The sequence below is a fragment of the Petaurus breviceps genome, unplaced genomic scaffold (genome assembly GCF_028583685.1).
Source record: "Petaurus breviceps papuanus isolate PSGF00001 unplaced genomic scaffold, PetGlider_PUasm1.0 189, whole genome shotgun sequence".
NCBI lineage: Eukaryota > Metazoa > Chordata > Mammalia > Diprotodontia > Petauridae > Petaurus > Petaurus breviceps.
Genome location: NW_027185809.1, coordinates 12,534,594 through 12,606,682, shown reverse-complemented (window position 1 = coordinate 12,606,682; position 72,089 = coordinate 12,534,594). Strand labels below are relative to the sequence as shown.

At 37.4% G+C, this 72,089-nt stretch overlaps 2 protein-coding genes and 1 long non-coding RNA gene across 3 annotated transcripts in view; 2 read left to right on the top strand and 1 right to left on the bottom strand.

Moving 5' to 3' along the window:
• Positions 1–6,629, top strand: part of VASH1 (vasohibin 1) — a 36,586-nt gene extending 29,957 nt beyond the window's left edge. The window contains exon 7 of the mRNA XM_069091907.1: positions 1–6,629. This exon is cut by the window's left edge and continues 1,447 nt beyond it. The gene's annotated coding sequence lies outside the window, so the exon portion shown is untranslated.
• A 28,108-nt stretch (positions 6,630–34,737) lies between these two features.
• On the top strand, positions 34,738–35,142 carry LOC138164254 (uncharacterized). The gene is made up of 2 exons (XR_011169018.1): positions 34,738–34,816; positions 34,925–35,142. It is a non-coding gene; the product is annotated as an uncharacterized lncRNA (long non-coding RNA).
• Positions 35,143–38,007: 2,865 nt separating this feature from the next.
• Positions 38,008–58,970, bottom strand: LOC138164253 (large ribosomal subunit protein mL65-like). The gene is made up of 6 exons (XM_069091906.1): positions 58,961–58,970; positions 54,902–55,445; positions 50,982–51,127; positions 50,204–50,309; positions 40,775–40,951; positions 38,008–38,387 (listed from the first exon to the last, which is right to left on the bottom strand). Exons 2-6 carry the CDS (start codon positions 55,443–55,445, stop codon positions 38,104–38,106), a joined length of 1,257 nt encoding a protein of 418 aa, XP_068948007.1. The 5' UTR covers positions 58,961–58,970; the 3' UTR covers positions 38,008–38,103.
• Between the last annotated feature and the right edge of the window lie 13,119 nt (positions 58,971–72,089).

Sequence of the window (72,089 nt, the reverse complement as noted above, 5' to 3'; positions counted from 1 at the left end):
CCGTTACAACAGCAGAGTCATGGGGAGGTGAGGGGGGCCAATCCAGAAGGCTCGACGACAAAGTTCTGGGAGTCTTTGTAAGGTTACAAGGAAGGACTGGACGATGGAGCACAATGGGTATGTTGAAGGAGGGTTGTGTGGGGGTGATAGTCGTCCTCAGAATATCCCAGACAAAGCACCCAGAATAAGTGGACCAGTGGGAGAAGGAAAATCAAGGCAGAGCGAGTGCTGGGGGATGCTTTTGGGGAGACAGAAAGCATAACATTCATAGATTTCAGAAAGAGGAAACATTCATGCTATTGAATTAAAAAGACAGTGGACGTTTAGCTGAGACATGTGGATAGGAGCATGGGAACAGACACAGAGCACTGCGATGACCCTGGAGTGGTTTATCCTACCCTAAGTGGTTGTTGGGTCACTGAGTGGGGGCAGGGGATAGAGCAGAAACGGATATAGGGCAGAGGTCAGTGGAAAAACTGATAGGGCCTAGAAAAGAAGACAAGCCTCAGGCCCAGAAAGAGGAAGCAAGCTTGGTGCTGACCAGGACTCCCACTCCCAGTCATTACAACTATGGGGGCAGGCATCAAAGCAAGCCAGCACTTCAGAATGCCCCTAGCCCAGAGGAAACCAGCCTGGGCCTCAGGGCTTGGCACAGATGTTCAGATCTTGTGGAGTAGGCACTGACCTCTCTCAGGAGGCCCTGGTTTGGGTGCTCAGGGGTTATAGCGACCATCTGCTACTGAGGCTATAGCACATTTGGCTTAGTCTGGAGAAGTGGAAAGAACAGGAGCTGCCTTTCCTGGCCCTCAGTAAGGGGAAGTTATACCCGGTCACAGCTGTTACTGGTATGTGGGTATGGGAGGGAGTTATTAGGCTCAAGAGGAAACAGTTGCCTATCTCAGCAACTGTTAAACCCCAAAGATTGCCAAGAGGCTTTGGGGTGACAGCTGGTCCATCTGATTTGGAGTCAGCAACCCCAGGCTTGGCCTTACCAGACCAAAGGGCCAGCCATCTACTAAACTACCTATAGCCAAATGCAGCCCCAGGAGTTGGGGTAGAAGGTGGGGAGGAAGGTGGATAGTCAGACTCTAGTCTCACTAGCACACATTCAGGGCTAATAGGCAACCCGACTTCCTTCCCCTGCCAGCCCTACACCCAGCCCTCGAAAGAAAAGAACCTAAGGATGTGTCTACACTAACAACCAGGAATCTTATTTCACAATACTAGGAAGGAACCTAATCTTCCCCATCCCATTCCCTACCATTCATTCCACAGAGGTTTCCTACACAGTTAGGTAATGATGGTCATGACATTTTTAATGAAGATAATAACTCCCTTTGGCAGGATGAGCCATAAAGCTGAAAATGAGTGATTCATTGATATAGTGTGGCCCCTTAAATTTTGCCCCAGTTTGGGTCACACACCCCTCTAGTGAAAAGGAGGTACGAGGTGGTAACTTGAGGATAGGAGGTTCCGCCACCTCTTCCTGTTACAGAGAAAAGCAAAGCAGCTGCTTAGCCTTTGCTGTTGGTGATTTTCCCAGACTATTCTCTGGGGCTTGGGGTGATGTAAGGAAAATCATGTAAAAAAAACCCACTGGTGCTTTTTATTTATTTTTTAAAAGTGTTTTTTATATGTAGCAATTCCACCTGCCTTCCCTCCCCCACTATGTTTACACTTTGTTCCCTGGGGAGGGTGGGAGAGAAGGACTAGGCAGCTCTCTGGAATCGAAGTGGGAAAGCAGGAAGTTTTGATTTTAGCTTCCCGGTTGGGGGAAGGCATCCACCCCAGGCCAATGTTTGCTTGAAGCTAGTGTGAAGAGAGACATTGACCCTATTGCCTTTTCCTTCCAGTATCAATTTAATTGAGTTCCCCTCTGACTCTACCATCTCTGGAAGCTCCTGGTCTCTCTATGTGGCCAAAGACAATTGTAACAGTGGTTGAAAAGTAAATAACTTTTCCAATTAATTTCATAGTTTGATGTTGAAATTTGTTTTAATTCCCAAGGTAAGATTAAAAATAATCTGAAAGAATTTTAATTTTATAGTTTCCTGCATTGACATTAAAAGATAACTCTGAGGGCAAAATAGAAACAGATAACACTATATAATAGGTGCATTCCCCACCCCATTCTTTCATTTGAGCATACCAACACATCCTCTGGCTGCTTTCAATCCAACCTGTATAGGAAGTTGGGAAGGTAAGCCCTACTTCTAACCATTTGTGACTCATGAGGCTGTAACTTATTGGCTCCTTTCAACCACATGGTGGATTCTTGTTGAAAGTATTTTTTGACGTTTTAGAAAGCTGTGAAAGAACCTGAAGGATCCCTTGGTGGTCCCTCTGTCCTTCGACAGCAGCAAGAAAGCAGGGTGCTACATCTAATAAAAAAAAGTGGGCATTCTCCAGATGGTGTCTTCTTGGATGCAGCCCTCCAACTAACAAGATGTGATAGAAATAAAGGGCAGAGAAAGAACCATCTTCAAGGTCAGGGGTTGGTGTGGGTGAAATGACACCTGCTGCGTTGATAACAAAGGATCTTAGCCCTGTTTCTTACCTGGGTGACTTCGGGCACTTCACATCTGTGGACTTCAAATAAAAAGAAAATCTATCCAATGAAGGGTGTGACTAGATAACTTCTAAGGTATGTTCCTTCTGGCTACATATCTCATGATAACTCCTGGGATAATCGCATAATTATTTAGAAAGTTATTTTAGCTATCTTGGAATGTACTTAACTAACAGGTTATGAATTAAAATATGGAAATTTTCTACCAATTTCAAATGTCATGATTTGATCATTCATACTTTGGCGACACCATTGGAAGTTCTATAATCTTTAGTTATTTGACCTCTGATGGTTATTATTATTATTATGCTCTACTCTGTCACCAGTATAATAAAATCATAAGAGGGCCAATATGGCAGAGAGAAGTCTTATTGCCAGAAAAGTTGACAGAGTTCTCCTCAGTTGCCCTCAGCAACATTAAATCAAGGCTCTAAACAGATTATAGAGCAACAGAACCCACAAAAAAGATGGAGTGAAACCATTTTCCAGATTAAGATAACTTAGAAGAACTTCTGGAAAGGCCTGTGCTACTTGAGAAAAGGGAAGCCCAGCCCAATGCAGATGTTATCCTGGCAAGTCAGTGGGAGGCTCCTAGCCTCTTCAAGTACAGATCAGTAAACAAAGCCCGCACATCCTGACTCATCAGGCCAGCTGTGAGGCCCTAGTGCAGAAAATAAATTGTGAGCCCTGGAACCCTGGCACAACAAGTGTGGCTTAGGCCAGGCCCCCTGAGTACAATGGGTAAGCCACAAGCACTTGAAACCCCAGCTTTTAAAACCAGTGATCAGGTCTCTGGCATCCAGCATAAGAAGCTTGAGACAGTGCCCCCCTGTGCCTCAGGAGCAGAGCTCAACTTTAAAGATCAGAAAGCAGGCTGAGAAATTAGTAAGAAACAGAAAAGAGCCCTGACCATGGGAAGCTACGATAGTGACAGAGAAGATCAAAACAAAACTTAGGAAAGGACAACACTGTCAAAATGCCTACATATGAAGCCTCAAAGGGGAATATGAATTAGTTGCAAACCCCAAAAGTCCTCTTGGAACAACTCAAAAAGGATTTTAAAAAATCAAGTTAAGAGAGGTAGAAGAAAATTTGGGGGGGAGGGAGAAATGAGACAGGCAGGAGATTTATTAAAAAAAAAAAAGTCAACAGCTTGGAAAAGGAAGCAAAAAAATTGACTGAAGAAAATAACTCCTTTAAAAAAATGGAACTGACTAAACTAAGAAAAAATCCACTGGGGAAAAAAAAAACTCCTTTACAAGTAGAATTGGACAAATGGAAAAGAAGACACAAAAGCTAACTGAAGAAATTAATTCCTTAAAAATTAAAATTGGGCAAGTGGAAGCTTATAACTATGAGAAATCAAGAACCAGTCAAACAAAATCAAAAGAATGGAAAAAATACAAGAAAATATAAAATACCTCATTGGAAAAACAATGAACCTGGAAAATAGATCCAGGAGAGATGATTTAAGAATTATTGGACTTCTTGAAAGCCATGGTAAAAAAAAAAAAGAGAGACCAGACAGAATCTTTCGAGAAATTATTAAGGAAAACTGTTCTGATATCCTAGAACCAGAAGGTAAAATAGTCATTGAAGGAATCAACAGACCACCTCCTGAAAGAGATTCCAAAATAAAAACTCCAAGGAATATTGTAGCCAAATTCCAGAATTATCAGGTCAAGGAGAAAATATAGCGAGTAGTCATAAAGAAATAATGCATATATTAAGGAGTGACAATCAGAATTACACACTTAGCAGCTTCTATAATAGAGGATCAGAGAGTTTGAAATATGACATTCCAGAAGACAAAGGAATGTGGATTACAACCAGCAAAAAAGTGAGCATAATCTTTCAGGGGAAAAGATGAATATTCAATGAAATAGGAGACTTTCAAACTTTCCTGATGAAAAGACCAGAGCTGAACAGAAAATTAGATCTTGAAATACAAGACTCAAAAGAAGCATAAAAAGGTAAACATGAAAGAGAAATAGGATCCAAATACTTAGAGGAGAAGTTAAGTAGTTACAGGAAGAAATGGACAGCAAAACTATACTAGTGAGGGAACTCAGCTTCCCCTTCATGGAACAAGATTAATCTAACCACCATATAAACATGATAGAAGTTAAGGAGGTGAATAGAATTTTAGAAGTTAGATATGATAGACCTCTGGTAAAAATTGAATAGGGACAGAAAGAAATACACATTTTTCTCAGTGGTACATGAAACCTATGCAAAAACTAATATAATAGGGCAATAATATAATAATAGCCAAGCACGAGCAGTTTTCCAGAGGACTGCTGCTGTGAATAGCTTCAAGTTTCTGATTACATAGTATAGTGAACTCTCTATTTATTCAGCAGTAAATTAAAGCAAAACATTCACAGAAATCAAAGTACAGCATTCACAATGTTATAACAACTTATCACTAAAATGGCCACATAGTTTCCACCAAAGTGGCCACATATTTTTAAACAAAGCACAATCATTTAGTAACTCAATTATTCAGTAAGTCCTTAATTCAATCATCCTTAAGGAAGCTTGTCTCCTTAATGGACACAAAGTACAAAGGTCAAAGTTCTCCACCCCTGGGTCACAGTAAATCATAATCTTCTCAGTCAGCATCAGGTGACCAAGAAGAGATCTTTTCATCTTGACTCCAGGCTGGCTCTCAGATTCCATGGTTCCTCTTCCATGATCCCAGCTCCTGCCTGAATCTACATAACTGTCACCTGGGTTCAAAGGCAAGCAGCTCCCAGTTTCTTGTCAAGTTCTTCGTCCAGCTCCTTGTCCAGTCCCTGTTCCATATTGAAGCTCACAGTGTCCAGTCCACCTCAAGTCCTTCACAGTTCCTGTTTTGGGGAAGACAAAGCTTAGCAGAGTCAAAAGAACATCCATCCACATTGCCGGCACCTTTATCAATTCACTATCTGCCTGTGAAATCAACAGGGACTCACAAACAAGAGTTCAACACAAATCATCAACATAGAAATCAGCACAGACCCACAAACAAGATCTGCGAACTCAAGACAAATCATCGGTACAGTCCCAGGACCTCCAAAACCCTTCTCCAGGACTTCTGCAAACAGACAATCAGAAAATCCTCTTTTAGGCCTTCCAATAAGGTCCCAGGGCTTCTGTAGAAAGTATCACAAACAAACATCAACACAGACAGAACAGACAAACATAGAGTGCCAGGACACCACAAGTTTTCTCCTTCCCCATCACAAGAGCTCCCTTCTCAGTTCTGCTTTCTCCAGCCTGGGCCTCTCCTTATATATGGTCATTAGCTTCTCCCCTTCCTGTTGCAGGAGTTCACAAGTTCTAGGGTTCACAAGTTGTGGGATTAGATTTTCAAGTTCTGCATTTTAATACAATCGTGAACTGTGAACTGAAACAAGGTGTTAACTACTTCTGTGTTAATTAAATAGCTGAAACAATGTGTTAATTCAATAGCTGAAACAAGGTCTTAACTACTTCTTTGTTTGCCATTACAAAACCTCACAATCAAATGCAGAAAGGCAAAAATATTAAATGCATCCTTTTCAGATTATGATGTAATAAAAATTATATGTATTAAATTGCCATGGAAAGATAGACTAAAAACTAATTGGAAATTAAATAATCTAACCCTAAAGAATGAGTGGGTCAAACAACAAATCATAGAAAATTTCAGTAATTTCGTCAAAAAGAACAACAATAATGAGACTAACATACCAAAACTTATGGGATGCAGCCAAAGCCATTCTTAAGGGACTTTTTATATCACTAAATGCTTACATGAATAAAATAGAGAAAGAGGAGATCAATAAATTGGATATGCAACTAAAAAAGCTAGAAAAAGAACAAATTTAAAACCCCCAATTAAATACCACATTAGAAATTCTAAAACTGAAAGGAAAGATTAATACAATTGAAAGTAAGAAAATTATTGAACTAATAAATAAATCCAAAAGCTGGTTTTATGGGGAAAACAACAACAGTAAAATAGATAATCCTTTGGTTAATTTGATTACCAAAAGAAAGAAGAAAACCAAATTACTAGAATCAAAAATGAAAAGGGTGAATTCACCACCAATGAAGGGAAAATTAAAGCAGTAATTAGGAGCTGTTTTGCCCTATATGTATGCCAATAAATCTAACAATCTAAAATGGATGAATATTTACAAAAATAAAATTACCCAGATTAACAGAAAAGAAAAGAAAATACTTAAGAAACCCCATTTTAGATGAAGAAATTGAACAAGCTATTAATGAACTAAGAAAAAAATTTCAGAGCCAGATGGATTTACAAGTGAATTCTACCAAAACTTTAAAGAACAATTAATTATAATATTATATAAAGTATTTGGAAAAATAGGGAAGGGAGGCTAACCAAATTCCTTTTATGATACAAATATTGTGCTAATACCTAAAACAGGAAGAGCTAAAACAGAGAAAGAAAATTATAGAGCAATTTCCCTGATGAATATTGATGGAAAATATTAAATAAAGTATTAGCAAAGATATTACAGCAGTTTATCACCAGGGTATTAGACTATGACCAAATGGGTTTTATAGCAGGAATACAGTTGTCTCACTATTACAAAAATTATTAGCATAATTGACTATATCAATAACAAAACTAACATATCATATAACTATCTCAATAGATTTAGAAAAAGCTTTCGACAAAATACAGAACCCATTCATATTAAAAAAAAAACACTAGGGAGTATAGGAATAAATGGAGTTTTCCTTAAAATGATAAGTATTATGTATCTAAAATCATCAGCAAGCATTATATGTAATGAGGATGAGCTAGAAGATTTCCCAACAAGATCAGGGGTAAAACAAGGATGACCATTGTCACCACATCACTATTATTCAGTATTGTATTAGAAATGTTTGCTTTAGCAAAAATAGAAGAAAAAAACTAAAGGAATAAGAATAGGCAATGGAGAAACAAAACTATTACTCTTTGCAGATGATGGTTTACTTAGAGAATCCTAGAGAACCAATTAAAAAACTGCTTGACACTATGAACACTTTAACAAAATTGTAGGATTTAAAATAAACACACATAGATCATCAGTATTCTATATATTACCAACAAAGCCCAGCAGCAAGAAATGGAAAGAGAAAGTTCATTTAAAATAACTGTAGACAAAATATTTAGGAGTCTATCTTCCAAGACAAATTTAGGTACTATATGAACGCAATTACAAAACACTTTTCACACAAATAAAGTCAGAGCTAAACAATTGGAAAAATACCATTTGTTCATAAGTAGGCTGAGCTAATATAATAAAAATGATAATTCTAGTTAAGATAATTTACTTATTAAGTTATTAATAAGTAATTTATTAACTTTACCATGAATTCATTAATCATCAATTAATTATTTATTATATTAAATGTATATATTATATTTATACATTAATTATTTGTTTATTAATTAATTTACTTATATTGCCATACCAATCAAACTACCAAAAATTATTTCATAGAGCTAGAAAAAAATAATAAAATTTATCTGGAAGAACAAAAGGTCAAGAATATCAAGGGAATTAAGGGGGGAAAATGAAAAGGAAGGTGAACTAGCTGTACCAGATCTAAAACTCCATTACAAAGTGCCAACCATCAAAACTATGTGGTACTGGCTAAGAAATAAAATGGTGGATCAGTGAAATAGGTTAGGTACATAAGACACTGTAGTAAATGACTATTATCCCAGAGAAGCACAAAAAAAGGTAAAAGGACCCAAAAACTCCAGCTTCTGGGATAAGAACTTACTATTTGACAAAAACTGCTGGGAAAACTGGAAAATATTGTGACAGAAATTAGTTATAGACTAACATCTCACACCCTATAAGAAGATAAGGTCTAAATGGGAACAGTATTTAGATACAAAGGGTGATACCATAAGCAAATTACGAGAGCAAGGAATAGTTTACCTGTCAGATCTTTGTAGAAGGGAAGAATTTATGACCAAACAAAAGATAGAGAATATTATGAATTGCAAAATGGATAATTTTGATTACATTAAATTAAAAAGGTTTTACACAAACAAAAAGTAATGCAGCCAAGATTAGAAGGAAAACAGAAAGCTGAGAAATTCTTTTTACAGTCAGTGTTTCTGATAAAAACCTCATTTCTCAAATATAGAGAGAACTGAGTGAAATTCATAGGAATACAAGTCATTCTCCAATTGACAAATGCTCAAAGGATATGAATAGGCAGTTTTCAGATGAAGAATTTATAATATATATAGTCATATGAAAAAAAGGCTCTAAATAACGATTGAACAGAGAAACTGAAATTAAAACAACCCTGAGGTACCACCTCACACCTATCAGAATGGCTAATATGACAGAAAAGGAAAATGATAAATGTTGGAGATGGGGGGAAATTGGAACACTGATGCACTGTTGGTGGAGTTGTGAATTGATCCAAACATTCTGGAGTGCAATTTGGAACTATGACCAAAGGGCAACCAAACTATACATGTCTTTTGATCCAGCAATACCACTACTGGGTCTGTATCCCAGAGAGACACAAAAAAAGGTAAAAGGATCCAAATATACAGAAATATATATAGCAGTTCTTTCTGTGGTGACAAAGACCTGGAAATTAGGGGGATCCCCACCAATTGGGAATGCCTAAACAAGTTGTGATATATGAATGTAATGGAATACTATTGTCCTATAAGAAATCATGAGCACAAAGATTTCCAAAAAATCTGGAAAGATTTATATGAACTGATGCTGAGTGAAATAAGCAGAACCAGGAGAACACTGTGCACAATAACAACACTGTGTGATGATCAATTATGACAGACAATGATCCAAGACAATTCCAAGGACTTATGATGGAAAATGTTGTTCGCATTCAGAGAAAGAACTATGGAATCTGAATTCAGATCAAAGCATACTTTTATTTTCACTTTTTTTGTTTTTGTTTTTCTTTCTTGTTGTTTTACCTTTTGTTCTGAGTCTTCTTTCACATAATTAATGTGGAAATACATTTGATATGAATGTATAAATACAGCCTATATCAGATTGCTTGCTATCTTGAAAATCAAAGCATATTTTTTTCACTTTTTTTGGCTTTTCCCTTTTGTTCTGTTTCTTCTTTCACAACATGACTAATGTGGAAATACATTTCCATTACTGCATATAGTTATATGTTACTGTTACAATATTGGATGCCATTTTTACATGACTCACACTGATTGAAATAACTATATTATATTTCTTTACAAATTAATCAGTCTTGAATAATGGCTGCAGCTTTATTTTAAGACCAAAAGTTTCACATAAAAGTATAACTATGGCAAGAGCACATAAGCATATATGATTACTCATATGTCAGTTCCTCAAGCAAAAAAAATGATCCTTTAAAGGAAAAGAAAATTTAAAAAAATATTATATGAAATTAAAATTGTCTAAGCAGAAGTTCTAATTGGTTATAAGCACCAAAATTATTAAACCATAAGATTACTAGCAAAAACCTATTGATTGGTGTCTCTCAGCACAAAAAAGACCATTTTCAAGTTTGTGGGAATAGTTAAATCGCTTTCTTCTACATTTAGTTCTTGCCCCGGAGTGGAGAAAGGTGGGAGGCAACAAAGATGACAATTATCCACAATCCATAAGTATTTTAGTTTTGGATATAAATGTCAATGAATCCATTTCACATTATTTATTTATTGCTTTTTGGAGAGCTATTGGGGTTATGTGACTTGCCCAAGGTCACACGGCTAGTTTTTGTGTTAAGTGTCTGAGGCTGGATTTGAACTGAGGTCCTCCTGACTCCAGGGCACCAGTGCTCTATTCACTGCACCACCTAGCCTCCCCTATCCATTTCACTTTAGAAAAAAATTTGTTAAACACCCATATACACACACAATCCAACACTGAAGGGGACTTTGTACTCAGTAATTTAAATCAGTCTTGTCTTGTCCCTATACTCTGAGTCTGCCATGATTCCCAAGTAACTGGATAAGTGGGGTGATATTAAGCTTCTCAGACCTGTAACCTCCCCTCATTCTACCTTTCCTGGGAGTTGGGACTAATTTGGGAATAACTTGTTCCAAAGAAGCAAAAATAAATAGCTGTCAAATTACATTATCCTCAAATCAGAGAATATCTAGTCTAAACCTCTTTCTTTTACAGACAAGAAGGTAAGGACCAGAGGAATTAAGTAATTTACTTTAGATCACATGGGTAGTAAGCAGTATGGGCCAGATTTCAATAAATATTTGTCAGTCAGTCAGTAAACATTTATTAAGTCCCTACTATATGTCAAGCACTATGCTAAGCACTGGTCCCATTGAGGTCAATGACCTCCTGATCTGGCTTTGAACCTGTCAGTGAATGTTGTTGCAATGGTACCTGCCTCTTCTTCCAATTAGTCAGGCAGTTACAAAGATGCAACTCAAACTCTCTGGACATTTAAGATAAAACATGCATGTCATAGAGTAGAAAGAGTCCTAGATTTAGAATCAGAGAATTTGCATCCCATCCCAGGTCAGCCACCTGTGTGACCAAAAGCAAGTGATTTAATTTCTCTGGGCTTCTGCTCATTCATCTATGAAATAAAGAGGTTCCCTTTCATCTCCAAAATTAAAATTCTATGACCTCTGAGATTCCATTCAGCTCCAAATCTATGGTATTATGTCAAGAAACATTTAAGCTTTGTGATTCATGTTGGTAAAGTTCTGTATCCATCCTACTGCAAATTTAATTTATACTGAGTATTTCATTTTTTGAGAAATGATATTTGGCAAGTAAATGCTTTATGATAATGGTGAAAAACAGACACCTTTGTTCTTCAATGAAAACACAAATTCCATAATTTCAGTCAAATAGGGAACGTATGAAAAAAGTCATAGGCATGGGGAGGCACACACAGAAAAAATAAAATTGGCCTAAGTGTATCAGAATTGATAGTTGAAAATGGTTTCCTGACATGATATGCATCTAAGAGGAGCAGCTTCTTCAGCAGAAGAAAAATTATGTATTTTGTAGAATGATTAAGATTAACTAGGAATTGCTTATGAAAGAACTTGAGCAAACTGTTGGCTATCGTCCAGTGTTGCCAGCTGAAAGGGGACTTTAAATATTTCAGAAGAGGTAATGTTCTGGTTGTTTTGTTCCAGAGACTCTGGTCAACATTAAAGTTAGTTTTCAGCAGAATTAAACTGAACTGGCAAAGGTAGGACTTCAGCGAGATAAAAAGATATAATGAAACTTAGAGGTGTATGAAGTTTCTTATTAATTATATTTAAAAAGAATAGAAATTAATGTCAAAAGAGGGATGCTACAGAAAAGATATATGGATCTAGACCTAGAATTTCATTAGGGCAGATAACTCCTGGTGTAGAAATTCCTTTCACCAATGTATACCAGCATCTTACTTGTAATTTATGGCCTTATAGGATTGCCTAAGGTCCAGCATCATACAAACAGTAGGATAAAGAGGCAAGACTTGAACCCATGTCTTTCCAACTCAAGGCTGGCTCTATCCACAACACTATATTGCCACATGTATGCATTAGTTTATGTATTTATGTGTGTATGTACATGTGAAAGACAGAGAAAAGCAGAAAGACAAACACACAGAGTATTATATATAGATATAAATAGGGGTATATTACATCTATGAAGTAGTTAATGATTTTAAAATTGAGATATTTATATAAAAAAACTATATACTTCTTTTTTTTAAAAAAGCAATTGGGGTTAAATAACTTGCTCAAGGTTACACAGCCAGTTATTTCTGGGTGTGGTGCTGAGTATCTGAGCCCGGATTTGATCCAGGTCATCCTGACACTGGAGCCGGTGCTCTTACTCGCTGAGCCACCTGGCTGCCCCTAAACAATTGGGGTTAAGTAACTTGCTCAAGGTATCATGGCCAGGTGTTTCTGGGTGGGTGCTAAGTGTCTGAGCCCAGGATTCGATTTCCAGGTCTTCTCAACACTGGAGCTGGTGCTCTTACTCGCTGTGCTACCTGGCTGCCCCTATATACTTCTTTTTGAAAGACCTGTTAAATGCATAGTCATCAATCTCCAGAACAAATGCAAAATCAAAATAACTTAATTATATAATAATTTCTTTATTATCCACATGCAGGTTATAACTGACTCTCACAAAAAATCTTGGAAATATTTAATCAGCTACTTCTCAGGACAAAGCAGAATACAAATAATACACAGGTTTCCAGTAATCACTTCCTCTTACTTCTTATTACTTATTCCCAAATAATGAGTTCCATGACATACCAATTAGTCCTACATTCCCCTTCCTGGTAGAAAGTAATCCTTTGTTTGGGGTCTTCCACCCCTAACCTCAAGATATGTAATGGTAAGAACATTTGAAGACCTTCCCTGCCCCTTAATAGGCCTATGCCCTTTAATGGGCCTCATCTGGAGCCCAACAAGAGAAGCTTGCTTGGCTGGGGGCTTCTTGTTCAGGAAGGCCTTTTGTTACTCTGTAATTAGGCAGTGGGTCTTGAAGGTTGTGATGTTCTCTGACCCTGGAGAAGGCTAAATACACTCCCCGAGGTGAGCTTTTCTTTGGGGCTCACTTTGGGAAGAGTTGTGTGATTTGGCCAGATGAAACTCTGGGCAGCCATTCAGCCCTCCCCTCCTCCTGCCTTTGAAAACACAGATGTTGGTGATTCTCTCTCTGGGAACTAACTGTATGTATGTAATGGTCAGATAGCTGGAAGCCCTGTCTGTTGAATTGTGTTATTTTCTCTGTTTGTATTTTTTGTTTGCTTGTAACTTCTGTTTGTATTTTCTTTGAAGTTCAGGGGACTGAATTTTTCCCCTGAACTAGGTAAATGGTATATGTTTGATTAAAGTAAGATCATTAACCCTTTTTGAGTTGCTTTCTAAGCAACTAAACAGATCTAAGAACCTGTGCTAGCAGCTATCCTGGATATGCTAGGGTGCTTGCTGCTACAACATGTTCCCTGATCTTCCTGTACACTACTGACACCACATTGGGAAGAACTTAACAAAGCTACCCCTGGGTGTTGATAGGAAATGCAGATATCATTATTGACCTGAATAAACAGGCTTCATTTGAAAAGTGTTAGCAAAAGTACTTAAAGTTTAGGGAGTGATAGGATAAAGTAGTCAGCAGCTTAAATAAAATTTACTAGTATTATCTCCACTAGCATGGAGTTGACCATACTGACTTCTGCTGAAGAAAGTGCAAGAACTTGTTTTATACGAAAAAAGACTCATATCTATGGGGAAAACATACATGAAGTAATGTAAGATAACCATTACTACACTTCCAAAAAAGGGGTAGGGAGCATGGGCCCTAATAGAATAGAATAGCACTTATATAAAGTATTATGGTTTGCAAAGCACTTTACAAATATTATTTCAATTAATGCTCACAACAACCCTGAAAAATATATACCATTTTTATGATCATTTAACAGAAAAACAAACTGAGACAAACAGTGGCTAAATCATTAGCTCTGGGTTACTCAGCTAGTAAGGGCAGCAAGATGACTCTGCTGGATAAAGTGATAGGCCAGGAGTCAGGAAGACCTGAGTTCAAATTTGGCCACAGACAATTGCTAGCTGTGTGACTCTAGGCAAGTCACTTAACCCTGTTTGCCTCAGTTCTTCATCTATAAAATGAGGTGGAGAAGGAAATGGCAAACTGCTCAGTAGCTTTGCCAAGAAAACTTCAAAGGCCCTGGAGTCAGGAGGACCTGAGTTCAAATCCAGCCTCAGACACTTAACACAAAAATTAGCCATGTGGTCTTGGGCAAGTCACTTAACCCCAATTGCCCCTCCAAAAAGCAAAAAAAAAAAAAAAAAAAAAACAAACTTCAAATGGGGTCACAAAAAGTTGAACACAACCAAACAACAACATTGAGCTAGTAAGCATCTGGGTCTAAATTTGAATTTCCTGATTTCAGGTCTAGTGTCTGCTATACTGCCAGCTGATTCTACACATACATAAAAGATACGTATATGTGTATCAGTGTATACATGCATGCAGGTGCTATGTGAAAGACAGCACAATAGGTAGAGATCCTTGGAGATAGGAAAATAAATCTTTCAATCTTGCCTCCGACAAATACTAGCTTTGTGGTCGCTTAACCTTCATATTATAGGAAAATTCAGTCTGGAATTACAGCCAAGTCGCTGATTTGCTAGAGTGGAAGGAATTGCTACCTTAGGATTTTCCAACATCAAAGAAATCACAGGTTTGTGCTGCCACAACCCCACAAACCCCCTCAAATGCATTTATGTTTTTGTTAAGAGGTACAAGAAAAGGAGGTGAAACCAAAAAGGTGGAGAGAAGGCAGGGACTCACCTGAGCTCTCCCTTAAACCCCTCCAAAGACCTTTAATCAATGCCCTAAAACAAATTCTGAGTGACAGAACCCAGAAGATTATCAGGAAGGGGAACAGTTTTTAGCCCAAACAAATTAAAAGTTTGGCAGGGCAGGGTGAGAATGGAGTGCAGTCCAGTGCAAGCCAGGGCAGAGCAGATCAGGCCTGAGGAAATCAGGAGAAGGCCTTTGGAGCAAATGGATCAGTAGCTGCAGCTGCTTCCCAAGCTCTCAGCCCACAGATGGTAAGGGGGTTGAACTATTGGTCAGAAGGAATTACAGGGGTCTTTTTGCTGGTACTGAGGACAGGACTCTGTTGTTTTGCCCACACTCAGATCCAAGTCACAGTCCTGGGTGGCAGTCCCAGGGCAAGAAGGACCACTAGCTTAGCACTGGGGGGGAGGGGGGGAGAAGAGTGCTTGTGCTTGCTCATAGAGCAGAGCATAGCCCAGGAGAGTAGTACACACACTAATCCTGAGATCATACCACTTTGAAAAATTGAAAACTTAGAGGTCCCTAGAAGTATTTTTGAAAAACAACTTCACAAAACCCTTGAAACTTCAGACAATGTGTCCTCCACCCTAGAAGCAGAGCCCAACTTCAGCAAAGAGTTAAAGGTCAAGAAATAGGGTGGGAAAATAAGCAAACAACAAAAGAAAATTCTGACCATAGAGAGTTAGTATGGTGACAAGGAAGTTGAAAACATGCTGTGAAAAGAAGACAGCAAAGTCAAAAAAGCCTCCAAGAAAAATTAGTAATATTCTTGGAAGCCCTGGCAGACCTCAAAAAAGGATTTTAAAAATCAAGTAAGAGAAGTAGAGGAAAAATTGGGAAGAGAAATCGGAGTGATGCAAGAAAATCATCAAAAAAGAATCAACAGCTTAGTAAAGGAGGCACACATGCACACACACATCACACACACTACACACATACACACACATACATATACACATGCACAAATACTGAAGAAAATTAAATCTTAAAAAGCAGAACAGGCCAAATGATAAAAGAGGCATAATCTCTGATGAGGAGAAGGATGCTTTGAAAAGCAGATTTGGGTAAATGGAAAAAAGATATGCAAAAATTCACTGAAGAGAACTCTTTTTAAAAAGCAGAATTGACCAAATGGGAAAAAAGGTTAAAAAATTTTGTTTTAAGAAAAGAACTTAATTAAAAAAATATAATTAGCCAAATGGAAAAGGAGGTACCAAACCTCACTGAAGAAAATAATTCCTAAAAATCAGAACTGAGCAATGTGGAAGTTAATGACTCTATGAAACATCAAGAAACAATAAAACAAAACCAAAAGAATGAAAAAAATATAAGAAAACGTGAACTACTTTATTGGAAAAACAAATGACCTGGAAAACAGATCCAGGAGAGATCATTTAAAAATTATTGGACTTCCTGAAAGTCATGATCAGGAGAGGATCCTAGACATCATCTTTCAAGAAACAATCAAGGAAAAGTACCCTGACATTCTAGAAAGAGAATAGAAATTAAAAGAATCCATTGATCACTTCCTGAAAGAGATCCAAGATGAAAACTCCCAGGAATATCATAGTCAAATTCCAAAGCTCCCAGGATAAGGAGAAAATATTGCAAGCAGCCAGAAAGAAACAATTCAAGTATTGTGGAGGCACAGTCAGGATAATACCAGATTTAATAGCTTCTGCATTAAAGGATCACAGAACTGGGAATATGCTATTCTAGAGAGAAAAGGAGCTAGGTTTACAACCAAGAATCACCTACCAGCAAAATTGAGCATTCAATTCAATTGAGCATTCAACTCAATTGAGCATTCAATTGAGCATTCAACTCAATTGAGCGTTCAATTGAGCCTTCAGGGGAAAAAATGGATATTAGGTGAAATAGATGATTTTCAAGAATTCCTGATGGGAAGACCAGAGTTGAATAGAAAATTTGACTTCTAAATTCAAGACTCAAGAGAAGCATAAACAGGTAAATGGGAAAAGGAAACCATAAGGGACTTAAAAAGATTGAACTGTTTACATTTCTACATGGGAAAATGATATTTGTAACTCCAGAACTTTTTCATTAAGGCTGTTAGAAGGAGTATATATAGACAGATGGCACAGATGTGAGTTGATTATGATGGGATGATACTTTAAAAATAAAATTAAGGGGCAAGAAAGAGTAATGCACTGGGAGAAAGGGAAAGGGAGAGGTAGAATGGGGTAAATTATCTCATATAAAAGAGGCAAGAAAGAGCTATTACAGTGGAGAGGAAGATGGAGAGGTGGTAGAGAACACTTAAACCTTACTCTCATCAGAAGTGACTCAAATAATATACAAACTCGTTCAATTTGCTATAGAAATCTATCTTACCCTACATGAAAGTAAGAGGAAAAGGGAATAAGAGAAAGGGGGTGGTATTCATAGAAGGAAAGGTGGATTGGAGGAGGCAATAGTCAGAAGCAAAACATTTTTGAGGAATGACAGAGAAAAGAGAGAGAAAATAAAACAAACAAGGGTGAAATAGAATGAAGAGAAATACAGTTAGCAATCATAACTGTGAAAAAATATTTTAGGCAAATTTATCTGATAAAGGCCTCAAATATATAGAGAAATGAGTCAATTTTCTAAAACTAAGAGCCATTCTTCAATAGAAAAATGGTCAAAGAAATATGAACAGTTTTTAGATGAAGTAAGCAAAGCTATTTATGGCCATATTAAGCTCTAATGCTCTAAATCACTATTGACTGAAGAAATGCAAATTAACACACTACTGAGGTACTACCTCACACCTCTTAGATTTGCTAATAGGACAGAAAAGGAGAAAGATAAATAGGAGATACTGGAAAAATGAGTTGGTTGGGTTGTGAATGGATTCAACCATTTTTCAGAGCAATTTGGAACTACACCCAAATATTTATAGCAGCTCTTTTCTGGTGGCAAGAAACTAGAATTTGAGGGGATGTCTATCTGTTGGGGAATGGCTGAACAATTTGTGGTATATGATTGTGATGGAATACTATTGTGACATAAGAAATGATGAGCTAAATGCTCTCAGAAAAGCCTGGAAAGAGACTTATCTGAACTGATAAAGGTGAAATGAATAGAACCAGGAAAACACTGTACATAATAACCAGAAATATTGTAAGATGATCAACTGTGAATGACTTAGCTATTCTTAGCAATGTAATGATCCAAGACAATTCTGAAGGATTTATCATTAAAAATACTGTTCATCCTCAGAGAAAGAACTGATGGAGTCTGAATATAGATGAGAGTATACTTTTTACCTAACTTTGTTTTTCTTAGGTTTTTATTTTGGTCTACGTTTTATTTTACAATATGGAAAATAATATGGAAATGTATTGCATAATTACACATGTATAACATATAAAATTGCTTGCCTTCTCAATGAGGGGGGGAGGAAGGAAGAGAATTTGGAACTCAATTTTTCAAATGAATATTGAAAATTGTTTTTACATGTAATTGGGGAAAAATAAAACATTATGTAAAAAATAAACAAATAATATTACCACAAAAAAAGTACAAGAAAAGACCAAAATATATTTCTTTGTCTAGGATTTCAATTTATTAAAATTCCAAATAATGGCATTTTCGTCAAAAATTAAAATGTTTAAGACATCTTTTTCCTCAAAAGGATGTCATTTTAACTCACCTTTTCTACCAGATAGAGATGAAACAATCAGGAGGATTTTTAACTTTTTAGAGTAATACTAATGAATACATGTTTCTGTATGCTTCCCTCTAATGTTTGCTTCTTGCCTCTGTTATCCTTATTTTTTGTGTAATCCTTCAGCCTTCAACCTATTCTCTGTCAATTAAAGGGCTAGGAGAAATTGACAAAAAATCTCTTATGTTACTAACTGCTCTCTAGGTATCAGTTTCCTCATCTGCAAAATGAAGGAATTTAACCAGATAATCACTATGGATTTTTGCAGTTCTAAAATTGCGTAACCCTGTGAAATAGGTACACATATTGCTAATGATGGATAAGCATCAGTGCTTCAGAGAGACAACTTTTTTAAAAGCTTTCATAAGAAACAAATTCTCTACAAAATGTGGACTGTTAGATATCAGTTGAAGGTCAAGGTGTTGTACATGCACACAAGACCCAAAAGAAAGCTTTTCAAGCAGCTTAAGGGAAAAAAAAACACAAGCTTGCATTTTCCTACATTCAGGACATCTTTTCAGAATTTGAACCTAGAACTAGAAAAAAATAGTATCACCAGCTAATTTACAAAGTTAAGATTAATGACCACTTTTTGTGAGCAATGCTATGGTATGTACATCAGAACTACAGCAAAAAGAAAATGAGAGTTACTCTTTTATTTTTACAATCTGAAGCAAAGGGTGCTCGTATAATGAAAGCCTCTGGAACAATGCAAAATGTTCATTTAAAATGTTTCAGAGGGCTATTCACAGAATTTCCATTAAGAAAATCAAATTGCTAAGTTAACTAATAATGTTAAAAGACCTTTGCAGGAAACCAATGTACAGTTACTTTTATGCTTTCTACAGCTTTTGAAAACCAGCTGATCTTGTTTTGTGCAGATGTGTTTTTGCTGAGTAAGTCTTTGCTTCCTCCATCAACGAGACAAAATAGAATGTGCTTTATTGTGCAAAAAATAAAAAAGTAAAAACAAACCTAAGAAATCATCTTTTCCTCCTTCTGCATGTACCAACTAAAAATTCTCATTATTTTATTTGGTAAACCTTTTTTTTTTTTTTGCATTCCTAAATCTAGTAGTGATTCTGTTGGGTCAATGCAAAAATGACTCAACATTTATATACAATAGCATTCTACAAAACCAATCTCTAATGTGAACTATTATTTAAAAAGCAGAATCCAGGGGTGGCCAGGTAGCGCAGTGAGTAAGAGCACCGGCCCCAGAGTTGGGATAATCTGGGATCGAATCCAGGCTCAGACACTTGGCACCTACCCAGAAACACCTGGCCATGTAACCTTGAGGAAGTCACTTAACCCCAATTGCTTAGGGGTGGCCAGGTGGCACAGTGAGTAAGAGCGGCCCCAGGTCGGTCGGGATGACCTGGGATAGAATCCGGGCTCCGATACTTAGCACCACACCCAGAAATAACTGGCCATGTAACCTTGAGCAAGTTACTTAACCCCAATTGCTTTAAAAAAAAAAAAAGCAGAATCCAACTGTTTCAGAAGCAATCTACAGAAATCACATAGGAAGGCAGCATATAAAGAATGGTAAATATATATTATATATATATGGATATGTGTATACATATATACACATACGGTTTAGAGTTGAAGCATAACTGTGTTTTTTGGGATAGGATAAAAGAAAAATATATAAAATTTAATTGAAACAGGAAAGATAGCTTTTAAAAATCTGCTACTGTAAAGACTTCTCCAAAGAACTTTTTAAAAAGACAATGTATATATGAGTTATTGAATTTTACTATCGTTATTATTATGATATGTAAATCATTTATGTTACAGCTAATGACAGCATGATCCATAATAGTATTATCTTCAAGATAGGAAAGATGCCCCTGAGGAAATACTATGGTCATGAACAGCCTTCCCCTTCACTCCAAACTGAGTATCTCTTTTTCTCCTCCTAGGCCTTTCAACCAGTCTTTCCATCGATGCCTAACAACAGAGAAGGTAGGTTCCTAAAGTTATTTTGCTGAACTAGGAAATGACATAAAAGACAAAAGATAATATTCTAAATTGTATGAACCAGTCAAGCACTGTTAAACATTGCTTGTAACCCACTGTCATTCACTTTAAAAAAATAAGTATTCTCCGTGTCAAATGTTCTTTGTACTTTGATTTGACATCATGATATTTCTCAATTTCTTCGTACTACCGATAGTGTTTTTGTTCATCCCATGAATCTGAAGAGGGCCAAAATGATGTCGTGATGCTGGGGTCAAGGTGCAGTGCGTTTGACGGCGGCTGTTCAGCCCAATACAAGCTTCGAAGGCTCTAAAGTTGGGCATAAATGGTCCATTTGAACATTTGGCATGGAGATGTCTCTAGATTTGAGCATCTCGTGCTTCCTTTGTGCTACTGTAATCCTGCTCTGCTCATACAGCACGGCACCTTCTAAGAGGCAGGCACATGGTGCTGGGTGGTCCTGGGCTACCATCTCCCAAGTTTCACAAATTCATACTAAAGCCCTCAGAGAGACCTTGGGACTTTCCTGTACTCCTTTTCTAACCTCCATGTGAGTGCTTGCTTTGTGAGAGTTCTTTGTAAAACAGTGTTTTAGGTAAACGTTAAAGTTTGGCATTTGGGCTATGTGTGTAGCCCATTGGAGTTTTGCTCTCTGCAGATAGAGTTTGAATGCTTGGCAGTGCAGCTCAAGAAATAGCCTCAGTATACAATGACTTATCTTGCTAGTTAATCTTCAGAATCTTCCTAAGGCAGCTCAAATGGAAGGGGTTTAATTTTCTGGCATGACTCTGGTAGATTGTCCAGGTTTCACAGCCATGCAACGCTGAAGTCACCACAAGGGCTCAGTTGACTTTCAGTCTGGTATGCAGTCTAATAGGGCAACTAGGTGGTATAGTAGATAGAGTGCCAGGACTGGAGTCAGGCAGACCCATCTTCATGAGTTCAAATCTGGCCTCAGACACTTACTGTGTGACCCTGAACAAGTAACTTTACCCTGTTTGCTTTAGTTTCCTCATCTGTGAAATGAGGTAGAGAAGGACATGGCAAAACACTTTCAGCATCTCTGCCAAAATTACTCCAAATGGAATCACAGAGTTGGACATGAATGAAATGGCTGAACAACAACAGCTCTCCTTGCACCTAATATAAATAATAAAATATCTTTAAAATGCTGGTTGAATTGAATTGATCAAGCTAAGGAGCTCACATTTATCTTATCCTAGAAGCACTATGAAGCCACTGAAGCTTTTTAAGCAGGAAAGTGATAGTCAGACCATTACATTAGGAAGATTTGTTGGCATCTGTAGAAGAACTCAGAATCATAGAGTTTCAAAATGGAAAGGAACCTCAGGGGCCACCTAACTCACCCCATTCTCGAAGCAAGAATCATTCAACAACTTCATCATCATTTGGTCGTGTAGACAGCATATTTCGCAGGCTACATTTGAGCTAAGGTCTTTCTAGAGCAAAGCTTGGTCCTTTATCCCCTATCCTGCTGCTCATCTTTATTTTCTTATACAAGGTGAAATCTGTCATTTCCATCCATTGTTAATGGGAAGTATTCCAGTGGCTAGCTTAGCACCTGAGGTCCACAGCGGCTAGCAACCTACATCAGTCTCTGTTTTCTTATCTGCCCTCTCCTTTGCCTTGCGTTCATTGATCTGAGGTGGGCTGGCTTCTCAATAAAGGCAGTAGGGTCCTCATTTCTTACATGTATTGGCTCTTTACCCCCACATGGAAACTCCAAGGAAAATTGATATTTGTAGAATTGCTAACCATAGAAATGATGTAGGATCAAGGTCTAGGGTTTTCCCCAGAAAAGAAAGAAAATTCAAATTAAAAATTTTAAAGAAAATTTTAAAATTCACAAACATGAATCAGATATGGAACAGGGAGTTTATTCCTATGCAGAGAAGGGAAGGCTAAGCAATTAAGAATGATAACATTATTACAACAAAATTGAGTGCCCTATCACTACTAAAATAATCAATTGGGTGGCTAATGTTACAAACCTTGTTTCAACATGGTGTTTGCAAGCCTGGTAACTGGCCATTTTACATTTCACCTCTGCACAGGGATTGTCCGATTTATTAGCCAAGTGAGATCCAAGTGGGATCTACTTTTCTGGGAAACTCTCTTTCTGATGTTTTTCTTGTCTAAAACCTGATTCTGCTTCTGATATTGAAACTACAACCACTTCAGTAGACATTGTCCTTATTGCCACTGCTTACAGGTCTTCAGTACAAAATTTAGCAATGTGTAATAGACAGCAAACAAAGGATATCTTTGCATGTTTAAGTTTCTACGTGGTACTGTGTGGACAGAGGCTATCTGCAACATGATGGGCAGAGAGGGAAGTTGAGATAGAACATTTACATTAAGCCTCAATCAGAATACAATTTCCACTCACTGTTGCTTGTTCTGCCTTCTAGATCTAAGCAAAGCCCCCTTGTTGGTCCCCTCTCCGATAACTATCAACCTCTCGATCCACTAGATTCTTGTCAACTATCTACAAACATTTTCAGATCTCACTTGTCCAAAACAAAACAAAAAAAACATTCATTTTTCCATGCCAGCCCCTCAAGTTACCATAATTTTTCATATCTCCTTTTCATGTCCAAACTGTTGGAAAACTTGTCTTCATTTATTGCTTTCTCTTATTTACCTCATCCCCTCCCAACTCTCTTCACAAACTCTTATGGATCTGATCCCATTACTCAACCAAAACCATTCTCTTACAGATTTCCTAAATGCCAAATATAATGACCCTTCTAAAGTATTCATTCTTTTTAGTCCCTCTACACCTTTTGACCCCTTTGACTATACCCTTCTCCTAGATGCTCTCTTTTTCCTGGATGAAAATGGTATTGCTTCTTCTGATTCTCTTTCTGACTGTCTGACCTTTACTTCTCAATTTCTTGTCTAAGATCATCCTCCATGCCCTACCCACTATGAGTGGGTAGTACCTCCAAGGTTCAATACTAGACCTTTGTTACTCTCTGCACTCTAAGTGATTGCAACATCTCTGGAAGCAATTATCATCTCCATGCAGATGACTTCCATATTTACATATTTGGACCCCATCTCCCTCCTAATTATGTTATTTTTAAAATAGGCTGCCTTGGTAGACAGTTGGTTCACCCTCAGTAGAGGTATTCAAACAGAAGTTGGATGACCACTTGGGAAGTTTTTGTTCAAGGTCAGGTTAGACTAGATAACCTTTCAGGATGCTTCCAATTCTGAGTCTCAATGATTCTGTGACATTTGCTAAAGAAGAGAAGAATGATAGGATAACTAATTGATGGAAATATGACAACAGAAAGAGAACAATTTCAAAAGGGCACATTTTAGAGTGTCAAGTAGCAAACGTTCAAGGACTATGAGGATTGAAAATAGGCCACAGGATATCACCTTTTCATTTATATGTTATTTGCCTAAAAACTGGTACCATTCTAGAGGGTTAAAGTGGTGCTATGGGAAGGAAGAAATGAAAACTTTGAAAATTTATCAGCAAAACACTTCTGGAAGAGTTAAAGCATCTCCTACTTAGACTTCTGCTTACAGAACTCCTATTTTTCTGTTATTCCAATTTTTCCTTGCATAATAATAATGTTCTACAAGTTTCTAAATAAATGCTACATGCTTAACAACTGCCTTAATTGGAATGCTCCATAAAAAATTAAAACATGAAGATGTGCTATTTGAAAAAAAAAACATGGGAAAAGATGAAACATAGACTACAGTATTTCAGCACTAGAAACATTGTAGAAAGAATAAGTAGAAAACCTAATAGAAGGTATAGGATAGCAATTAGTGAAAGAAAAAGATTGATCTTATTGGATAAAGAAAGTAACAGAACAACTAAACAAAATAAATCTACAGCTTAAAAATGATATTTCATTATTCTAGAACTGACCAAAAACAATGGTGTAACTGAGCAAAAAATGTTAAAATGCAGTTATGTCATATAATGACTAAATATTTATTATTAAATTATTAAATGCTTAAATTATACACATTTTATGTGTCTATAACACCTTTCTGCTCTTAGTTCTACTCTCTGAGGTCAAACAAAACAAATCTAATTCTTCCTTCCCATGAGATAATCCTTGAAAAACTTGACAAAAGTGATCCCCACACACCCCTATGTCTTCTCCATCCTCAATTTCAATTGAGTCTTACGAAGAATAGTATGTAACCCTTCCACCATCCTGGTCCCTCTCCTCTGGATGCTCTCTTTGTCAATACCCTTTATAAAATGTAGCAATCAGTACTGAACATAGTTTAGATGTGGTCTAACTAGGGCAGAATACTGAATTCCATCTCATAAAAGGATCTAGAAGCTCATTGGTATGGCTACTCCCTCTGGTAGAGATAGCAATCCATTCATACCTTCCTTAGTGAATCAAGCTATCATGGTGGAGGATTTTCTCTGTTTCTTTTAAAATTTCATAGATATCACATAGATATAATCAAGCTATTCATTTATTTTCCCTTTGCTTTTAATATATGGCCAATAAATTTCCTTTTCCATTCACATACATCCTTGATGATTGCTTCTGCATGAATTCTTACAGACAAGGCATCATTGATAATATGCTGAAGCTTGTCACCCATCTTTTCATTGTCTTGAAGTAAAACTGAAGAGCAAACAGACCAAGATGGCAGGTTAGAAGCAGGAAAACTCTGTGAGTTCCCCCCATAACCACCTCAAATACCTATAAAATATGACTCTAAACAAACTTTAGAGCTACAGAACCCACAAAGTGACAGAGAGAAACAAATCTCCAGCTGAAGGTAGTCCAGCAGGCGGACATGAAGGGGCCATGGCAGCATGCTGGGAGCCTTGCTCACCTGTGCTTGAGTCCATGGTTTTAGCCTCAGGGCAGACCCTACCAGCCATGGCTGGAGTGGACCTGGAGAAAGTGGATCAACAGCAGCTGTGGAGGTTTCCAGAATTATCAATCCATAAATGCCAAAGGCAAAGTAAAAGGACAGGGTGGACTTTGTGGGAACAGGGGGACCAAGAGTGCAGTCCAGCCTCTGCCCACCGGGGCCAGGTGGGAAGCAGCAGAAGCATGTGGCCATGCACCTGCCACCATGTGGTTGCTTCAGAGCTCCTGGCCTGCAGATGGTAGCTGGGCCAAGTGACCATTCAGAGGGTAATCGCTCTTACTTTAACCTGCTTAGATCTGGATCACTGTCTGGGGTAGAGGTCCTGGGGTGTGTGGCTGTAATGGGAATATAAATTTAAAGATCTTCCCTGCCCCTAGGCTAAAGTGCACCTGGAGCCTGGGGTGGGAGGCTTGTTTTTCAGTAGATACTTTTTGATTGGTCAGTGGGTCCAGAAGGTTGTTACATTCTCTGAGCCAGGAGGCTATATAAAACCTGATTTGAGGCTTTGTTTTGGGGCTCACTTTGAGAAGTGTTCTGTGATTTGATCAGAAGATTCTGGGAAGCCGTTGTTGAGAGCCCCCCGGCTTTGAAAAACCCAGATGTTGATTTGGTATGGATGTAATGGTTGGACAGTTTGGAAACCTGTCTACTTGATCTGTTTCTCTGTCTTGATAATTCTGTCTGTATACTCTGCAGTTCGGGGTGCTGACCTTTTTCCCCTGAACTAGGTAAACGATATATATTTGACTGATTAAAGTAAGCTTGTTAACCAATTCTGAGTTGCTTTCCTTTAGCAAAGCAGATTTAAGAACCTGTGTTGGCAGCCACCCTGGGGACGCTGGGGTGCAGAGACCAAGTGCCAGAGCCAATGGAGGCTTCAGAGAGGGCACCCAACTAACAGCTCCAGCAGCTACGAAAACCCCAGCTATTTGAGACAAAGCTCTCCTCTCTGGAAGCAGAGTTCTACTGAGGCAAAAAGCTCAAAAGTCAAGTAATTGAGTGGCAATATAAGCAAGCAAAGGAAGCAAAGTAAGTATAGCAGTCAAACCTTAGATTCCTTTTGGGGGGACAAAAAGGATCAAAGCATGGAATGGGAGGAAGACAATGAAGACAGAACTCTTCACCAAAAGCTTCCAAGAAAAATATGAATTGGTTACAGGCCATAGAGGAGCTCAAGGATTTTGAAAACCAAGTAATAGAAGTGAAGGAAAAATTGGCAAGACAAATAGCAATGATGCAAGAAAATCATGAAAAAAGAGTCAACAACCTGACTGAAGAAAATAGCACCTTAAAAAATAGACTAACTCAAATGGTAAAAGAGACCCAAAAAGCCAATGAGGAGAAGAATGCCTTAAAAAGACAAATTTGCCAGATGGAAAAAGAATCTCAAAAGCTCACTAAAGGGAATAATTCCTTCAGAATTAGATTGGAGCAAATGGAAGCTAATGACTTTATGAGACATCAAGATGCTATTAAACAGGTCCAAACAAATGGAAAAATAGAAGGCAATGTGAAATATCTCATTGGAAAAACCATTGACCTAGAAAATAGATCTAGGAAAGATAACTTAAAAATTATTGGACTACCTGAAAGCCATGATAAAAAAAAAACCTAGAAATCATCCTTCAAGAAATTCTCAAGGAAAATTGCCCCGATATTTAGAACCAGAGGGCAAAATCGAAATTGAAAGAATTCACCAATAACCTCTTGAAAAAGATCCCCAAAGGAAAACTCCTGGGAATATTATAGCCAAATTCCAGAGTTCCCAGGTAAAGGAGAAAATATTACAAGCAGCAAAGAAGAAACAATTTGAATATTGTGGAAACACAATAAGGATAACACAAGATCTAGCAGTTTCTACACTGAGGGATTGAAGGGCTTGGAATATGATATTCTGGAGGTCAAAGGAGATAGGATTAAAACCAAGAATCACCTACCCAGCAAAACTGAGTATCATGTTTCAGGGGAAAATATGGTCATTCAATGAAATATAGAACTTTCAAGTATTCTTGATGAAAAAACCAGAGTTGAATAGAAAATGTGACATTCAAATACAAGAAGCAAGAGAAACATGAGAAAGTAAACAGGGAACTATTTGCATTCCTACATGGAAAAACGATTAATTGTAACTTACGAAAATTTTCCCCGTATGAGGATAGTTGAAGGGAATATAAATGTGTATATATATACACATATATGTATGTATACATATATGTGTATATATATACATATGTATGTATACATATATATGTCTATATAAGAGGGTATATGTGCATATGAATACATATGTGAGTGTGTGTATATATGTGTACAGGTATACATAGACAGAGGACACAGGATCAATTGAATAGGAAGGGATGATATGTTTTTAAAAATAAAATTAAGAGGTGAGAGAGGAATATAATGAGAGGAAATAGAGAGAGATAATGGAATAGGGTCCATTATCTCATATAGAAAAGGCAAGGGATAACTGTTACAATGGAGGGGAAGAACAGGAAGGCAAAAGGGAATGGTCAACGTTATTCTCATTGAATTTGGCTTAAGGAGGGAATAACATACACACTAAATTGGGCATCCTACCCTACAGGAAAGTAGGGGGTAAGGGGATAAGAGGGGGGATGATAGAAGGGAGGGCAGATTGGGGGGTAGGGTAGTTAGAAGCACATACTTTTGAAAAGGAACAGGGTCAAAGTAGAAAATAGAACAAGTGGGGGGTTGGGATAGGATGGAGGGATATAGTCAGTCTTTCACAATATATCCGCTATGGAAATATTTTGCATAACTACACATGTACAACCTATATTGAACTGCTTATGTTCCCAGTAAGGGTGGGTGACGAGGGAAGAAGGGAAAGACTCTGAAATCCAAAGTTTTAAAATAAAATGTTTTTTAAAATTATATATATAATGGAAATCCATCTTACCCTACTGGAAAGTTGAAGGGGGAATAGGGGAGGATATGGGAGAGAACAGATTTGGGGAGGGGGTATTCAGTGGGATTGCTGTTCTGGGGTGGTAGGTAAGGGAAAGACGGGGAGAAAATTTGTAACTCAAATCTTGTGGAAATGAATGTTGTAAACTAAAAATAAACATAAAATAAAAAAAAAAGAAGTAAAACTAAAAGTCTGATTCTCCAAAATTATTGAATGGAATGATTTATAGAATTATATCACACAGAGAATATTGGTGTTAAAACAAACAAACAAAAACAAAACATCTTTGTTGAGGAGAATATTGGGATCATTGAAAGCTTTGTAAATGTATTCTAAATGTGACCCAACCTGATATCCTACTATTAAATTTTAATTCCAGCTCATTGTCCATTTGCAATACCTGTCTTCTGTTTCTCTCCATATGTATATATATATACACACACATATATGCATATGGATATAAATATATACACACAGAGGCACATATGCTCATAGATATGTGCATATATATACATATATATGTATAAATATAAAATGTATCCATATACATTTGTATGTAAATAATTAACTGCAAGCAACAATCTGGTCAAAACGTATTCCTCATTCACTTGATTTTTCCTGTGTAGATTTCTAGGATTATATTTTTAAGTATTTGTTAGTCTCATTGAGGCCCTACAGTGCCCAAGGATTCAATGCAATAATTCCGATGTTATACACAAACAGTATTACTATCTATAGGGAATGCCTCTTCCCTAGGCTTCCTCTTAGGCTTTCTGTGTGACATATTCTATGACAAGGGCAAACATATTCAATGGGCATAAGTCTCCTTTATATTATGCCTTTCTTGGTATTGATAATCAGACGACTATTGAGCAATGTTGCCTCTCTGGTCTTTTATCAAAGAATCTTCCTATATGATGAAAATGGAAGGTACCATTAAAGGATGTTTTGCTCTACTTATTTAGCAGAATCTTGTTGTTCCTTATACTTCTCACTTACTTGTCTGACTGTGAATAGGTGATCTGCTTTAGAGAACTATCTGTGAAAGCTTGCCTCTCCCCTTCTCATATATTCATCAAAAATGCCATTTATATATGCACAGGCCATTCTTATAAAGATTTCATTGAAATGACAAAGTAGACACATAAGCCAGGAATTACTGACATTTTCTTATTTGTTTTTTTTGGGGTGACTATACTGTTACTGATTATATCTTTTTAAATCTTCCCTTTTTGATATCTTGAAAAGTGAATTTTGAGTGCCTTGAATAATTAACCTTCATACGTATGGGGTGAGATCTAGGTGTTTTTCCAAAGATCATTTTCTTGAGCAAAATTTCTCCTTTCTCATATAATACATTCATATCAAACAGATACTGAGGTAATGGACTTTAAATGTGGTGGTTCCAGTCATAGATGATGAGAACAGATTACAATTCTGGCAAATCTGTTCCATTTCACAGCTGACTGTCATTCCACCCCTAGTTTTATCTATAATTGCAAGGTGATAAGATGAAGAGGAATGAGCAGTGAACTTGAAGTAAAGGATCTATGTAACTGGATAAAGCACTTAAATTCTCTGGAAATTATCATCTGTAAAATGAACAGGTTAATGTAGATCATTTTAAAGGTCTTTTCTATCTCTAACTCTTATTTTGGGGGGATGACTAGGTTTAAAGTCTCATGCCAAGCTTTCTATTTTCCCTTCCCCTTTTTGTTTTTTGCTCTCTTGTGAGGCTGTTGTTTGTCACCTTTCATTGTCATCTGTATGTAAGCCTTTTTGTTTTTCTAAAACCTGCACTGCCCTGTCTTTGCTTGGCAAGAAGTTCAAATCTGGGAGGGTGAGGTGGGACAGGGGTGGAACTAACTTGGTTTTGGTAGTTTTTGGCCACCTCTTCACAATAATTGTTTAATATAGAACTTTCCTAAGAAGTAGAAATTATTAATCCAATTCAATTCAGACAAGTATTCATTAAATACCTACCACATACAAAATATTCTACTAGGTTCTAGAGATACAAAGGGAAAACAAAAGCAGTCAGTTATACAGCATAAAGCAATTTCCTTATTTGAATTCAAATTCCTCATTTGAATGGCTCTATTAAAAAAAAGAAAATAATATTCACCTGGTATATCATGTTCTTGGTAAAAACTCATCAACTATTAATGGTCATGCCTTCCCTTTCTAAGAGACCACAAAACCTTTTTAAAATGTGTTCTAGAATTTCTCAAGCATAAAGGCCAAGATTAACAATCATTTTGCAGGTTCAACTCTCTTTTTCTGAAGATCAGAACATTTATTTGCTTTTTTTCAGGTCAGCAACAAACTTCTAGCCTGTTCTCCTCAGTCTTTCTTTGAGTGACAGTATGTCAGCATTCACATCTGCCACTCCTTTTCATACCTAAGGAAATAGGTGGTCCAAGCCTGGTGAATCAAACTCTTGGAGGGCAACTTCATCCCACCTGATTGGGGGATCAGCATATTGTGGAGCACTTTGAATGTCAAACATAGCATTGATACTGGTAGAGATAGGGAGCCACTGGAGTTTATTGAGTAGGAAAGCAATATGGTCAGACCTGTCCTTTAAAATCACTTTGGCAGCTGAGAGGAGGATGAACTGAAGTGGGGAAAAACTTGTGGTGATAAATCACTGAGAACAACAAACAGACAAAAACATTATGATATATCAGTAACAAGAATCAACCAGACCAGGAAATTAATAACATGTATACTTGCACTAACCTATCTATATTTATGCAATTCCCATACCTATGTTTATGCATGTGAAGTGGTGATTTAACTGATAAAGGTTTTGCCAAGAATTATGATTGCAATTTTTTTTTTAAGCAATCAGGGTTAAGTAACTTGCTCAAGGTTACACGGCCAGTTATGATTGCAATTCTTACTGTTTATTCAGCTGAAGCATAAGTTCTGATCCAGCCTCTCATTTTACTTCTATAGGAATCTTTGTTTTACATGCAGCAAATCAATTTTGTTTCCTTACTTATCTATTCAATGTGATGAGTAAAAGCAGCCCATCCACATATAAGATTATATTGGTTAAGCTTGTTTTTTTTATACTTTTATGGCTATTCCTTTTTCTCTGGGTTTTCAGAACTTTACTATCTCTTAGTTCTCTTCCTACGCTCAGGCCACTCCTCAGTCTTCTCTGAATCTTTGTCCATGTCATGTCCAGTGACTCTGGATGTCCTCCCAAGCTTGCTATCTTCTATGATTGTTCATAGCTCCCACAATTTATACAGATGATTCCTAGACCTATACATCTGGTTCCAGCTCTGTCTCTTACCTGTGCTATATAGCATCACAACACAAACTGTCTATAGACATTTATTTCAAACTGGATGTTCTGTAGCTATTTAAAAGTCATTATGTCCAATTCTGAACTCATATTTCTCTACTCTCCCATCTCTACTCCAAATCTGCCCCCTTTCTGAATTTTCCTCATACTGTGGAGGGCATAACCATACTTCTTGTAACCTAGGTCAATCTTAAAATCCAATTCTTGTTCTTAAAATCCCAATCCAAGTCCAAAAAATTTAATGAATAAGTGTAAGATAGGGAAGACATGACTGTAAAGCAGATCACATTAAAAAACAACAAACAAAAATACTTGGGAACTTAACAGACTTCAAGTTAAATATGATGAGACAAAGGTGTGACATGAGAGTCAACAAATCTAATGCAATCTTAGAATGCATTAACAGAATAGTATTTTCCAGAACAAATGCAGGTCTGAACACCACATTTTTTGGAAAGATTTTGTAAGGGACAAGTTTAATTCAGGCCAATAACCTGTCAATTTATGTTCAGTACTGAAATGAAATGAGGGACTCAGACCAGTCAACAGTTAACAAAAGGTTTATTTGGTTATAGCACAGAAAAGATATTCAATGGACCTACTTTAGCACTTAGCTTGGTTAGACTTCCCTATGGAAACAAAGAACAGTGGTCCACAGGACCAGAAGCTGCCAGAAAGCTGGGCAACACAGCTCAAGTCAATCAAGTCCCAGGTTCAGCTGTCACTTTATAGTGAAAAACTACTTTAATCGCATGTGAGAAGAGCTTGGGATATTGCTCTCACTACAAATATAGCCAAGTTAGAACATATTCAAAAAGCAAAGACCAGAATGATAAGGGGACTAGAACCTGCATTCAAAGAAAAGTTTAAGAAATTACTTATTTAAGTCAGAGTACAAACAACTCGGGGGAGAAGGAAGAGGGGAGTTTCTAAAGTATTAAAGTAAATCTAGGGATATAAATATTTGTTTACTTGAACGTAGAAGTGAGATTTAAGGAAAAGAGCAGCAGATGATGTCAGAAGAGCTAGCTCTGACACTTAGTGACTATGGGTAAGTCATTTACTTATTCCAATAGAATATAAATTCCTTGACGGCAAAGATCATCTTACTTTTGTCCTTATTTTCCCAGGATCTAGTATAGTGCCTGGCGCAAAAGAGGTACATGACCAGTGACTGATGATTGACTGGTTTCCTCATCTGTAAAAGAAGAATAATGCATGAATCCACCATCTATTTCACAAGGTTGTTACAAAGATATTGTTAACCCTTAAAAGCTGCTGAAAATTTAATTTTTACTCATATTATTCTGCCTCCAGAGGCCAAAATTTGCACCAGTGGGTGGAAGATACAGAGCCTTATTTGACTTTCACATAAGGAATAACTTCCTAACACTAAAAACTATTGAGAAATTTAATGGATTGCCCCAGGAGATAAATTCCTATTACTGGAGGTCTTTAATCTTTAAGACTAGATGACCACCTCAAGATGTTATATAAGAGATTCATCTTTGAGGTATATATGGGTTATAAACTAAATGACTTTTATCCATGATTTTATTAATTTTCAATAGTGTAAATGACTTAGGAAAGGGTGCAACAAGGTTTGTTTTGTTTTGTTTTTCACAAATCCTCTAAATTCTCTGCAGTCCACCTGGTTAACCATGGAGTAGAATGTTAAATTAGTTGATCAGAATTAGCTAGAAACTTACTAACAAAAGCCTTTTTTTCCTCATTTCTATCTTGTCTCCTGCGGCATCAGAAGCCACCAAGAGTAAAGGAATTATAAAAATTGAAGTGATAATGCTTCATTTTATTCTCCCTTTTTTCAAGAGGATACTTTGTGCCTTTAGGGCTTCACTACACAGTCCTTTCCTTTTGTTAGGGAAGATTGGTACAGTAGAAAGAGCACTCCCTGCTTTTGACATTTATTGCTACCTATGTGACTTTGGGTAACAAAACCTGTTTTGGCTCTGTAAAATGAAGAGATTGGACTAGATGGCCTCTGAGTACCCCTCCAGTTCTACATCTGTGATCCTATCTCAGCTACCCTTAAAAAACTCTCTTTTCCTGATCAGAAATTCCTATAGGCCCAAACTTTCCTTCACTAAGAAGTTTCTAAGTTCCTAACTCCACTAAGAGTTCCACTGGAACTCTAGAAAACAGTTCTATCCAATTTTCTTTTGGATCTTCTCCCCGAAACTGCTGCTTTTCTCAGGTATTTTCCATCTCATGTTCCAATCTCACTCCTTCTGTAGCATGTAACCTGTGTGCATGTGCTATATGAAACATTTCAGGATTTATTAGAATTAAGTTCCCAGTAAAATGTAATTCTCTGGTTAAACATTCTTTTTTTAAACCAACAAAGACTTACATAAATGTGCTTGGGTTAAAATTTCCCAAAGTAATCAACATATTGTATGTATATAAATCAACATATGTATATATTTTGATACTATTTCACAAACACACAACATGGTTTGAAGAACCTTTTTTTGTGTTTGAAGAACATTTCTGTACATTTGAATTACTATGTAAAATTTAGTAAACCACATTACTTACACTATTCTAAGTTCGTGAAACTTTTGGGACAGTCAAAACTTGAAAGCGCATGAGGAACCTCAAATTTTAGCACAAGAGATACAATCATTGCCACAATCATAAGCCGAAAACTAATATAGCAATTTGAATTCTGAAAAATAAAACATGTTCACATTCAAATATACTCTGGACTTATGATATCTCTACCAACTATCAAAGCAGTGTACTCTTAGGAATTAATCACAGGATTCAGAGAAAGGACATTATTTATCACCTAGTTCCATCACTACATTTCACCACTGATTATAGTGAGGCTCAAAGGAGCTGTGATTTGACCCAGGTCAATAACTGAGCTAGATGGAGGACCGGGGTGACCCTGAGCCAGATCCGCTGATGGGCTGAGGAGCAGGACGAGCCGAGAGGAGCAGCGATGCTGAACAAGTTCCTGGGGCCGCGCCACAAGGAGCTGGTGAAGTACTGGCTTCCCACAGCAGGCACATGGGGTGCTGTTGGTGCTGTAGGGCTAGTTTGGGCCACTGACTGGGGTCTGATTCTGGATTGGGTACCATACATCAATGGCAAATTTAAGGACAATTAAGTTCTCTTTTCAGTCTTCTGGCGTAGGGATGGAGGACTTTTGGGGGCTGCTGTTCTCGGGGATCCTGATTAGACACAAATGTGAAATGCTCAGGGGGGACTCCAAGGACCTCGTCCCTCTGCGACCACCTTTGATGTATCACTTGTATAGGGCTAATTAAACCTCCCTCTGAAACTTGCTGGCTGCTTAGGTGTTGAGCACAGGAATAACTATCACAACAGATTGAATTATACCAGATTCACAGTGACATATGGAATTAAAAAAAACCACCAAGGTCAAAAAAAAAATAATTAAGAGCTAGATTTTCAATCCCTTTCTTCTGATCCCAAATTTAGCACTCTCTTCTCTCATTACTTAGATAGTAATCCTGTGTTAAGTCACAACATCTTAGAAGTCCTCTCTAATCTGTCCATTTTGTAAAACTCTTCATTTGCTGTACCTCTGGAGCAACAATTGTTCACCTATTTTTTTCCATGACTATTGTTTTAATACATCCGAGGAAAATGTGTTTAATCTCAAAATGCTCTTAATGTTCTATTAATGAGAAAAAAGCTAAGAAATAATTTAAAGAAATGCCCAAATGAAGGTAGCATCTGCCAGGATTTATATAAGGTTCTCCTAATATCAGATGATACACCTTTCAAAAACACTAGTCTCTTTAGGTTCAAATTTCTCTATGTACCCAGAGATCACAGAAGCTGTTTATATTTAGTAGAGATCTTGGAAGGACAGTTAGTCTTGCACACACATGAAGAGTAAATCCCTTTAAAGCATTCCCATCCTGCTATTTGCATATATATCCACAGAGGTCAGACAGAAAACGCTCACATACGCCAAAACATTCATGGCAGCACTTTTTCCATGGTATTTAGAAACTGGAACAAAGCACATACCCATCTTTTTGTAGTGACTAAACTGTGAGTTAGGAATATAGTATTACTGTGCCATAATAAATGAATTTAGAGGCTTATAGGGAAGACTTAAACATAGATAGAGTAAAAAGAACCAGAAAAAATAATACACATACAAACTGACTGCAATGTAAAAGAAAAGGAAAAAAGGAAACAAAATTGAATTGATTATGACCAAGCATGGCTCCAGAGAACTGGTGAGAAAATACTTTCCTTCCTTCTTTTGGAGGTGGGAGTCTATGAGTTTATTACAGTGAATATACTGTCAGATAGCAGTTGATGTATTGTTTAGGTTTACTACTGGTTTTTTTTTCCTTTTGCTTAATGTCACCAAGTATGGGATGGGGAAGGAAGAGGAATATATTCAGAAATAAGTGATATAAAAACAGACAATAATATGTTATAATTTGTAAAACCGCCTCAGCCACCACTTGAAGACCCTCACTGACAAGGAATCCTGCCTGCTGAGGTAATGCTTTGATACCTTTTAGAAACTCTGCTGCTTATTGTTCTTAGTTCGACCCTCAGAAATCAAGCAGATAACTAATTTGCCTTCTACTTAATTGTCCTCCAAACATTTGTTAAGAGCTTTCATGTTTCCCTATGTCTTTTCTTTTTCTGGCTAAATATTACTTCGCTTAACTAATCATCATACACCATTATCTCAAGTCAATGATCTTCCTAAAATGTGGTATCCAAAAGTGAATAGTGCTCCAGATGTGGCCTGACCAGGGCAGAATGCTTTGAAAAATATGCTTGGTAGAGCTATCTCAGCACTTCACTTTAAATCTTTCTCATTGTGGCAGCGGTATATTTCTCCTCTATGGAAAGGAATAGTCCTGAGGCTCCTTCCTAGATTTTATATAATCTAGTTGTTCCTGGTTTGGATCAATCCAAATACATAACACTGCAGTATCTATTTGTAGCAGTATATGAAATGCTCTTAGCTGTCTTTTTTCTTTAAGATTTCACATTATGACTACCAATCAAAAAGGATTTGGAGGGTTGTAAGACTTAGAAAGATTTTTAAAGTATATTCTGAAAGGGAGAAGATTTAGAATGAATGATAAAGCATTTACTATGTGACAAGCAAAGTGAGATGCTGAAGACACAAATAGAAAAAGCTACAGTTCCTGATCTCAAGGAGCTCATACTCTCAATAGGGGGAAGACCCAAAATGCAGACTGTCCAAAACGGAATTCACCACCTTAAGTCCAACCCTCCCTTCTTTTGAACTTCCTGGGTCAAGGGCCCACCATCCTTCTCAATCACTCAGGTTCACAACACCTGTGTCAATCTCAACTTCTCATTCACTCCACTTAACCAATCAGTTGCCGAATCTTAAATTCCTTCTCTACGATTTCTCTTTAATACATCCCCTTTTCTCCATTCACACGGCCACCCATTTCAGGCTTTCATCACCTCTTGCCTAGACTATTACAACAGGCTTCCAATTGATTTACTTGCCTTGAGTCTCTCTCTCCACTTCAGGTACACCTCCAACTCAGCTGCCAGTGATTTTCCTAAATCGTTGGTCAAGACATGTCGTGTCTCTTGCTAAATAAACTCCAGCGGCTACCTTTTAGCTTCAGATCAAACATAGGATGCTTTGTTTTACATGTAAAGTTCTTCAAAGCCTGTCCCTGTTAACTTTCCAATCTTAGACTCTGCTTCCCTCCATAAACTGCAGAATCCAACCATACTGCAACACTCCTACCTGTCTCGTGCCTTTGTCCTGGCGGTTCCCCATGTTTGTAATTCTTTCTCCTTCAACCCTTTATCAGCTCAAGCATCACTTCTTATAGAAGGCCTTGCTGGGTCCCTTCAGCTGCTTGTGCTATCTTCTGTTACCTTTCACATTCTCTGCATTCATTTTGCATAGACTAATTTATATATGTGGTCTCTCCCATTAGAATGTAAGCAACGTGTTTCTACCTTTTCTTTGTATTGCCAGAGCTCACCACAGTTTCTGGAATAGAGTATACATTTTTAAAAAATGCTTGTTAATTGGTTGATAAAAAGAGCAGCCTAGTTAATTTGAGAAGTACAATACCAGAAGGTTGGTTACAAGGTGATTTGAGTTACTGTGGTCAAACAAAGTTATCAACTAAGAAATGGAATATTCCAATAGGTCTTACTGAATAGTCTCCCATTGATGAAATCACAATCAGAGCTATCTTAAATTGAAATTGTCATTATTATTTGAAACAGCACAAAAAAAGCTTAAAAGAAACCACAGTAAGAAATATTTCTAAAATTTATTCCAGGTCTTTACATTATTATATCAAATCATAATTGATTTAGTTTACATTCAGTGAAATCTAAGTATTCCAAAAGTCTTTATAATAGTTGTGATCTGTTTTCTTCTGGTCTGTTCATTAGAAACTGAACCAAACGAAGCAAAAGTTCATCATTGAAGCCTTTAACATCACCATCTTCAATAACTTCAAAGAGAGGCTTGCTCTCTGTCCCCCAACATATATTCTTACGAGGGTTATTTTGATCAGCCTGTGCAGTAAGTGCCAAAGTATTTAATTGATAACAAAAGAAGGCAAAATATTTTCCATCTGTGACCACACCCTGGGAGACAAATGGACGGGTAACATCAGCTTCACTCCAGAATCCTGTAGAAAAAAAGTTACATTTATGTTTACATAAATAATTTTGTTGGGTAGGAATGCTTACCATATTACAGGAGATAAAACAAAAAGATACTGATCAATAAAGTAATCAAATTCTCAGAAATGTTTTCCATTCTTACTACCCCTATCCCTTTATGGTACACCAGTGTGTCTTCACCTTTTTCAAACCACTACTCATAATGGAACTAAATTTGGGGCAGATCATTTAACCTCTCCAGACATCCTTTTCCTCATTTATAAAATAAGAGGGATGGACTAGATGCCTTCTAATAAGGTCCTTACCTTTTACTCTAAATTGGATTCAATCTCATCCTGTCAACTTAAGAACCTTCATTCCCAAGATAACTATGAATTCTCTAAAATGATGTAGACTGAGGGCTGAAAGCAACTGATATATGTTTTTGTCCAATTCCTTTGTTTTAAATATGAGGAAACTAACACCCAAGGAATGTAAGTAATTTGTTCAAGATCAAAATCCAGGACTAGACACAAATTTCCAGACTTTTTAATTCAATGGCCTTTCCACTGCACCAGCTGCAATTATTGCTGGAGTACGTCTCTACTTCCCCATCCTTTCCTAGACTATCACCTGGTTCTCATCTCCCAAACACTATCTTTTCTCTTTCTTTCCATTCATCTGAAAATTCAAGTGACATACTTATTTTTCATCTTTCCCTTACCATCCTGCACCTTCACCATTCCACTGAAACTATTTCCAGAAAATAACAAAGACTTCAACTTGTCTTCTTGGACAATCTAAACTATCCCTTAATTTTATGTGATTTGACTCCAACACAATCACATCTTTGATCAAGAGGACCCAAGTATAATTTCTGTGACACTATTTCCTATTAGTTTTTTTCCTACTTCATTATTTGCTTCACTGTATTTTCTTCTTACTATTCTGTCACTGGCAATAATCAGGGATATATATCTCTCCTTTACTCATTTACAATTATATTCTCTAAGAGAAAATAATCTGCTTTCATGATTTCAGTTATTATTTACATAGAGAAGACTGATAATTCTGCCTCTCTATAAACAGTCCTATCTTATACCTCATACATTTTCACACGGAAATATCCCAGCCAAAATACCATAAAATGAAATAGATTCCCACATGGTCAAATTTCTTGCTTCAGGGCACATCTAAATTTCAAGCATTTTAACAGAAGGCATTACGTGAGGCAAAGAAGGGGGAAGGGTCGATATGGCCCAAGTGGATCACTAGCAAGCTCTCATCACGTACACTGTATGTGTAGACATACACACATACCCATTATGTATATGCACACACAGTTACAAAAAGTACACTATAATAAAGGAAATTTCAAGATAAAAGATGTTTATATTAGACACTATAACCTCCATGTGTGTTGCTAATTTGTTTTTTTATGAAGTCTACTTTAATTTCTTAGCTTATTAAAAAAAGTTCAAAGATTTGGTTTGGTTTTTGCTAACTGCTTCCTTCCTGAGTTCTGTGGAAAGATAATCTGCAAAGACTTCAAACTCTTGAGAAACATTTTATTTCCGAAGCCTAAGTTGTAAGAAGTTGCACTAGTCAAGCCACATACTCTAACACAACTTTGACATAACAACCACCTCCCATTGCCTTGAAGGATACGGAGGCCCAAAAAGACTAATTATGATTTCAGTCACCTACAGTCAATCAGTGTCCCCCAAAATCTTCAGGAACAGACCAAAAGTAAGACTTTCTTTTCCTTTGTTGATGGGATATCAGAAGCAGAGCTCTCTCCCTCCTCTCCTTCCTTCCCCCAACCCTTTTTTCCCCCCCTTTTTGGAAAGAACCAGAGGATCTAAATCTGAATCCTAACATAGACATGAGAGTTCAATGTTGGTGTGGAAATATGAAGATTCATTACAGGCAGTTATATTCCATCACCTTCTCCTCATCCTGGGATAGCTATACTAGAGCCTTCGGTACCCCAACATGATATGCCTGTTATATACTGCATCCTGTTTTCACTTCTGGGCTCACAGCTTAGCATGTGAGTCAGGGAAGAAAGGATATGAGCTACTGAAAACCTTTTTAATCTCAGAAACCTTGACCTTCATGCTTGTAAAATGGGGGTTATTAACCTACAAGCTTATTTGTATTAAGCATTATATAAGTACACGATGAAAATGGTATGAGTGAAAATGATTACAATATTTCCACAAGACCTCCAGGCATCTTAACACAAAAACTGTAATTATTTTAAACAATCAAAGCTTAAGTTTCCATTGTTTCTAAATGTTAAAAATCTGTTAACCTCTTCTCAAGGAAACTAGGTCCAATTAAATTACTCAATTCTTAAAATATCAAGGTTATAATTCAAGCATGTATCCAACTGTAAAATCCACCTTACCTTGATACATAGCCTGTGCACCAGTCCAAGCAAAAAGACTAGCAATGGCATTGGCTCGATAACCAACTTCTATTTGATCAGCACGATTGTCCTTCAAGAGCTTCTCCCTTTTAATTTTGTCAGGTAACAAATGGAATTGCGTGTGGCCATAACAGCATGGATCTGCTAACCTTGTCCCTTAATCCCAAAGCAAAAAAAAAAAAAAGACAAAACATAACAGATAAGAATTTCTGTTAAGTGTTACTTTACTAATTGCTTTATACCCTCCTGTGAATTGAATTAAACAAATTATTTTTCTTTAAATTACCTTTCTTTTCTACAAAGTGCTTTGTAAACAAAACACACTCTTTCCCCCCTCAAATATAAGCACAAAAATCATAACGTATTAACATGAAAATAAACTAAAGTAGAATAGTAGCAAATAAGAGGACAAGAATAAGACTTTAAGATTCCACTTCAAGTTTACCTGTTGCTTAGTCAATTAACTGGGGCTCTATTTTCACCATGCATTATTTTCTTCTACAATGCGATTCTATTAACAAAAGGGTGATACTAAGTCATGAGATAAGAAACTATCACTAATAACAGTATAATCAGTATTTGCAGAATATCAATGATTTAAAACAGACTAAAGATTAAAAAAAAATAAGACATTGACTTTACAACCTTTACAGTTGTGAGGAAAGCACTTTGTTGAACAAAATGCTCTGAAAATAGTTAAGGATTATAAATGATGATATGTGAAATGGTGACCTTGAACTGCATTGTAAAGTGAGATCCAATTTAGAGGCAGAACTGTGATATAGTTATTTATAAATCAAGAGATCTGGGTTCTGATTCTAATTTTGTCATTCTCTGGTTGTATGACTGGAGAAATCAATTCATTTTCTTATCAATTTCCTTATTTGTAAATATGGGGATTTGGACTAGGTGGTCTGGAAGATCTCTTCTGGCTCTAGGTCCAAGTGCTTCACTTTATAGCTGCTCCACAGTTCACAGATACATTACAGGCCTCTTGTGTCAAGCTTTCCTTAAGTCCCATTGGGGATATAAACTGTCTCACCACTATTTCAACAGCCAACAAGTGTGTATCAGAGAAAAGTAATAAAAATTAATGATATGACACCCATTTAACTTTTAGTTTAGGTAAAAGAAAACAATGAATATTTTGCAGATGAAAACCAAAATTACACTTAAAAAATCAATTTTAGTATTTTAAAGTACATAGTTTTGAAACAAAAAAGCTGCATAAATGTGTTTTTAAAATATCTTTCTTGTTTATTACGTCTGTGTGTGTAAAGACCTACAAAATGGACCCTAAATTAATTGACAGCATGTATCCCTTCTTGGCTTTCTTAACTGCTTCTTGAACCAAGAGTATGTCTGCATATATAAATGGATAGTTCCTAATATAGGCATACCTCTTTCTAATGCCCTTCATAGATACTGCATTTTTTTAACAAACTGAATGCCTGTGGCAACTCTGTGTGCCCCAAGTATGTCAGCGCCATTTTTCCAACAGCACGTGCTCAAAGTGTATACACATTTTGGTAATTCTCATAATTATTTCAAACTTTTCTTTCTATATGTTATGGTGATCTGTGATCCACCAGAGATCTTTTGTTTGTTTGTTTGTTTGTTTATTTTGTTTGGGGAGGGCAACTGGGGTTAAGTGACTTGCCCAAGGTCACACAGCTAGTGTTTTTGTGTTAAGTGTCTGAGGCCGGATCTGAACTCAGGTCCTCCTGACTCCAGGGCCAGCACTCTACTCACTGCGCCACGTAGCCGCCCGCACTAGTGATCTTTGATGTTACTATTGTAATTGTTTTGGGGCACCACAAATGGCATTCATATGAGAATGCTAAGTTAATAAGATAAATATTTTGTGTGTTCTCACTGCTACACCAACAGGTTGCTCACTGTATCTCTCTCTCTCTCTCTCTCCCAGGTCTCCATATTCCCTGAGACACAACAATACTGAAGAATTACATAAACTCAGTTGGTCAAGCAGAGGCAGAATTTAAGAGGATTGACTCCAAGGTCTGAAAGAAATTATGCTGTGGGAAAACTGCTGTCAAACAATATCATATACCACAGAGAAATCTTTTTGTGAAGAGCCAATCAATGCAGCAAATTTTGAAATTTTATTTTAAGAAATTGCCACAGTTGAGGCAGAGGCAGGCCCAGAAAGCGCAGCTGGCAAAGGCAGAGGTAGGCCTGGAAGGGGCCTGATCAACTTGGAGGGCAAGTCGTCCCAGCAACCACAAGGGCCAATACCAGGCCTATCAAAGGGCTGGGACTGCAAAGAACAAGGTAAGAACCAAATGCAGGGGCCCCTGTCCTGGACAGCAGATACTCCTGGGGCTACCACTTCATAGCCCAGAAATTTAAAAAAAAAAAAAAGCCCCTATCAGGACCTCCAAAGGCCAGGATGACAGAGTGAACCTCACCTGCTCCAAACCCCCCTCTGATCCTGAAAACATAGAAACTCATGCCCCAGGGCAAAACCCTCTACAGTAAAGGCTTGGGATCCCAGAGGAAGGGCGTGGCTAGGGCCCTGCCTCAAAATGGGTAGAATGCAGACTACAAAGACTCTGGAGTCCTACTATCCTCAGAGGGAGGAACCAAACTCAGAGGGAGACAATGTAGACTCCACACCCAAAGGTGAAACTTCAACAGGGAATGGGTCCCTAGCACAGAAGGCTCTCCTAGATGAGATCAAAAGTAACTTTGAAAACCGAATGAGAGAGATAGAAGACAAAATGAATAATTCTCTCAAAACCAAAATAACAGAATTAGAAAAACGTTATAATGAAGAAAACATCTCTCTAAAAAGAAAAGTGTATGATATGGAAAAGGAGCTCCAAAAACTAACCAAGGAAAATGATTTGCTAAAAACTAGAATCAACCAAATTGAAACAAATAACTCTATGAGGAACCAAGAATTAGTCAAACAAAACAACAAGAATGAAATATTAGAAAAAGAGGTAAAAATACCTCAAAGGAAAAATAACTGATCTGGAAAACAGATCCAGGAGAGATAATCTGAGAATCATAAGCCCACCAGAAAATCATGATGAAAAAATGAGCCTGGACAAGAGGCTCATTTCTCCAAGAGCTCGTTAGGGAAAACTGCCCTGAGATACTAGAACCTGAGGGTAAAATAGAAATCGAGAGAATCCACCAGACACCTGCTGTAAGAGATCCCAAACTGAAAAGTCCTCAAAATGTTGTGGCCAAACTCCAGAACTACCAGATAAAAGAGAAAATACTTCAAGTAGCCAGAAAGAAACAATTCAAATATTGAGGGTCCACAGTGAGGACTGCACAGGATTTGGTAGCCTCTACACTGAAAGATCGGAGGCAGTGGAATACAATTTTCCACAAGGCAAAAGAGCTCCGGTTACAACCAAGGATCACCTACCCAGAGAGACTGAGCATATTCTTCCAGGCAAAGAGATAGTCATTCAACAATATAACAGAGTTCCAGACCTTCTTGATAAAAAAGCCAGAACTCAATGGAAAATTCAACCTCCAATTACAAGTGACATAGAAAGGTAAACAAGGAAAACATACACACACACTGTGCTATTTGATAAGAGCAAACTGGTTATAGACAAGTAGAGGGTATGAATATAAAATACACAAAATGACGATTTTAAAAAATCTTATTAAGGGCTACTAAGGGACTGCAATGGAAGAAAGGGAATGAAGTGGAAAAGGGTAAATTATGCCACACAAACAGGCAGAAAAACTGTATAGCAGAGGAAAAAAAGGGAGGGAGATGGGAATCTTATGAGCTTCTCCCTCATTGGTTCTGGTGCAAGGAGGGAATAACAACCAGTTAAACATAGGACTCTATGAAGAAGAAACACAAAAAGTATCATTTGAGAGGGAAAGAGGGGAGGGAGAGGAGCTTCGCATGAGATTTGTTCCTGTCACTCTTGATGCAAAGAAGAAATAACATACTTCATTAAGTATAAAAATATCCTACAGGCAGTAGGAGGCGGAAAGGGCTACGAAAGGGGGGGGGTGGTTTGTAGGGAAGGAAGAAGTAAGGGGAAAGGGGGGGAAAAGGGGGGGGGTAATGAAAGAATGGAGGGAGAAGCCAATGAAGAAGAGAAAAAAAATTGGGGGGGGAAAGGGAGAAGGGGGGGAAATATGAACATTAACAGGGGTGGGAATAGGATGGAGGGAAAGAAACAGATAACAATCATAACTGTAAATGTGAATGGAATGAACTTTCCCATAAAACGGAGACAGATAGCAGAATGGATTAGAAATCATAATCCTACAATATGCTGTTTACAAGAAACACATCTGAAACAGAGGGATACACACAGGGTAAAGGCAAAAGGCTGGAGTAAAATATACCATGCCTCAGCTAAAGTAAAAAAAGCAGGGGTAGCAATCCTTATCTCAGATAAAGCAAAAGCAAAAATTGACCTAGTTAAAAGAGATAAGGAAGGAAACTATATCCTGCTAAAAGGCACCATTGAGAATGAAACAATATTATTACTTAACATATAGGCACCAAGTGGTATAGCATCCAAATTCCTAGAGGAGAAGGTAAAGGAATTAGAGGAAGAAATAGATAGCAAAACTATACTAGTGGGAGACCTTAATCTCCCCCTCTCTGAACTTGATAAATCTAACCTCAAAATAAACAATAAAGAAGTTAAGGAGGTGAACAGGATTTTAGAGAGGATAGTTATAATAGATCTCTGGAGAAAACTGAATGGGGATAAAAAGGAATATACTTTCTTCTCAGTGGTTCATGGCACACACTCAAAAATTGACCACGTTCTAGGGCATAAAAATCTCACAATTCTATGCAGTAAGGCAGAAATATTAAATACATCCTTCTCAGATCATGATGCAATAAAAATTATATGCAATAAAGGGCCATGGAAAGACAGACTAAAAACTAATTGGAAATTAAACAATTTAATCATAAAGAATGAGTGGGTCAAACAAGAAATTATAGAAACAATCAGTAATTTCATTCAAGAGAATGATAATAATGAGACAACATACCAAAATTTGTGGGATGCATTAAAGGCAGTTCTTGGGGGAAGTTTTTTATCCCTGAGTGCACACATGATTAAATTAGAGAAAAGGGAGGTCCATGAATTGGGCATGCAATTGAAAAACCTAGAAAAAGAACAAATTCAAAATCCCCAATTAAATACTAAATTAGAAATATTGAAAACCAAAGGCGAGATTAATAAAATTGAAATTAAGAAAACTATTGAATTAATAAATAAAACTAAGAGCTGGTTTTATGAAAAAACCAACAAAACTGATAGACCCTTAGTCAATGTGATAAAAAAAAAAAGAAAACCAAATTATGCGTATCAAAAATGAAAAGGGTGAATCTACCTCCAATGAAGAGAAAATCAAAACAATAATTAGGAATTATTTTTCCCAGTTGTATGCACATAAATTTAACAATCTTAGGGAAATGGATGAATATTTACAAAAATACAAGTTGCCCAGATTAACTGAAGAGGAAGCAAATTACTTAAATAACCCCATCTCAGAAAAAGAAATTGAACAAGCCATCAGTCAACTCCCTAGGAAAAAATCTCCATGGCTAGTTATTTTCATTACTAGCGAATTCTATTAAACATTTAAAGAAAAATTCATTCCAATACTCTACAAACTATTTGGTAAAATTAGTGAAGAAGGAGTCCTACCAATTTCTTTTTATGACACAAATACGGTAGTGATACAGAGAAAGAAAATTATAGACCAATCTCCCTCATGAATATAGATGCAAAAATTCTAAATAAAATACTAGCAGAAATACTACAGCAACTTATCTCAAGAATAATATATTTTGATCAGGTAGGATTTATTCCAGGAATGCAAGGATGCTTTAACATTAGGAAAACCATCAGTATAATTGATCATATCAACAATAAAACTAGCAGAAACCACATGATCATCTCAATAGATGCAGAAAAGGCTTTTGACAAAACACAACATCCATTCCTATTAAAAACATTAGAAAGTATAGGAATAAATGGAGCCTTCCTTAAAATAATAGGTAGCATCTATTTAAAGCCATCAGCAAGTATTATATGTAATGGGAAGAAGCTAGAAGCATTTCCCATAAGATCAGGGGTGAAACAGGGGTGTCCACTATCACCCTTCTTATTCAATCTGGTACTAGAAATGTTAGCAGTAGCAATTAGAGAAGAAAAAGAAATCAAAGGAATCAAATTAGGCAAAGAAGAGACCAAGCTATCACTCTTTGCAGATGATATGATGATATACTTAGAGAAGCCTCGAGAATCAAGTAAAAAACTACTTGAGACAATAAATACATTTGGCAAAGCTGCAGGATATAAAATAAACCCACATAAATCCTAGGCATTCCTATATATTTCCAATGAAATTCAACAGCAAGAAATAGAAAGAGAAATCCCATTTAAAGTTACTGTAGACATTATAAAATATTTGGGAATCTACCTGCCAAAACAAACCCAGGACCTATATGACCACAACTACAAAACACTTTTCATACAAATAAAGTCAGATCTAACTAATTGGAAAAATATCAATTGCTCATGGCTGGGTCGAGCTAATATAATAAAAATGACAATTTTACCTAAATTAAATTATATACTTAGTGCCATATGTAAGGGTTATGGGATTTAAAGATCTTCCATGCCCCATGGACGTGCTGACATAGCAGAGCAAGAGAAAGCGGAAAGCGAGAAAAAGTGAAAGCCGAGCTAACGGTCCTGCGGTTGGCGGTTGGCGGCGGTTGCGGTTGCCCTTTTTTTTGAGTTAGGACACCTGCTGAGGACTGCCAGGGGCCAAAGCTGCTGGGAGCGTGCTTCCAGGACACTGGGTGGTTGCTGTGAGTGGGGAGAGGAGGACCTTTGCCTGAGGTAGCCTGTTCTGTTTTAAAGGCTTGAAAATGTGGGTGCTTTCTACTTTATCTACCTGTGCCAATGTCATAACTACTCTGATGGCTTTCACTTTCTGGTTTTGGGACTCAGTCTTTTGGTATCTTAATAAATTTTCTAGTTTATTTCCCCATATGGCAAACATGACGTATTTTGTGATGGATAATTATATCAGCATATTTGTAATCTCTATAGGCATTGTGAATATGGCATTGCTGATACACCATACCAATTAATTTACCAAAAAACTACTTTATAGACCTAGAAAAAATAGTAACAAAATTCATTTGGAAGAACAAATGGTCCAGAATATCAAGGGAATTAATGAAAAGAAATGCTAGGGAAGGTGGACTAGCTATACCAGATTTCAATCTGTATTATAAAGCAGCAGTCATCAAAACTACTTGGTACTGGCTGAGGAATAGAGGAGTGGATCAGTTGAACAGATTAGGCACACAAGATTCAGAAGTTAACGACTACAGTAATCCACTGTTTGATAAACCCCAAGACCCTGGTTTTTGGGATAAGAACTCACTCTTTGACAAAAACTGCAGGGAAAACTGGAATATAGTATGGCAGAAACTGGGCATAGACCATTACCTAACACCATATACCAAAATCAAGTCTAAATGGGTGCATGTTCTAGGTATGGGGGCTGACACTCTAAGCAATCTGGGAAAACAAGGAAAAGTCTACCTGTCAGATTTATGGAGAGGGGAAGACTTTATGACTAAACAAGAATTAGAGAACATCATAAAATGTAAAATGGATAATTTTTGACTACATGAAATTGAAAAGCTTCTGTACAAACAAAGCCAATGCAACCAAAATTAAGAGGGAGGTGGGAAATTGGAAAAGAATCTTTACAACCTATGTCTCTGACAAAGGACTCATTTCTAAAATATCCAGAGAATTGAGTCAAATTTATAAGAATAAAAGTCATTCCCCAACTGATAAATGGTCAAAAGATATGAACAGGCAATTTTCAGAGAAAGAAATTAAAGATATCTATAAGCACATGAAGAAATGCTCTAAATCACTATTGATTAGAGAAATGCAAATCAAAATAACTCTGAGGTACCACATCTCACCAGTCAGACTGGTTAAGATGACAAAACAGGAAAATGACAAATGCTGGAGAGGATGTGGGCAAATTGGAACACTAATGCATTGCTGGTGGAGTTGTGAACTGATCCAGCCTTTCTGGAAAGCAATCTGGAATTATGCCCAGAGGGCTATAAATACTTTCATATCTTTTGACCCAGCAATACCACTTCTAGGGTTATATCCCAAAGAGATCATAGAAGTGGGAGGAAGACCCATATGTACAAAAATGTTTACAGCAGCTTTTTGTGGTAACAAAGAATTGGAAATTAAGGGGGTGCCCATCAATTGGGGAATGGCTGAACAAGTTGTGGTATATGCATGTTATGGAATACTATTGTGCTATAAGAAACGAGGAGCAGATGGTCTTCATATTTACCTAGAGAGGCTTATACAAACTGATGCTGAGTGAGAAGAGTAGAACCAGGAGAAATTTGTACACAATTACAGACACAACATATGTGTGATGACCAACTTTGATAGACTGGACTCTTCTCAGCAATGCAGTGATATAAGTCAATCCCAAAAGACTCATGATGGAGAGAAATATGTACATCCAGAGAAAGAACTAGAAAGAACTGAGTTTATATCCAGATGGAAGCAAAATACCTGATCTTTTTTCCTTCTCTTGTTTGGTTTTATGTCCTCTTTACCATTTTTCATTCCATATGATACAATCCGTCTTTATAACTTGACGAATATATAATGTGAAAGTATTTACAGATCCTATACTTGACTATATGCCGCCATGGTGGGGAGGGGAGAGAGGGGGACAAAACTGAAACTCAAGGAATTGTGGAATTGAATCCTGTAAACTAAAAGGAAACAAATAAATTAACTAAAAAATAATAAAATAAATAAGTTAAAAAAAAAAAGAAATTGCCACAGTTAGCCTAACCTGCAGTAACCACTACCCTGATCAGTGAGCAGCCATCAACATCAAGGCAAGAAACTCCAGCAGCACAGATCATGACTAACTGAAAGCTCAGATGATGGCTGGCAATTTTTAGCAATAAGGTTATTTTAAAATTAAGATATATGTGAATTTTTTTAGACATAATAATAAAGCCCACTTAATAGACTACAATATAGTATAAACATAATTCTAATTTGTATTAAGCAATCAAAAAATTCTTGTCACTTTTTCACTTCATTATGATATTTGCTTTATTATGGTGGTCTAGAACCAAACCTGTAGTATTCTCTGAGGCATGTCTGTACAAGAATTACAATTCCTGTAGAATGGTTGCATGATGTAGAATTTAGATTCAAACTTTTGGGCACCAACAATTTCTCTCTCTCTCTCTTTCACACACACAAACACATACATACATACACACACACACACACACACACAAGCAGAACCTTAAACACAAGTTACATTGCTTCTAAGAGAAAAACTCACCTATAAATATGTTATTTTCATACTGTCGTTTGAATAACGGAAGTTTGTCTGGTTTACAATTCAGAACAGGAATTTCTATTGGTACAGAGTAATCCAAAGGCACAAACTTAAGGAAAAAATCACAAGCATTAATTCTTAACAGTAGCAATAGTATATATCCTTTTATTATTACCTATCAAAACACATTAATCATTAAATCACTTAATCACTAAAATAGATATATTAAATGAAGCTTTTAAAATTCAATTTGAAACAATTCATTTTTTAATAGCATATAGGAGCAAAGACAATTTTGTGAGTTTTCGTGTTTTTCCTCAGAACTGCAAATATGATACATAACCCAGTTCAAAACTGTAAAAAAAATACTACTCTGCATAAAAGGATTTTCTCTTATAGTTTAAAACTATTGTTTTCATAATATGAAAAGAAAGTTAACCACTAAACTTACTCCCATACAGACACTATTATATATGTGTGTATATATGTGTGTGTGTGTGTGTGTGCTTATACATACATAGACACACAAAGACATATACAAACAACACTCACACACAAAATAACTTCTAGGTTAACCATATAGTAATAAAGTAAGTACTTCTAAATACAGAATGTTTATAAATTGAACAGAAAATCAGAGATAAAAGGCTCATAATCCTAATCTGCAATTATTATATAACTGGGCAAGTTATTTACTCTTAGTTTTTTCCATAAGAAATGGAGTAGTCATGAAAGTCATAATTTTAAAAAATAAAGATCATATTTAAAGAAAAATTCTTACCTCTGAAAGCTGTTTCGGCATACGAATCTGGCTGTGTGGTTTATCATCTATCTGGTATCGTAATGCATCAATTCTACCTCGACGATGACCTTTTGGAATAATTTCTTCACCACGCCACCAATAAAAGTGAACTGGACGTCTAAAATCTAACAAAAAACATTTACTTTTCCATCTAGTGAACTATTTTTGTTCTTAGACCATAGACCACTAATTTTAACACTAAATGCTTGATTAACCAAACATTAAATGCCTGAAGCAAACCAGATATTCTAATCGAAAATTAATTATTTTAAGAATATTTTTCAATGTGTTGAAAGGATTAGGTTTGAGGCTAATAATTTAACATTAAATTATTCTGATTTAAATATACTGTTGCAGAAGAGGATTCTTGGTTAGAAGTATTCAACTTCTGAGCCTCCATTTCTTCATCTATAAAGTAAAAATGCCTATTGCTACTTGCTTCATAGGGCTGTCAAGAGAAAAATGATTTGTAAACTTCAAGGTTCTATACAAATGTGAACTATTCTTATTACAGCTATTCTTCACCAGTCTCAAGGTAAAATATGTTCCTCCTACTTTCTTCATCCTACACCGTTCAATTTATTCTGGGATTTAGTTCCTCTAAGTTTTTACTCTAGAATTTTCAAATGTCTCCTTTCCCTCCCCTCTCTCTACAAAAATGAACCATTTCTTCCTTTTGAATCCAGAACATCTTCTGGTTCTTCTACATCTGGTTGTACCCTCCTTGTCTTCAACAGCTCGGTTGACAAATCTGTGTGTCTTCCAAGGCTCTGTCCTGGACTTTTAATATTTAACTGCCTCTTTACTTTCTTCATATCTCATCTACTCTCTGGGTTTCAATTGTCATGCACCTCTGGCCATTTGTCCAGGCCAGCAACCATGCTCAGAATGCACACCCCCCCTTCTCCTCTGCCTTGGAGGAAATGCTCTTGTTCTTCAACACTCAACCAAAAGTACCAACTATTGCCTACATCCTTCCTAGATGACCCAAACAAACATGTTCTTTCATGCTTTCACTCTTTCCTACCTGATCTGGACCACATTACCACTATTTGGCATTATACTTATCTGGGAACATTAATCTAAGGAATGTTTATTGGATGTCTGTATCTTGGGAGGTTGTCAGGAAAGATGGAAGAGAAAAAAAATTAAAGAATGCTGAAGAAAGCCTTAGTGGACATCTACATTAAGGAGGAAAGGAGGAAGATGGAACAGCAACAGTGGATTGGAATTAAAAGTAGGAGATGAATCAAAAGAACATCCCAGAAGGCAAGAAAACAAAAAATGTAAAGGAAAAGGGCTGGCCAGACAAATTGTGGCAGAAAACTCCAGGCAAGAAGACTGGAAAAGGGCCATTAGATTTGGCAATTAGGAGATCGGCTCCACCTAGGAAAGGGCTATTCCAGTATTGTAATGGAAATAAAAACCAGATTGCAAGGGGCAAAGGAATGAAAGGATGGGCAAAAGTAGAAATAGTAGAAAGACAATAAGAAATCCAAGGAACTAACTTGTTCCTTGTCAAGTAAGAAGCTGAAAAGGGGCAGCCAGGTGATGCAGTGAATAGAGTGGGCCTGGAGTCAGGAAGACTCATTTTCCAGAGTTCAAATAAGGCCTCAGACAGTTACCTAATTATGTGACCTTAGGCAAGTTACTTAACCCTGTTAGCCTCGGTTTCCTCATATGTAAAATGAGGTAGAGAAGGAAATGGAAAAGGCTCTTGCTAAGAAAACTCCAAATGGGGTCAAGAAAAGTAAGGTATTGACTAATGTTTAATGTGAGAGGGATAAAAAGGAGGGGGAGAAAATCTGAAACTCAAGGGACTGTGGAACTGCATGTTGTAAACCAAAAGTAAATAGTTTTTTTTTTAAAGTTAGGTATAACATAAAAATGACTCAACAGTTTGAAAAGACATTCCTTTAATCAAGGGAAGGATTTTTTTTTTTTAATATATGAATGACCTGTAAGAGTCCATGAAGAGGGAGAGATTAAACAAGGGCCTAGAAATGAAAGGAAAGAAAAAGATGAGAAAAGATACAAAATGGTGAGGAAAGAACAGACTTCCTGTCTTAGTTTTCTGCTGAAAATATGGAAGTAGGGCATCAAAAAGCTTTGGAATAAGTACCAAAGGGAATGTAACTAGGGTTATTGAGTAGCAGAGAGGGCCCAGGTTCGGTTACAAAGTATAAATGTATAATGGATGAAATGAGGATGGGTGTTTTTTTTTTTTACACTTTTTCCAGCAGAAGACCAAAGAAAGCAGATAGGGTGTCCCTAAGGTTGGATAGTAGGACGAACTACAATTTCATAGAAATGAAGAAGTAGGAGAAATGACGGAAAATAGTGGTTGCAGAGGGGAATTTGAGATCAAGATCTCGGAAATACAGCAGCTGTAAGGTCTACACTGGTAAAGCATGGATGGAGGAGACACTGTGAACACTGGCTGAGGCTGGGCAATGTCGGAAATTTAAGAAGGCAGGGTTTTTTTTTTTATTTACCACAGTACTGTGAAGCTCTGCATGTGGAATCACTGTACTTTAAGAGCAGAAAAGTGCTTTAAAGATAATCTAGTACAGTCGCTTATTTTATAATTTTTTAAGAGCATTTATAATCTGACAAGACATCTGACTTGCACTGTACCAAATCATTGAAGGAATCTAATTATGTGAATTCTCATCTTGATAACAGTCAAATCAGTTGTATATATAAAGCCTTGGTTTTCTCATTTTTAAAACGAATATAATACCAACAACTTAAAAGATTTGATAGGAATTGATGCAATCAGTTAGAAAAGGCTTGACATTTAGTGGTAGGGCAGGTTTCCTATGAATACAATATAGAAATTCGAATTTTATTATAACATTCTTCTTGATAAAACTCAGAATGCATTTGGCCATGGCCCATTTATCTTGCCTTTTAAAAACACATTTTTTTGAAGCCTATTATATTCCATATTTCTGATATTTTTGTACTCAATTCTTTAAGTCATTAGGTTGTAAGTGGACTCTGTCACTCTATACACCCACACACAAGCGTGTATATATGTATATCTGTCACTTATTTCAACGTTCTTTTTAAATTGAGGTCCAAATTCTACAACGGCTTAATTGATGACCTCTCTAGGCCTGTTTGCCCCTGTGACTCTCACAGCACTTTCTTCTACCTTTCATATACTTTACATTATCCATATTTTTCATCTACTCTCTGCTGGAACTGAAACGCTTTTGGTCATTTAGTTATTTATTAGCTGGACCAAAAAGTTTATTTTAATGTAGGTTTCCATAGGGTGTGCTTTCTTTACATTTTGCTTTTTGGACAGGGGAAGACAGGGCAATTGGGGTTCAGTGACTTACCCAAGGTCATAGAGCTAGTACATGGGTCAAGTGTCTGCAGCTGGATTTGAACTCAAGTCTTCCTGATTCCAGGTCCTTCCCTCTATCTACTCTGGACACGACAAGGTGCCACATGAATGCTGTTACCCTATCTCCTTTTATTTGCTCAAGGTCACTCTGCCTCTAAGCGGGCTTTACAGCCTGCACCCCCGAGACGTGCCTGACCGGCACCATCACTACCTGGGCGGCCCTTCGGGGCGGAATCCGTCAGACCAGAGTCCGGACCGGCCCGACGACTTGGCTACGTTGGGGGCACGTTGCCCCGCCTGGTTCCCTGTCTGCCTGAGGGGGAGGATAAGGGCATCTCCTGCCCAGGCTCACACAGCTGCATCGGAACATGGGCTGCCCAGTTACTTCGTCCTCACTGTTCCCGGAGGTCCTAACCCAGCTCCATGGGTTAGTCAGTTCACTAGCTCGTCTAGCTCCCCGCGGAGAGGCCCACACACCCCTGCCCGGGGTGAACGAGACGCTTTCCCGTCTGACCTCCAGGGCCCGGCGTCGGACACTCACCCAGGGCTGCGGAGGCCAGGCTCGGGTTGTGGGGGGTCAGCAGCCCGACCAGGGAGGCCACGAGCTGACGGAGGAAGGGCGACGCCGCGGACTCCTGCTCCCGGTACAGCGGGGCCCGCTTCCTGCGCTTCAGGTGGAAGTGCTCCTGCAAGAGGCAGTCGCACGCGGCCGAGCGCAGCGGGGCCAGGTCGGCCGGGCCGCCGGGCTCGCCAGGGCCGGGGGGCGGGGGCAGAGGCAGGCCGCTCAGGTACGCGGTCTTGGTGAAGCTCTGGTACCAGCGGTCGGCGTGAAGGGCGAAGGTCTGCGGGTACACGACGTACTTGAGGCGCTGCAGCTTCGTGAGCACGCGCAGCTTCGCCTCCGCCGAGGGCGCGTCGTGCGCCTCCCGATGCCAGCGCTCCACCCGACGCTGCCGGGCCGCCTGGCTTTTCGCCGTCAGCGAGGCCACCACCGGCGGGTAGCGTGCCGCCGAGGCCTCGGCCACAGTGTGCAGCCGCAGTACCCGGCTGCACGGGCGCCACCTAAACCGAACGGAGGCCGCCATCTTCCTTCCGACGGCGGGGGCGGAGCGGCGAGGCTGATGATTGGTCCGGCTTGCACGTAGACGCCGAGTAACGAACCGACCAATCGGAAAGCGAAACCACGAATACGGCCGTGCGTAAGGAGCTACCGCGACGAGGTGACGTCACGAAACGCGCAGCCAATGATATTTTTCTCTTAGCTTGGTTCTTCTCGGGGGCGGGGTTTTGGAGCAAAAACATCTGAATCAACCTTCCCTTCCCTCACCTTTCTTTTGGACAAGAGTTAAATGTCTGACTTTGAAGTGAAGCCGCTTAGAACGCGGTTAGGATGAGGTCAAATACCTTCCTATCTGCTGTTTGACGAGAGGTTTTATTTATTTATTTATTTGTTTTTTTCCCCAAATAACTTTTTAAGTAAATTTTCAAGTAACTCTTAAGTCGACCTTTGCCTGTCCCGCCAGGGCTGCTTGGTACGTCTTGAGATAGATATTTCATAGGATCATGGATTTGGAGCTGAAAGGGAGCTCAAAGGCCATCTAGTCCAGCGTCTCCGCCTTTCTGTGGCAATCTGGTGAAACCTACGGACCCCTTAATTTAAAAAAAAGATGCAGTTAGCAAAATATGTATTTTTAAAAGTACACGGACCCTAGATTAAGACCCCCTGAAGGAGCCTAACCCCCTCTTTTTACAGAGGAAAGGATCTGAAGTCCAAACAAGTGAAGCAACTATCAGGCAGATATTAAGGGGGTGATCCAGGACATGAACCACGTGGATCCCCTGAAAAATAAATTCATTGTCCTTTCCACTGCATCTGGAGCTGGAAGGGATTTAACACATCTAGTTCAGCCCCCCTTGTTCTACAAAGAAGGAAACGGTTACACAAAAATTTAAATGACTGGGAAAATGTATTGAAAGAATGAATTTCTGTAAAGTATTGTCATTGGAATATATTAACTCATCAAAGCAAAGTCAATATAGTTTAGTAAGAAGAGCTCTGGATTTTGAGTCCTATGTCAAGTCTGAAAACAAATGACCAAAAAGTCCCAGAGGTTATGCAACTGCTCTTAACTCTAAAAACACCAAAGAATTGAGCCAGGTTACCACAACCACAGTTAACTCCAAGAAATAAAATAAAAACAAAGAGCTAACAGTGGTCATAAGCGTAAAGCTTTCTTTATTCCATTGGAGGAAAACTAGATGTGTGCCAGGGCCTCCTCTAGCAGGAGATCTGCTTTAATGTGGCCAACTCTCATTACATATAGCCATGGTTACACAGTGATCTGTAGCCCTGACAGTGAGGGATAACAGAAACAGTAAGACAAATTTGTTTCATAGCTGGATTGTATGACCAGGATACAGATCCTGCAGGTACTTGTCTGAGCTCAGGGACCACCTGATGCTGATACAGAAACAATTCTGGAATTTTGCTGTAGCCAAATTGTAATAGTAATGGAATTTAAAGATCCCGCTGTATTGGCTTGGTTTTGGGTTTGATTGTGTTCAAACCCAGAGCTAGTGAATCCCACTTGTGGGATGGACTTGTTGACCTGAAAAGAGAGGGCTGAACTGGGAGGAGCTGGTGACATAAATTTAGAGAGACACAAGAAAAGAGAGAGGCAGAAGAACTTTTTGGAAGCAGCATCTTGGAGGCAGAGAGAGACGGAGAGGATTGCTGAGGGCCAGTTTGAATTGCCCAGGACTTTTGAGAGCTGCCACCCAGAGCTGCCAAGGACTGAGGAGACATGGCTGTTATGCTGGTACATTGTCTGTTTTGATGTTGTTTTGCCAGATCTGTCTACTGAAGGACAGTCCTGTTGTTGCATATGTCTTGGAACCTTGCTGTTGGTTCAGAGCTCCTGAGACTGTTCTGCAGACAGAGAGTGAATTCTTGAAGACACTGGCAATGTATCTTGTGGCCTTGCTAGGCTTTGTCTCCCCAGGAACAAAGATTGCTGAGAACTTGCCTGGAATAAAGATAAAGAAAAGACCTCTCTTTGGGTATTAAATGCTGTGCTTAAGCTTGTTAACTCTGGGGTAACTCTGGCCTATTCAGTTGTAATCCAAGGGTGAGGAACTTTTGACCTTTTTGTGCTCTGTGATTGAACAAATGAATGTACTTTACTTATGACTGGAAACTAATCTCCATTTGAGAAGAGGGGCTTTGTGGTTGACTAAATGAATGTACAGTCTAGGGGTGGAGTAATACTTAGAAGAGGGTCTTTGGGATTGACTAAATGAATTATAATGTCCAGGGGTGGGGTAGTACTTGATTCAATTATACTTGGTAAATGCTGTATTTTGAATGATGATATATTTTTATTTTCTCTGTTCTTAATTTGTCACTGAATAAAATGGAGAGCACCAATGCTGGTATTTTGAACCTTGGGAAGTTGCCTTTGCTTGGCATTACAACTCCCTATAATAGATAGAGAGCTGGGCCTGGAGTCAAGAAGACCTGAATTCAAATCTGGTCTCAGACACTTGTTTTGTGACCCTGGCAAATTCATTTAACCCTTATTTGCCTCAGTTTCCTTAAATGTAGAATAAGGATAATAAAGAACCCTATCTCCCATACTTGTTGTGATCATTATATGAGATAATATTCATAAAGCACATTGCACAGTGCCTATCAGATAGTAAATGCTTAATAAATACTTGTTTCGATTCTTCATATAGTGAAGGGATGACGTGACCATCTTATAATGGAAAGATGTGAACAAGAATCACTGCAATGGGCGGTCACGAATGATTTGAGTTTATCACTGTCATTTTGTCATCTTATAATATGAGTGTTATGTGTGTATGTTGTACCTATTTATATCATCTCACATTTGAATAGGATTTTAAAAACACTATTTTCATTTCACAGATGAGGAAACTGAAGCTAAGAAAATTTAAATGACTTCTCCAGGGTCACAAAACTAATGTGTCAGAGCTAGTATCTGAACTAAGAGCCCTCTGCTCATGCCTTTTTGAGAAATTACTGGGGAGGATTAGGAGCTAAAGGAAACAAAGTCTTTCTCAACAATTGAACAGTAGTATAATATACAGGTTCATCCTATGAGACCACTGCTGAAATAATGAACATAATCTGGTAGTAATATGGGTGTGTGTGTGTGTGTGTGTGTGTGTGTGTTTCTGTGTGTGTGTGTGATTAAGGGCTTAAAGGGAGGTTGAAAATACATATGGCACAAAATTGATACTGGCTGAAATTCAACAGACTATTCATGTTGGTCATAATCCTTGTCTTCCTCATTCCTATCCCACTAGAGCCTTGAACAATGCCCCTGGAGCCACTCTGGGCTGTAACAGATGAGCCCCTGCCTAGAACCAGGCCTCCACAGTCACTTCCCAGCTGTTTCCAAACTATGCCACCATGCATGTATCTTTCATTCATACATACTTCATTACCTGCCTTCTTGAGTTCTCATTGGTCATTGTTTCGATCAAAGTTCTTAAATCTTTTTTTAGCTCTTAGCTAAAGCCCTTAGCACAGGCATTTAGTAAGATGGCAGAGCAAAAACAGTAGCTACAAAACATTCTTCCCCATGTACATTGCCACAAATCCATAGTCTAAGGGAAGAGTGAGTTCAAGCTGAAGAATAAATGATGAGGGAGGTATGTGAACCCTTGACAGCAGGACTCTCAATTGCCAATGGCAGCTCACTCTTGAGGCCACAGACAGATCTCTTTTCTTTTACTAGGGGGTCTTTGAATCTGCTTCCTCTTTCTAGTGATTACATTTCTCTATCCTTGTCTGAACTCTAGAACTGTTGGATAGGACAATTCTTTTCAGGTAAATGATTGCTAGATTCTATAACCAATGGGGAGAAGAGGAAAAAGAAATCACCTCCCCAGAGATCTCCTCCACAGAGTCTTTCAAAGTTCTTTTTTAAAGAATGGGATTATTATATAAATTGTTTTCCTGTTTCTTCTCACTTCACTCTTTAGCAGTTCATACAGGTATCCCTGGATTTTATTTCTTATTGTATAGTAGTATTACCTTAATTCACGTTCCATAATGTGATGGGCACCCACTAGTTTCCAGTTCTTTGCTACTGCAAAAAGAGCTGATATATAAAAATCTTTTTCTTCTCTTGGTTCTATTTGGAGTAGAAACTCTGGCTGTTCCTTAAAGATTTATCTTAAGTCTTCTTCCTGTATATTCTCTCTACCAGTGATCTTATCATCCATACATTCAAGTGCTATCTCTATGCAGGTGATTCTCAGATCTATTTATATGGCTGTAATCTCTCTTGACTTCCAGTCTCATATCAACAATTGCATGTTGAACATCTCAAACTGGAAATTCCTCAGACTTCTTAAAATTAACATGCCCATATCATGTCCAACATGTTCATTGTCTTCCCATCCCCAACAATCCCCTCTTTCAAATTCCCCTTTACTGTCCAGGGCACCAACATTCTCACTCTCACAGTTACCCAGGCTTTCAACTTCACTATCATTGCCAACTACTCACTCATTTTCATCCCATTCATGCTCATTCCATACATCCAATCCATTGCCAAATCTTGTCTCTATCTTCATATGTCTCATATACATCCCTTTTTCTCAGCTCACACAGCTTCCACCCTGGTGCAGACCCTCATCACCTCATCTATGGACTATTGCTATAGCCATCTGTCTGGCATTCCTGCCTCAAGTTTTTTTTTTTCCTTTTTCTTCCTGCCCTGCCTTTGCCCCATTCCAGTCTATCTACTCAGCTGCCAAAGAATCCTTCCTGAAGTACAAGTCTAACCATATCACCTCCATACTCATTAAACTGCAGTGGCTTATTATCTTTTAGATCAAATATCAAATCCTCTGTTGTGCTTTTAAAATTCCTTCACATCCTGATTCCTTATATTTTCAGTCTTTTTACACTATAGTACCATCCCCATGCTCTATGATCAGAGTACCAGAAGGAGAATAAAACTAGAAGGGTGGGTTGGAATACGATTGGGAGAAGAACCCAACTCCCAGAACTGTGAGTGAGCTTCCTGTTGAGGACCTATCCCAGGCTGTAGACAAACATTGGTGGTAATAGCATGGATAAGTTGCCCTCTAAATGACTGAAAGAAATTCCCACATTCATGGCATCACAGAAGTATTTAATTATCAAAGACATGTCTAATATAAAGTGGTTATTGGGGTTTGTGCCTTTAATTTGCATAATATTAATCAGCACCTAATGGGAATGAAATAAGAAACAATTAGTATTGTCTGCCATTCTTGAGGACCTAGGGTGTGGTCCTTAAAAGAAAGGTGCCTCTTTTTTGGTTTTTGTCTTTTCAGTTTAAATTTTTGTTGATAGCACATTAAACATTACTTTCATTTATGAACATAACCTTTATCATCTTCCTTTACAAAATAAGCTCATACCTTATAATGAAAGATAAAAAGGAAGAAGGGAAAAAAGCAATCCAACAAATTGTCAAACATCAAATGAATCTGGCAATGTATGTAATAATCCACACCCATAGTTTCTTTCATCTACAATTTTTTTCCATTTCCTCTGTGACCAGTTAATCATAATTACATAATTATGCTTTTTCTTGTTATTCCTCATAGTCATTTTGTATATTATTTTCTTCATCCTGTTTACTTTATTCTGTATCAGTTCATTAAAGTCTTCTCATGTCTCTCTAAATCCTTCATGGTAGCATAGTAATAATCCATTACATTTATTTACTATAACTCTTTTTAGCCATTCCCCAATAAATTGGTAGCTACTTTTTTCCAGTTTTTTTTCCTGTGGTACTATTACTATTTTGATATATATTGTCTTTGATTCTCTTTGGGCACATACCCAGCAGCGGGATCTCTCAGCTAAATTTTTTATGTACATTTTGTTCATTTAATTTTTTTTTCATTTTTAAAAATTGGGTCTTCCCATTTCACTCAGGCAAAAAGTATTGGGGCTACTCATGGGACCAACATTTGATGGCCCACTGAAGCCCAGAACTCTGAAACTCAAGAGATTCATTAGCCTTATCCTCCCCATTAGTTGAAATTGACATGTGCTGCCACACAAGATGTAGTACTATTTTTTAAATCAGAATTCAAATTTCTTTTCAGAATTGGCAAAAATACAGAAATAGCTAATTATGCTCTAACAACAGTGTATTATTAGTGTGCCAGTCCCTCCATTATTTCCATCTTTTGTCATCTTTGTAATTTTGGGGGTATGAAGTAAAATATAAAAATTGTTTTGATTTGCATTTCTCTTATCAACGATGAATTGGAACAAAAATCCATATGGTTGGTAATAGTTTAGAACTCTTCTTTAGAGAAGTTTGTCATAATCTTTGACCACTTGTCCATCATACCCATGACTATTAGATGTTTATACTTTCATTAGATCCCTTTGAAGTTTTCTTATGAGACACTCATTAGAAATATGTGATACAAAATTTCTCCCCTCCCCACTCCAAAAAAATAGCTTTCCTTTTTATTCTTATTTCTCTACCATGCCTCAGAAACCCCTTGACCCTGAAAGCTCACCTGAACCCTGAACTTCACACACTGAAGCATAATCTTCCCCTCAGTAAGCCATGTCTACATTTCTCTTCAAGCCGTATTCTGATTCTCCTGAAATGTCTCTAATAATGCCCCCATAATGAAAATACCTTCATCTTTTGCCCCTTCCTATTCAGCATCATTTTGTATGTTGTGATCCCCCACTAGACTAGAAGGTCCTTGAAGTCAGGGACTATCTTTTTGTTTATATTTTTATTCCCAATGTTTAGCACAATGCTTATCATATACTTAGTGCTTAATGAATATTTGCTGACTGTTACACTGTTACACTGATGATTTTTATGCTTCACCTAAGGAGGGTTGAAAAGATAGTGGAATTAAGAGAATGTAAGGTCCTTGAGGTCATGACCCATGTCTTCCCTATATTGTACTCTGTCTCCCATAGCATCTTGCATAGTTCACTATACACAGTAGCTGTTTAATAATTACTGAGTATATTGTGTTATATAATACTACTTGAGGCATGTTTCAGGATAAATTATAGTTATTCTTCGTCAACATTTGGATCAGTTGAAATGCTAAAGCAGAAGTCTCCATACTTATGATTCTTCGTAAGCATTTTTACACACTCTTCCGATAGGCATATAGTTATTTATTTGTGAAATATAGTTACTTAATAAGCATTGTTTGATTAATTGTATATTATGATACACAAAATATATATTTTAAAAGATGAGACTAAATAATATTTTAAAATATTTGTATTTTATTTATTAGTGTTGCAAAATTTTGTTTTAATTAAAATGATATTAAAATAACTAAACATAATTATGTAACAGTAAAAATAATAAAATAGTAAAGATAAGCGAAAAACTAAAATATTACTAACAATATTTTTATTAGAGCAATGTGATTGAATATGCTTCATTACTTTACAAAAATCTCTGGGCAAGTCACAGAGGATAAAACAGAAAAAAAAACCATGAAGTATTTGTTAATTATTTACTCAGTTAATTTGTTCAATCCAACTAGCCAACCAGGAGAATTTCTTTTGTTTCGCATATTTTAATTGAAAGATACACAGAAGAGGGGAGGCCAGGTGGCTCAGCGAGTAAGAGTACCGGCTCCAGTGTCGGGACAACCTGGAGATCGAATCCCGGGCTCAGACACTCAGCACCACACCCAGAAATAATAACTGGCCGTGTAACCTTGAGCAAGTTACTTAACCCCGATTGCTTAAAAAAAAAAAAAAGATACACAGAAGAACAAAGGATAGGTCATAACAATCAGTGAACACAATAGCTTTTCATCAGGAGCTGTATTTGTCTCTATGTAGTTATTATTCACCATATCGTGTTGAAACCACCAGCAAAAGAAAATTGTTTCCAATTTCTCTCAGAAGAAAGTTTCTTAGTATAAATGCATTCCTCTTTACTTAATTGATTCTACTCAATAGAGGACATAATACATTAATTTTTATTAATGTTTAAATATTTTAGTTGCATTTTTGTATGAGTATGAGAGGTAATGTGATATGGTGAAGAGATCTGGCAGAGAGACCTGAGTTCCAGTACTGCACTTTTGACACATAAATGTTCTGTAATCCTAGGAGAGTTTTCAACCTTGCTTCCAGTGCTCTAGAAAACTCTCTAAGACTAGAAATTGGAGAGACATCAAGCTGCATTAGTAAGAGGAGTTTCCTCAGCCAGAAATTCCTTATAGTGATGAAGTCACAGACCTAGTCCCTTTCTTTATCCCTTTTGTTTGGGAGTGAAGGAAAGAAAAGAGAGAAAGTCTAGTTTTGCTAGACTGGAGAGTACCAGAAGGAGAATAAAACTAGAAAGGTGGGTTGGACTAAGATTGTGAAGGTTCTTAAGTGACAAAGAAATGAGGGTTTGTATTTAACCTTAGAGGCCATTAGAAGGGGGAAAATGCATTTATTAAGTATCTACCATGTGCCAGATACTGTCCTAAACTTTTTGCAAATATTATCTCACTTGATCCTCACAACTGCCCTAGGAGGTAAGTGTTATTATTATTCCAATTTTACATTTGAGGAAACTGAGGCAGACAGAAGTTAAGTGACTTGCCCAGAATCACAGAATCTCTGAGGCCATATTTGAAAACCATTCTTTGTTACTCTAGGTCCAGCATTCTATCCTCTGTGCCACCTCACTGTCCCAGGTGCCATTGTAAGATACTAGAATTTATTAAGTTTGCCAATTAACTGGTCAGACCTATAACTTATGAAAATCACTTTAACAAGTATATGGATAATGGATAAGAAAGGTGAGAAGCTTGAGGATGGAGATTTGAAGGCCATTGCAATTGTAAAAGTGAGTGGCATCTGTGGTGGTATAGCAAGGAGACAGATATGAGTGATGTTGTAGAAGTAGAAATGACAAGATTTAGCAACTGTTTGATATATAAGGTGAGTGAGATTAAGAAATCAATAATAAAACTATTATTGCCAACCTAGATTACTTGAAGGATGGAGGTGCCACTGACAGAAATAGCAAAGTTCAGATAACTGTTGAGTTTGGAGGTAAAGATACTATAATGATATCTGTAATGGAGTTCAAAAGATTCATCCATGCCTGCCAATCCTCACTGATCCCTGTCTTGGATGACAGACCTCTTCTCTTGAGATTCTACCATATTCTTAAAGTAATGTGGGAGGCAGAATGATGAGTATGCTAAAGGGTAGAGTAATTTTCCCAGGGCAAATTTCCCAGGTAAACTGATACTCTGAGTATTCCCATTGTAGTTATTTTATAATTACCCTCAGGAGGAAATAACTGGTACAAGGGAAGATTGAAACTTTCACACAGGATCAGTTGATCAAGTATCCCTTGATCCCTTTGTGCTTAAGGGGCCAGGATCCCCACTTTGGAGACCACTGCTCTAGGTGAAAGGAATGTCTCACACTTTGAAGAGGTACCAGAATCCTGCTTACTCTGAGTTCTCTATGTCTTTGGAATGGGTGATAACACTCCTAATGGTATGGTGATATAGGTAACTAGAATGGTAACCTTTTGAAGATGAACCCTTGATCTGGAACCTCAATAGCAAGAGTGACCTGAGTGGGGGGAAAGGTAATAAATTTAGAGCTAGAGGGTACCTTAGAAAGCCATCTACTTGGTGGAGCCAAGATGGTGAAGTAAAAGTAGGAACTTGTCTCAGCCCCCACTCCAACCACCTCCAATGCCTGTAAAAAAATGACTCTAAACAAATTTTAGAGCTATAGAACCCACAAAGTGACAGAGAGAAACAAATCTCCCACTGAAGGCAGCCTGGAAGGCTGACAGGAAGGGTCTATCACACTAGTCTGGGAGTCGAGCACAATCTTGAATGAGCCATGCTGGCTCAGACTTGTAGCCCAGACCAGCCAGAGCAGTTTTCAGGACACTGAATCACCAGCAGCTGTGGCTATTTCCAGACTTCTCAACCCATAAACACCAAAGAGAAAGTAAAAGGCCAGTAGGGAGCTCTGTTGGAACTGGGTGAGAGAAGAGTGAGGTCTGGTCCCTGCCCCCGGGGTGACAGAGGTGACTGAGGTGCATGCTGCAACTGCCACAGCATGGCTACCTCTGGAGCTCCTGACCTGCAGATCGTAGGGGTACTTAGCAACCATTCAGAGCGTAATTGCACTTGATTTGACCTGCTCGGATTTGAGTCACAGTCTTGGGTAGTAGTCTTGGTTGAGGAGCACTAGTGTGGCAGAGCCTGTGGTGGCTATAGAGGGGGCACCCTCCTCATAGTTCTGACAACAACTGCAAAAACCCCAGCAATTTGGGATACAACTTCACTTGGGAAGCAGAGTTCTACCATGGCAAGGAGCTCAAAAGTCAAGTAATTAGTTGGCAAGATGAGCAAACAGAGGAAGCGAAAGCAGACCATAGACATTTTTGTGGAGACAAAAAGGATCAAAACACGGAACCAGAAGAAGACAACAAAAACAAAATTCCTGCATTAAAAGCTTCCAAGAAAAGTATGAATTGGTTGAAGGCCATGGAGGAGTTCAAGAAGGATTTTGAAAATCAAGTAAGAGAAGTAGAGGAAAAATTGGGAAGAGAAATGAAAATGATGCCAGAAAATCATGAAAAGCAAGTCAACAGCCTGACTGAAGAAAATAACACCTTAAAAAATAGACTAACTCAAATGGCAAAAGAGACCCAAAAAGCCAATGAGGAAAAGAATGCCTTAAAAAAGCTGAATTGGCCAGATGGAAAAGGAATTCCAAAAACTCACTGAGGAGAACAATTCCTTCAAAATTGGATTGGAGCAAATGGAAGCTAATGATTTTATGAGAAATCAAGATACTATAAAAAAGATCCAAACAAATGAAAAAATAGAAGGCAATGTGAAATATCTCATTGTAAAAACCACTGACCTGGATAATAGATCCAGGAGAGATAATTTTTTTTTGTTTTTGCTTTTTGGAGGGCAATTGGGGTTAAGTGACTTGCCCAAGGTCACACAGCTAGTTTTTGTGTTAAGTGTGTGGAGGCCAGATTTGAACTCAGGTCCTCCTGACTCCAGGGCCAGTGCTCTATTCACTGCATCACCTAGGCTCCCCAAGGAGAAATAATTTAAAAATTATTGAACTACCTGAAAGCCATGATCAAAAAAAGAGCTTAGAAATCATCCTTCAAGAAATTCTCAGGGACAATTGCCCTGATATTCTAGAACCAGAAGGCAAAATAGAAATTGGAAGAATTCACCAATTGCCTCTTGAAAAAGATCCCAAAAAGAAAACTCCTAGGAATATCATAGTCAAATTCCAGACTTCCCAGATGAAGGAGAAAATAGTACAAGCATTCAGGAAGAAACAATTTGAGCATTGTGGAAATGCAATATCTAGCAGCTCCTACATTAAGGAATTGAAGGGCTTGGAATATGATATTCCAGAGGTCAAAGGAGCTAGGATTAAAACCAAGAATCACCTACCCAGCAAAACTGATTGTAGTTTTGTTTGTAGATTTGTAGTTTGGAGATTATAAAAGTAGTATAATGCTTCAGGGGCAAATATGGTCATTCAATGAAAGAGAGGACTTTCAAGCATTCTTGATGAAAAAATCAGAGCTGAACAGAAAATTTGACTTTCAAATACAAGAATCAAGAGAAACATGAGAAGGTAAACAGGAAAAAGATCATAAGTACCTTATAAAAATTGAACTATTTACATTCCTACATGGAAAAATGATAATTGTAACTCATGAGACCTTTTATCAGTGTGAGGATAGTTGAAGGGAATATGTATGTATGTATGTATGTACATGTATATGTATACATATACATATGTATGTATAGGAGGGTGTATGTGTATATAAATATAAATGTGTATGTATATGTGTGTACATGTGTACATAGATAGAGGGCCCAGGATGAGTTGAATATGAAGGGATGATATCTAAAAAATAAAATTAAGAGGTGAGAGAGGAATATATTGGGAAAAAGAGAAAGGAAGAGACAGAATAGGGTAAATTATCTCATATAAAAGAGGCAAGAGAAAACTGTTACAATGGAGGGGAAGAGCAGGAAGGTGAAAAGGAATGGTTCAACCTTATTCTCATTGGAATTGGCTTAAGGAGGGAATAACATACACACTCAATTCAGTATCTTACCCTACAGGAAAGTAGGGGGGAAGGGGAAAAGAGGGGGGATGATAGAAGGGAGGGCAGATTGGGGGAGAGGGTAGTTAGAAGCAAACACTTTTGAAAAGGGACAGGGTCAAGGGAGAAAATAGAATAAGTGGGGAACAGGATAGGATGGAGGGAAATATAGTTAGTCTTTCACAATATAACTACTATGGAAACATTTTGCATGTACAACCTATATTGAATTGCTTGTCTTCCCAATGGGTGTGGGTGAGGAGATAAGAAGGGAAAGAATCTGGAAATCAAAGTTTTACAAACAAATATTTTTTAAAAATTGTTTTTTACATGCACCTGGGAAATAAGATATACAGGCACTGGGGTAATGAAATCCATCTTGCCCTAGTGGGAAGGGAGGGGGGGCGTAAGGGGGAGTATATGAGAGAGAAGAGATTGAGGGAAGGGTTATTCAGTAGGCTTGCTATCTTGGAATGGAGGGTAGGGGAAAGGCAGGGAGAAAATTTGTAACTCAAAATCTCGTGGAAATGAATTTGGAAAACTAAACATAAATAAATAAATTGGGAAAAAAAGGAAACCATCTACTACAACCCCCTCATTTTGTAGATGGATAAACTGAAACCCACAGAGAGTGAAGGATCTGCTCAAGTTCTTACTGGCAGTAAGTGACATAGGTGGAATTTAAACCCTATTGTCCTGACTCCAAATTCAGCACTTTTTCCTCTGCGCCATGTTCATGTTGCAGAAAGAGTTACAAATAGCCATACCAAGAGAAAACTCTCATGGATTTCTTTCTGACACCATTCATTGAATCAAGGAAAAGAATATATAGGAAAGACAAAGAGCTAGGAGGGAGATGGCCCCACCAGAAGACAGCAGCAAACCATAGGATTTTTTGCACAAGCAACGAGAAGTTCCATACTGCCTGAGTGATCCCATCACTGAAGGACAGTAAAAATGGAGCAGTTCACATCAAAAGAATGAGGTGTAAATGATAATAGATACTACTCTGAATACATCATTGGCTTTGGGGGCACTGAATGGGGGTGGGGATGCACTATACTGTTTTCACTGTTTATGTTTGATAGCCTTGCCTCTTTGCTGTAATGAAAAGTTTCACTTTGGTATCTTGTGGCACATTTGATTATGGGTAGCAAAGAATTGGCACAACAATAATAGCTAGCATTTATATAACTCTTTATAAAAATTATCTCATTTTATCCTCATAACAACTCAAGAAGATAGGTGTTATTATCACTCTTTGAGGAAACTGAGGTAGGCAGAGCTTGTGTGACTTTCTTAGGGGTCACATAGCTATTTACTGATTTAGTTATGATTTGAACTTAGCTCTTTCTGATTGCTGTGTCCACTGTATGCTACTTCATGTCTAGTAGAATATATATTTTTTTCATATTTTTAGGTAGGAGTCAAAGTCAAGGGAAATGCCTTTCATGAAGTAATCAAGACCCCACTTCATACTGCAAACACCTCCAATAAAAGAATATGATACCTGAATTACCGCCAAGTCAAATGCTAAATTATTTTGGCAAGGACCAAATCAATAAAGTTTAAATTTTGAAGATATTTTTCATATAAAGTTATGTTGTCACTTATCATTTAGAAAGAGAAAAATATAGAAAAGCTGTTCAGAACTAAAGTCAGACTCATAGTTGTTAAGAATAAAATGAACTAAAAAAAAAAAAAAAAAGAAAACAGTTTGTGTTGAATTGAGTATATTTTTAGTTTCCAGGGGAATGGAACATATAGAAATGAAAAGCACATGTTTTCAAATTGATGCCCTGGAAAAGTCCCAAGAGGCTGTGCTACGTAACAAAGCTTGCCACAGACGTTCATGTGACAATTTTTTTCTTTTTTACAGTGTGAGTTTTGACAACTGCACTGCTTCCCAAACTGCCATATCCATTGTTAAAAGTATCTAATAATTCACTTAAAACATCAGCCTATAGACTAGGAGGGTTGAAACACCATACCAAAGTACCCACACCCTCATGCCTTCCACCAGAAATTCAACATGTATTTTCTTTACATTTAAGCCTCTACCATGGTCAATATATGAATAAACTCAGTGTAACTCATTTTTGCATTACTGATTGAAAAAATAATGAAGGCCAAATGTAAAATATAAAATCTGATATTTTGACCCTATAAATACCTTCTTTTAAAAAAGAGGAAAACAAAAGAAAATGAAAGAAAAGAAAGAAAAGAAGAGGAAAGAGAAAGAGAAGATGAAAGGAAAGAAATTAAAATATAGAAATTTAGAAATAATTATAGAAAAGTTATAAAATTAAATAAAACTGTAGAAAAATGTGAGAGGAAAGAGAAAAGAAAATGAAAGAAAAGGAGAAGAGAGAAAGCAGATGAGGTGGGAATGGAGAGGAGAGGAGAAAGAAGAGGAAAGGAAATGAAAGGAAGGAAAAAAAACCTTATTACCAGAGAGAAATCAAATTTATGCCACAATATCCCTTTAGTTTTTTCTTACTAATGACATAATTTTATAGATATTAGATAATACATTTTAACAAAATCCCTAGAATTGTCAAATTCAATAACCCCCTAAGCCTGAATTTCTCTCTAGACAGATTCTTTCTGGCCACGTGGTTACAATTTTAGCAAGTAAGTTTCAAACCATCAATTTTCAATGATGCCACAATTTGAGGATGAATTTTGATTGACTAGATGATGGCTAAGGTCAATTTTAGCTCTAAATTATTTTCCATTATTTATTATTATTTATAATTAAGAAATCAGGGCCATAAATTCTTTCTATATTGATTATATAACAAATTTATCCTTTAATTCTAAATCTTAGCCATTATCTGTCATTATTTGTGATGCTGTATTTGGGACATCAGTCTGAAAGATTTGTTCCAAAGAGTAGCTCTATTTCTTATAAATGCACACTAAAGGAGTCACTCACCTGAGGTTATTTCCCATAATATGTATTTGTTATACTGTTTAAGGATGTTTCAATGACCCTTTAAAATAATTTTCCTTTAAATATGATCTCTTTGCTGTGAAAGTCTACAGTTTATTTGAAGATACACACATATGTACACACACACTCATACAGATGGATAGGTGATAGACAAACACATATTTCCAATATGATTTTTCATATAAATTAAAGAATACATGTGTGTATGTGTGTGTGTATAAAATCAAAGTGACACCCCCCCAATGGAAAAATCAATGAGATATAGGAGTTCTGAGACTGCAAAATCAAAACTGATTGGCATAGTCAAGAAAGGTTTAATGAATTGTTTGAAACTTGAACTGGGTATTAAAGAATTAAAAAAACTTCAAGACAAATAAGGATGGTCAGCAGTCATGGAAACAAGCGAACTATTCCAATGATCCAAACGTATTAGTTTCTTCTGCAGGAAATCAATAATTATGTGTATACTACGTATATTAGTATATTGCTTCCTCTTCTGGGGAAAAATGAAATAAATGGAGAAAAGTCTTTTTGTTCTGTGGTTTATTGGAGAAAATGATGTTTTCCTTGATTGGTTATCAAAAGGAGTTAGATGGAAGTTGTTGCTATTATTTAATCATTTCAGTTATGTCTGACTCTTTGTGACCCCATTTGGAATTTTCTTGTCAAAATACTGAAGTGGTTTGCCATTTTCTTTTGCAGATCATTTTACAAAAGAGGAAATTGAGGCAAACAAATGTTAAGTGACTTGTCAGGGTTATATAGCTAGTATATGTATATATGTATATGTATACATGTATATGTGTGTGTGGACATACACATACATATATGTATTTATATTATATATTATACCCAGTTCATTATATTTATATGTATACATACACATACACGTATGTACATAAATGTGTGTATAATTTCCTAAAATACATTGCCAATAGATGAACATTATTACTCCCTTTGTAGCTTGACCAGTATAAAATATAATAGAAGTGCTGCTTATGGTGTCTTTCTTGATACAATTCCTCTCTTACTGCAGCTTATGATAACATTAGTTTTTTTTTTTGCCATGTTACTGTTGAATCACATTGAACCCTAAAATCTCCAGATTGCTTTTTACAAGAAATATTGTCTAACTACACCTTCTCTCTGCATATATTTGAAATATTTATCTTAGAACTCTAGTAAAGAACTATACTTTTGTCACTGTTCATAGTTGCTGGCACATAGTAAATGGTTAATGAATTCCCCATCTCTTGTTCATCCATTTATTGAGTTTAATTTTATTTAATTTGCCTCATCACTCTTGCCTGTTGAGGCATTTTGGAATCTGGATTTTACCATTCAACATGTTTGCTATCCTGCCAAGATCCCTGTCATTTTCAAACTTGACACACATGTTATTTATGTTTTCATCTAAGTCAGTGATAAAAGTAATGAATTACAAATCCAAATCCTCCCCAGTAAACTCTAATTCAGCCATATCTGTCTCACAGAATGGGGGACTTTGTTCAATGCTCTGCTGAAATCTAAATGTATTAGGATTAGAGTCATCCCATGATCTACAGGCTTAGCTGCCTTGTCAAAAAAAAAAGGAAGTGAGTTGAAGTCCAACAAAA

What these genes read in the sequence shown, in the direction of transcription:
- LOC138164253 (XM_069091906.1), bottom strand. Translation starts at nt 55,445, where the DNA reads ATGGCGGCCTCCGTTCGGTTTAGGTGGCGCCCGTGCAGCCGGGTACTG. An exon ending in TGCCGAAACAGCTTTCAGAG is followed by an intron (nt 50,310 to 50,981) that starts GTAAGAATTTTT and finishes TTTTTCCTTAAG; the next exon opens with TTTGTGCCTTTGGATTACTC. An exon ending in TGAAAATAACATATTTATAG is followed by an intron (nt 40,952 to 50,203) that starts GTGAGTTTTTCT and finishes TTTGGGATTAAG; the next exon opens with GGACAAGGTTAGCAGATCCA.